We start from the raw sequence: 72,089 nt of genomic DNA, 5'->3' as shown, positions 1-72,089 counted from the left end.
CTCTCGCCGGGTACTAATGTACATTATTTACTAGGGCACTGAGACAATATAGCATTAAGAGGGATAATATTACAATGCATGTGCATATTGGCTGTGATTCCATTGTGTTTCATGACCATGGGAAACATCTTCTTAGTATGGTTTATCATTCTTGCACAGGTATCTGGGGTGGGGACCTGCCACCACAATTTCGTAGGAGTTCTGCTTTATTGGTGGCCGCATGCATTGAGGTATGTGTTCTATGTACCTCTTATGTTGTGCCCAGACCAGCTTGAAGGAATTTAGACAAGGTGATTCTGGGTAGTTTTAACCCAAAAGAACCCGTTTTGCTACAAAGGCATTTTCAAAATGTGTGGCTGTCCTCTAGTGAAGCACGTCTCCCATGCATATAGAAACACCCCCTTCTTAATTCTTTAAAGGAGGTTTTGTCCATTATGCCCTCGAAATTAAGCACAGGTCCTGGGCCCTTCTTGAAGATGCCACCCCAGAAATGTATTTCATTGGATGTTTCAGGGCACATTTGGTTTAAAAGTGTCCTTTCATCCTGCTGTACCTTTCCAGGACCGTAGTCCTGTCTGTGAACAGTATACACTTTAAGTCTCATATCATCTCCATCTAGACCTTCATGCGAACCACACAATGTGTATGTTTTAGTTGTGGAACATATTGCAGACCCTGTGCAGAATGAGCAAGACATAGTTATAATAAAACAAATTAACAGTGTTTTGGGAGGGCTGAAATAGAGGGTGAGGCAGAGTGGGTGAGTAAGGTGGAGTACATTGTAGGAAGTTTCATGGCTAGTTGGGGTGAGCTTGATTGGGTGAGCTAATGTGAATTAGGTTGAGTGTGTGAAGTAAAGTGGGCTAGAGTGGGGTGAGGTAAACTGTGTGAATGGGATGAGTTATAATGGGTGATGTATATTGGGCTGAGGTAGAGTGGGTGAGTGGGGTGAGGGAGAATGGACTGAGGTAGAGTGGGGAGAAATAGGGTGAGGTAAAGTGGATAACTGGTGTAAGGTACTGTAGGTGAGTGATGAAGTGGACAACACTTACTTGCTCTAATGCTTGATTATCCCCGTCTGTGTGTGTGCTTCTCAGCAGTGTGGTATTACTTGCCAGAACACCTGAGGGAAATACTGAGAGATTGAACCATTTCTGGATTTTATGAATGGGATACTCAGTGCCTTAAAGCTCCCTGGACTTGACGCTAATCTCTGGGCTGGTGTGGTTACACATTGCAGGGTTCATACACTAAAGCATTGCAGGGAAATCAGATTTAGAGGTTGCAGCTACAGATGGTGGAGTAGCTCAAAAGCTGCAGTGACCAATGAATAATGTAATCTAAGGTTCTCTGCAGAATTAGATCCTTTAAAAGGGGTAAAAAGGTAGGAGCAAGGGTAAACTATGGTGTTCATTAAAGCCATCAAGCCATGCCCCCTATTGACCATTTCAGTCCAGGAAGACCAAAGTCGCCCACGTGAAAAGGTGCAACCACGTTGCAATTAACCAAATCCAGTAGTGGTCACTGTGCAGGAGCTAAACATCTTCATATCAGATCCTTTATCTTACCCCACTGGATGGAAACAGCTGGAACACCTACTGGAATGTATGCGCCATGCAATTTATTCAAGAATTCTGCTTTTTCTAAGCAGTGGCGATATACAGGGGGCACAAATAGTGGGACCACCCCTTTAAGAACTAAAATTAACAAAAAAACAAGGGTAGACAATATCAACTGGACCATGACAGCTGCAAGAATGAATCAGCAACAAAATATAACCTGTTAAATGCTGTTAACATAAAAGAATCATTCAGCCTGCACCAAACGGCATTAAAAAAATACAAGGTCAAGTCCACCATGTCATTGGTGGAGGTGGTATTCGGTGCCAGCTCTCATAACTGCTCCTATATCAAAGCATTATTTTGTTTCCACTTGCCAATTCAACTTCGAGAGAGTTAGGCCCACAGAAGGGTAGACGATTGATAGCACACTGGCATATATCACCATGCACGCAGCTCGGGTAAAACCTTGCACTTGGGCAGCTCAGTTTCCTTCAAGCACTACATCATGAAGAGAGTGGAGACATTCAGATACTTTCTGAATACCTTTTCTAACAGGCAGGGGACCTTTCTGAAATGTCCCCTGCCTGTTAGGAGTGCACAATCACATATGCATCTGATTGGAATTTGAAATGATTCGCAGTACACATCTATGATTTGCAGTACAAATCTATGGTTTAGTGTCATGGACAAAATAGTATTATTGTATTATATTAGACAATAATAACACATACATCAGTTCCATTTGTGTGAGTTGTACTGAAAGGGTGAGAGGTCATGGTGGATGTGAACATGGCTATGCCAAAGCCACTGCACACCCAAACCCATTACGCATTATCACAATGTGCATTTCTAGTACCCAAAATAGGACATATGCTAGGTAACTGGCATTTTGCATGTGCATTCTTGTATTTTTTAGTAAAGACTATACAGCCTGTACCAACATGATATGGCCAGAAGTATGACATTGCACACTTTCTGTTGCTCCCGTGCAGGTGATGCTGGTTATCCCTGCTGATGAGCAGATCGATGGGCACACTCATGTACAGTCCTGTAAAGGTGGTAAAGATAGTTCTTGCCTGTGCCATGTTCCACAACATGTGTATCAGGAGCAACATCGCACTGCCCCCGACATGGACATGCACCCACCAAAAGCAGAGGAGGATAATGTGATGAGGAGCTTCTAATTGCACAGCGCGGTGATGGCATAGATTGATGTGTTGCACGAGAGGAACTTATTCACCACTACTTCTGATCACTTTACACACACACTTGGCACAGGCCAGCTAGCGCACTGGGAACTGGGCACTGCACAGTAATAAAATCACTCACTTACACTGAAAAATCAATGTCCAATCTTTATTTCTATGCAACACCATTTGTAATTTGTGCTATGAAAATATGCACAAATATGTAGCAAATTAACTGGCAATACTATCCCTCCCCACTCCCCTCCCCAACTATCCCTCTCCACTCCCCCTCCTCAACTATCCCTCCCCAACACCCCTCCCCAACTACCTCCACGCAACTTCTGTCATGTTCGCCAGTGATGATTTGCACAAGTCACAGACAGGGAACATTTGTGTCCATGGCCTATTTTCGTCCGCTTTTCGGGTCAGGCATGCGGCTGTGTGCCGAGTGGGACAGCCGCATGATACAATCTGCACAATAGCAGGTGTACATTGACCAAGTGCAAGTGCATTACAGCGTCCACTGGCCTGGATAATCTTGTGCATGAGCTGCACCTCCTGAAGGTGCTGCTGCACCAGGGCTGTCAGGGCATACTGGCGTTGTTTCATTCTGCAGAGTTGTCCATCAATTTCCCTTACACTGGGGAAAGGTGGCTGCACTGGCGTAACAGGGGCCCCCGCAGCCCCCGGGGTGCGGAGGGCCCCGCTAGCACATGTCCTGGGAGGGGGCCCCACTTGGAAAAAAAATGCAAAAAATATTTTTTCAATTTTTCTTTTTTTTTAGTTTCTTTTTGAAATCACTTTGCCTTCATAAAGAAATTATAAAGACATAGTGACTACAAAAAGAAACTTTCTTTTTGAAGTTCGAGGGCTCCCCCTACCCCATGACATGGAAGACTCCAGGCTGGAGGCCTCCATGTCATGGGGTGGGGGAGCCCTATGACTTCAAAAAGAAATAGTTTATTGTTAAAGTCACTCTGCCTTCATAAAGAAATGATTTTCGTTATGGTTCGGTCCTTAACAGAAATAATTTCTTTATGAAGTCAGAGTGATTTCAAAAAGAAACAATCAGCCTCATTACAAGTTTGGCAGTAGCCTTGCTGGTAAAACCGGCAGGCTGCTGCCAAACTTGTGCTTTTTTCCGGCACCCGCGAATGGGCAATTACTGGGTCATTAAGGCCCCGCTGGACCCGGTAATTGCCCTTTCACAGGTACCGGAAAAAAATGCTCCCCATTCTCATTTGATCCCCATAGGGTTCAATTAAAATAGGGAGCTTGGATGCACCGGCACAATTCAGAATGATGCTGGTGTATCCGACATGCTCTGCTCGCGGGTGCCGCTACGCCCGCCATGTCAGACCTGGCGGGCGGGATGGCACGCATGAGCAGAACTTGTAGTTTGCCGGTCTGGTAACAACGGTACCAGCAAGCTTACCAGTACCGTTGTTACCGGACCAGCAAATTTATACTGAGGCCCAATTTCTTTTTGAAGTAATAGGGCTCCCCTCAACCCAATGACGTGTGCGTGGGTGAGTGTATGTACACTTAAATGTGGAGGTGGCTTCCTGTGTGAGTGTATGTTGAAAGGGTACACACAAATATATGGGTGACTGGGTGTGCATGTGTGTGTGTAAAGTGAAAGGGTGCACACTTAAATGCATGGGTGGCTGCTTGGGTGTGCCTGTATGTTGAAAGGGTGCACACTTAAATGTTAGGATGGCTGGGCATGCATGCGTGTATATGGTGACTAGTGTTTGTGCTTGTGTTCAGGGGCACAACTAAACCTACATTTCGGGGGGCTGATCCTTCAAATGTTGGGAGAGGCACTAACTTCATGGGTGGTGGGGGAGGCAAACTTATTTGTGTGGGGGCATCTAACTTCTTTACACATTTTAATGAGACTATTCTAGTGCCGCTTCAATGTTACAAGCAGTTAACTCTCTCCTTTAAGTGTGAAAGCACCCACTTATGAACTGTTTTGAGAAAGAATGGTGTCCTGTTCCCTTTCTACCCTTCCAGTCACTTCCCTGGCATGAAAGTACTAAACCCACATCACAATTTGAATTTCCTAAAAAATGTGGCATTTGAATGCAGGTACTAACAGTTAAATGCTTTACGTTAGTAACTGATGGGCCCTTGTTAAGAGCGAAACCCAGGTGACATTTAACAGCTGTGTCGTGTTCTGTCCGGTAACTGCTCTGAAGGTCAGCCAGGTTCAGTCAACATAGCCCAAAGTTTCTGGGGGTGAGTGCTGCAGCCCAGTCAACTGAATATTGTTAAGCCCCTACTTGTGTTTAATGCCTTAATTATTTATTGGTAATCGTCATTGCTCCTAGCCCTATACTTCCTTGTCCCTGTACTTTGCCTCATACACAAGTACTAGGATGAGGTAGAGGTACATGAAGGTAATGCCTGACTTAGCTACCTGTAATCTTCATTACTCCTAGTCCCACTCATGCTCATCCCAGTACTTACCTATGAGGCAAGGAGCCTCAAACGTAAGCTCTGAGACAAGGAAGAGGGATGTGAAGGTAATTCTGGGCCAAGGAGCTGATTTTGGAGGTTGGGGTAGAGCATGGGAGGGAGAGGGGATGTGTGGGCGGTGGGATTGTGTGATAAATCATAATGGTTGTCCATGTCCAGGCTAAGGAGGCATGATATGTGGAATTAGTGACTAGAGAGGCTTTTTGGTGCACCCAGTCTAGTTATTCTTCAGTTTGGTATGACTTTTTTTTAAACTGCACATTACTGATAAAGCAGTCCTCCTAAGTGTAATTACCTCGCTAGATTGGCATTGGGTGCTGCCAGTCTAGCCGTTTCTTACTGCAGCATTGTATATGTTTTTTAGCATCTGTGATAAAATTATATGATATAAGTCTATTATAACACACCTGTACACAAGTGTTTCTTGGCGCGACAAGCAATGGAGTGAAGATAGAGGATGGACAAGACAAATGATCTTACTAGGCCTTGTGTCATTCAAATCGTGCAAGTGCGAGAATGAGAAATGCAAGGGGAAAGGGAGGGGGGAAATGCAAGGAAGAAGGGAGGGGAAAACAGGACTGTAATGCGCTGAGTAAGTGCAGCCAGGACAGTGCGGCTCTCGGTAGTGCAAGGAGAACAAGGGACTCTGTGGTTACAGTTGTATCCTCTAAGTGTGCTGTAGCTCCGCAGGCAGTGCAAGGGTGACTGATCAAGAAAGAGCCTGGACTCAGGAAGACTGAGGGTAGCCAAGCAACCAGTCGGTACAGCAGACAGGTATGCCAGGTAGGTCAGCAGTGGAGGGACAGAGCGAAAGCAGAGGAGAAGAGGAAAGTTTTGCGCTGCTTCTGGAACATCAGGTGGTCCGCTAAAGTTTGAGAGGGGCAGGGAGTCTATTTCAGAGGGAGGCATCTGCAGAGGAGAGAGATCTACCCCCCGCTCTCTGCCTCAAGAAGCGTCTAGCCCTTAGAGAGTTGGAGGTAGCCGGGGGAAGGGCTCGAGAAAAAAGGTATTTTGGAAGAAAGCGTTGGATGTATTGTGGGCCTGACCCCAATAAGCCTTGTGGACAATGCAAAGGGTCTTGAACTTGATTCTTGCAACCACCGGGAGCCAGTGGAGAGATTTCATGGCTTTAGAGATATGATCCTTGGGCTTGTGGCCAAGGATAAGTCTTGCTGTCCTGTTCTGGATTAGTTGCAGAGGGCGGAGAGTAGAGGAAGGCAGCTTGAGAAAGAGGCTGTTGCAGTAGTCCATCCTAGAGAGAGAAACAGGGCTCTGGAGACAGTGAGCTTCTGGGGGAAAGTGAAAAAGGGAAAAGTCCCTTTGAGGAGGAGCAGCTGGTAGGTAGCGGGACTTCTTGGCAACGGCCGAGATGCGTGGAGAGAAAGAGAGAGTGGAGTCAAAGATGACACAAAAGGTTTTTTGCCTCGCAGGAAGGCGAAGGAAGAGGGCCCAAGGTGGGTGGCCAGACTGAGTGAGAGAGGGAACGCAGGGGCAGGGGTCCCAATGAGAAGGATCTCCATCTTAATGGCACTAAGGTAGATATTGTTGGCGGTGCACCAATCCTGAATCAGAGATAGACAGTCAGGAATGAGAAAAAGATGAGAGGAGCCTGAAGGAAAGCCGAGTGCCATCCCCATAATACTGAAAGTTAGAGGAGAAGGTAGAGATCAGGTGGGCCAAAGGGGCCAAGTAGAGGTTGAAAAACCAGGGTGAGAGCAGAGCCCTGGGGAATGCCACGGTAGAGAGAGAGGTGGTGGAGAGAAAGGGACCAAGTTGGACATGGGAGGGGCAGTCCAAGAGGAAGGAGGTCAGCCACTCCAGGGCCTGATCCATGATGCCCAGGTTCTAATGTAGTCGATTGATCTGGATGGCGTGGTTAACTGCGTCAAAGGTAGAGGCAAGATCAAGGAGGATTAGGACGGAAGGAATGCTGGAATCAAGGTTAGAGAGCAGATCTTCACTGGTGTTCAGGAGAGAAGTTTCGGTGCCACTGGCAGCTCTGAAGCCAGACTGATGGTCATGGAGACAACCAACAGATTCAATGTGGAATGTGGAGAGTAAGCTGGGAGATGGCCAGCTCTTTTCCAAGAGTTTGCCCAGGAATGGGGTGATGGAGATTGGGCAATAGTTTGCTGGACAGATAGGATCGGTAGACGGCTTCCTGAGGAGTGGGTGCACAAGGAAGCGCTTAATGGGAGAGGGGAACGTTCCAGTGGTGAAAGAGTGATAACAGAAATTGGCCAAGGTGCAGCGAGGGTGTCAATAAGGTCCTTGATGTTTCTGGAGCAGCAGGGGAGCACCTGTTTGGATGAGACTTTCATGAATCAGACTTCTCTAGAAACCTTGTCAGGTATGGTCAGAGAGAAAGAGGAGAAAGGAGAGGTAGAGGTGGCCAAAGGGTGGCCGACAGAGGACGAGGGAGAGGAAGAGGAGATAGTGGACAGGATGTCCTGAGTTTTATCAGAGAAGTGAGAGGCCAGAGCCATACAGAGGGCCTTGGAGGGAGCAGGAGAGGTGGAGACCGCAACAGGATTGACCAGTTGCGTGCAGATTTTAAAGACTTTGGCCATGTTGTTAGAGGCAGCAGAGACCCGACTTCAATGTGTGCTCTCTTCTTGATGAGTGTTATTGCTTCGACTGGTATTTTGGTGGAACCCGTCTAGGTATGTCTAAATGTGGCCTGGCATGTTTTACTATAATGTTATAACGTGTCCACACTAGTCTACATTGTGCAGCCAGTGGGACATGTTTTCAATGTGGCATGGCATTTTTAATAGCAACGCATTCATGTTCCTGTGCACTTTTGGGGACTTGCATGTATTGGATTGGTGTTACCCTACAAAACAATTGCAAACACTCTGGCTTTTTAGCCAATTTTTCTCAGAAAGTGTGCTGAATATTGCATTAAAACACATATTTATATCTTTCTCCTAGTATAGTGTGTGGCATACCCCTTCAGCAGCACATTCATGCGTATTGTGCAAGCGTGATAATCTAGGCCGACCACAGTGTGGGACGACCCGTGATTTGTTGCCGAGTTTGAGGAGAGCCCTCTCAACATGGCTCGCAGGGGGGCCACCACATTTTGTGTTACGCCACTGGGTGGCTGTTGTGGGTTAATTGGGCCCATCAATGCTGTGGTCGGTGATATCCACCGTGTTCAATGCACCGTCATCAACAGCCTTGAGGCTGTAGTGGTGGTGGCGGCACTGCTGCGGCTGTGGCAGTCTGGGTGGGTGCAGCTTGTGGGACCTGACATGGCTGGACTTGTTGCACCACTGGGACCTGAGGTGGCTGGACTTGTTGCACCACTGGGGCCTGAGGTTGCTTGAGTGATGCAGCTGGGGTTGCAGTTGCAGTTGTGCCTGTTGAGGCGTTGGAGTCCTGGGCTGAGGTGGTGGTGGTAGTCCATTGGGTTCCTCAGCGTCGATGGATGGTGCCCCTTGAGGTGCTTGGATGGGCATCCTCATTGAGAGATGATGTGCCTGAGGGAGTCAAAAAGGCAGGTCATCAGGGATGTGTGTGGATTGATTGGCAGAGATTCATGCTTTGCTTTTTTATGACAGTGCTGTGTCAGGGACATTGCGGGGGACATGGCATGGTGCACACATGCTTTTGTCATGATCACTGTGCGGGTGGATGTGTGATGTACGTACATGGTAGGGTGCTGTGCCGTAGATACTGTCATGGTGTACTGACAATTTCTGGATACAGTGTTAGGTGTGTGGCCCACACGCTGTGTGATGTCGTGTTGGGGAGGGTTGTGACATGGATTGGGCCGCCATGTGTCTGTAGCACTTACATGGCGCACTTACATGGCTTGGTGTCAATTTGTGCTCATGGGTCAGGCAGGCTGGCTGGGTTTGTACCCACCACTCGGTATAACAGATTTCAAACCCGTGTAGAAATTGAACAACTACTGCGCAAAACACATTTAAAACAGTACTTTCAAAACAAAGCATACGATAAAGTAAATAACGAGAGTGGACTGCGGAACTGTTCACAATTCAATCCACCAGTAGCAAGTTATATACCTGAGGCTGGGGTTTTCGCCAAGCGAGTTTGGCATGATCTCCACCAGCTTGAGAGTGAAAATACTCCAGCTACTTTTCACAACTTCATTAATGAAGAAAGAATTGCAGTCAAAAGCCACGCTAGCAATAAAGAGATTGTGATACAGAAGGCAGACAAAGGAGGCATGTTCGTTTTACAGGACAGACTAGTATATATCTCTGAATGCAATAGACAACTTGAAGACCGGTCGTTCTATTCACACATCGTTAATGACCCTACGGAAAGACTTTCTATCCTAATTCGCAAGAAAATTGATAAAACGCTTGAAAGAGAGTGGATTTGCAAGCAGGAGCATGAATACCTATCAGTACCCAAACCTTCTGTTCCTAAATTTGACACACTGCCCAAAATCCATAAATCTTTGGATAATCCACCAGGCTGTCCCATAATATCGGGTACAGGCTCCCTGTCCAAATTTGCAGACAAATACTTAAAAACATTTGCCTTAACCATGTTTCATATATACAGGACACTACTGAGGTTATTAACTGAGTAGAAAACATGACTTTTGATACAGAGAAACAGCTATTAGCAAGTTTGGACATAGTAGTGCTATACACGTGCATTCCGCAGAAGGATACACTTGACGTTTTGAAAAAAGTACTGTCTAAAAGAGTGACTGGTACACCGCAAACAGTTTCATACTGTGGTGCGTCGAAATGGCGTTGACAGAGAATTATTTCTGTTTTGATGAAAAACGTTATCATCAAATCCAATGAACTGCAATGGGGTCTCCAGTGGCACCCACCTCAGCGAGTTTATACATTGAGAACATCGAGTTATGACACATCTACCAGCCAACCAATCAGTTTTTCTCCCAAATTTCTCTTTGGCGGAGGTTCATCGACGACATCCTAATTGTTTGGGATGGTTCTGAAAGCTTTTTTTTAGAATTTATTGAATGGATTAACCAGCAAAACCGATATTTTTAGTTTACCTCGACACACAGCAAGAGTGAGGTCAATTTCTTGGACATTACAATTTGGGTTGACAACCACGAGAGGGTTTTAAAAGTCAGGCCATTCCATAAACCCACAGATAGGAATACACTTCTGAATTTTGATAGCTGCCTGCCTCGACACACATGCAAGAAACTACCCTTTGGGCAGTTCCTTCAGTTAAAACGGAATAGTACACTTAATAGTACGTTTTTGGAAGAAGCTGAAAACCTTAAATTGAAATTACAAGCAAGGAGATACCCGAAAAAAATAGTGAGGAGGGCTTTTAAGAGATCCACTAACAACAATCAGGAAGCACTTTTAGAGTATCATCCAAAACCTGAATCTAACTCTGAAATAGTGTTTGTGAGTACTTTCACTTCAAAAACCAATCAGAGTACCACGATCATCAGAAAAAAACTGGCACATCCTTTCGGGAGGAGAGTGCCCTTTAAAAACTCCTCTATGTGCATATAAAAGGGCCCGAACCTCAAAGAGCTGTTGACCAAGAATGATATTGCCCAGAGGACTGACGTTCAGAAAAGTGTCACCCAATTATGGGGTTTGCCGGCATTTACAGGGAACTCACCATGCGGTCAGTGTGTAAATTGTAAATTCACCAGTAGAACCACAGAGGTGGATCTAGGCCTCTCAAGACCATGGGTGCAGACCCACTTTACCAATTGCAATTCTGCTAATGTGATTTATGCAATATGGTGCCAATGCCCGCAATATTATATAGGGATGACAAGGCGTATAGTAAGACAACGTATTAGCGAACACAGAAGCTGTATAAAGAGGAAAGATCTAATGGCCCCACTAGTCAACCATTTTGTTGCAATGGGACATGATGGTGAAGGACTAAAGTGGACATTACTATGGCAGTTGGAAAGATCCCATAATAGTGAGACTGACACGAGGAAACATTTTCAAAAAGAACAGTGGCTTATTTTTCTTACAAATGCAGCAGAAGTTGGACTCAATGAATAAGCTCATTGGAGACATAATGAATAAGCAGTGAAGATACAGCTGGACCCTTGTAGTTAAGCAGAGTACTTTTGGAGCCACTGGCACTGTAATAAGGGCCAAAGGCATATCTTTTCCATGATTGAATTTATGTAAGATTAGGGACCTTGGTCAACATGTATTGTTCAGGAGTCCAGATGGTATACTGTTCGCTCAACAAATTACATCATTGAGGGTGTGTAAATTGGTGTCTGACTAATACGTAACAATTTAGGTGTCCAGCCATGAATTGACTCTTATGGTCACACACGTATACAAACTTGATAGAATGCGACTTACGAATATGACTAACTAATTTTCTCACAGTGCCCAGAGGCTTGGAGTATCTCCTGGAGTGTCAATGGGCTGACGGCAGTGCGGATGCGACTTACGTGAATAGAACAAAATAGATCAATATTGATTGGTTGCTACCGGACGGATACGGCCGTATGAATGGTGCAGCTGAATGGGTGTATCAGGTCACGTAGGATCTAAATACCTGATCGTGGTCACATGTTGAGCGTGCAAAGTATTTGGGTGACGCAAAAGACCATAGAGTCCATGGGCAATTATGACCGATCGACGGAGGAAGATAGGAGGTACTTTGGTCAGCGGACGAGCATCCCCCCTGTAAGCAGTAAGTGTCGGGCTGCTAATGCTTTGCTACCGAAGGGATATTGATGAACGGAAGGTCAAATGGGTATGCAGGCACTAAAGAGTGTTTACCATCTCACTCTTATAGATCCTTACTTAGTTCTAACCGCTGCAACACGATGACATGGTGTCCTACTGAGTGGCTCGTCCATCCGAAGCCGCTATATTAAAGAACAGTGTTTATTTTTTAACTGACCGTATGCCGACACTGCAAGACCTGATCTCCCCATGCCAGGACTGTTTAAGGTACTTAAAATTGGCCACTGTTAAATACTCATGTCATACTTACAGGAAGTTACATACTCCTATGACAACCAACAGGGGTGCTATGTATACTATTATGGATATTAAGCCGTTAAACTACCGACAGTTGGAAGTAGATCGGAGAATGATGACTATTTGGACTAGAATAGCAGACTTCATTGAAAGTCCTGAGCTGTCAGAGACGCATGAACCATAGTTTATGAAAGTGTACAGTGAAACACGTGTTAATAACCCTTCAACTAATGTTTTCCTTATTTCCTTCATTTTTTTAGACATTCATCTACTAAAGAGATGCCCTCCCCCAATTGTGTTCAGGATAATTGATATACCTTGTAGTACACGGTAAGCCTTATGTGGGTAGATTCTGATTCCTCGTAGGTTGGGGAGCAGTTAGTAATGAATACTGGTCTCACTGCTGCATCTTCTCTTTTCTCTCCTAGGTTTGGATGCGTAGTTTGCAAAATTTTTGGTTGCAGAATTGGTTACCAGCACATTTAGGGTGTTGGATTGACACCTGTGTAGCAGTATATGTTGGTGGGCACAGTTGGTTCCCCTGAAGAAGTTCAAAGTTATATATTGAAGTAAAAAGATGAACGAAACATGTTGGGTCTTTATTTGTACTTTAAAATTAACTGTACGTTGAAAGAACATTTTTAGTTGGTTACTCAACCCTAGTAGCAAAGAAAGGGTAGTAATTCTTAATACCAAGGCCATTGATATAGGTTCGGGAGGTATTGCTGAAAAAGGAGGCTCCAGGTGCTACTTACCACTGTGTTGCGTTGGACTTGTTGGGTATTTTGTGTAGTTTTGGGGCCTGGCGGTATTTTCTTACCACCAAAAATAATAATTTAGTAGCGATCACTCCCTACATTCAGATTGGGCCATGTACAACAATAACACAGTGGATATGCATTATTTCAGCACACAGACCTATTTAGATGGTATGCGCGGTTGGTATGCGTGGTTGGTTTGCGTGGTTGGTTGGTATGGTGGTGAGCATAATTCCTTTGGTTTATTTGTGGCCCCAATATCCAGAACCCCTTGTTTTTGTTTAGTTTGTTCTTGTGATCACTAGAGAGACCTCAGGCTTACATTTCAGAAATACCACATTTTCATTTTTAGTGTGCCACCATGGGCAATTCTCACTGAACTATCTACAACAATGAGCTACATGTGGTATTTTTCACTAACTTATATACGATAGTGAACTATGTCCCGGGCCTCCCTTTCTGCCGACTCATAGACCTCTGGCAGACTACAACACACACAGTTATTTATAATTGCTCATACTGAATGACATGCACACAGCTGCAGCCAAATCTTATTTTTAGCTACCTTAAAAATGACAATTGCACTGTCTAAACATCTCCCCACATCATCAGCACTGTATTGGTAAATATAAAACACACCACCCGTCTGCTTTCAGATATTTTTGTGTATTATAAAAGTTGCATTCAAACACGATCTCATTCTTTACAGAAATAAATGAAATAGCACAGTAACAGCATTATTTGTGATACACTGAAAAGAGAGTGGCAGAGACAACAATTCAATTTGCAACATTAAACACGTGGGTAAAGCACAGGAATCTCCTTTCCTACACTGACTGAATATTTCCGTACACACTCAGCCCCCACACCTCAGCGAGATAATTACCAGGCGTATTCAGTATGTAACTTCTTTGGCTGGTTGCCTTCTGGAGGGGTTCACCCAGCAGGAACAAGCATCTGCTGTCACTCAAACTGGGACTTGTTGACTGGAAATCCCAGTCTCTGCAACCAAGTTGAATCTGCTTTAGGAATCAGGCATCCCCAGCTATCAACCCAGTCCTTCTTCGAGCTGTGTCAAGATGTCTCTCCCTAGCTCCTTCCTTGAGATTAAACAAGAAAACTCTGGTTACCTCCTACCAAAGGATCCTAACCAATAAAATTCTATCATGCCCTAACCACCCTTTGCACACAATGGCTTGGCTTATACAGTTGCAACTGTAACCAAACTGAGTTCCTGCTTATTCGAGGTCTTTGCTTCCTGCAGTTACTGTGGACAGAACAGCAGAGCAAAAAGAAAAAAAAACTGAATGTGCACTTAAATAATGACTTTCAGAGCCTGTCATTTTCCATTCATGTTGCACTGAAGAATACATTATTATTAGTAGGTTATGATCAGGTTAGTTGTTAATGATGTTAGTTTATTAATTTTCAAATGTGTCTCTTGCAACATAGGCATTTCAGGTGAAAAATAGTGCGCATTTTGAATGTACACATGTGTGCTTTTAACTGTGAAAAAAAAATTATTTGCATTTTATATGTAAAAATCGTTTTTGACTGAATAACCTGCCCTCACTTATATGTCCATGTTACACTGGCAACACATAGCTTGAAACAATTGCATCATAGCAATGCACCAAACCCATGCAGTGGTACTGCATAAAAAAAAATATATGCTACACATTGATCCTGTGCAGTAGTGCTGTACTCTGTGTTTTAACACGCTAAATATCCTTACATACCCTCCTTTTTTTTAGAACTTGGCTACGATCCAAGCCAATTTAAAAAAAAACAAGTTTGCTCCCCATCCTTCTTTTAAAATGCATGTGTATTGGGATATCTTTCTCTTCCTGATGTAGCTACCAAAATCAGCAACATTTTCATTTTTACTGATAGCACAATCAACCAACCACCCATGATTAGCACCAGGACAGCCAAATCCACTATTGAGCGTTCCTCCCAGGTTCCCCAATTAAATCTTTCCACTTCTATTATCCCCAGATTACTAACTGTAATATTGTTTTTTTCTCAGATACATTTTTATAACATGTTTTTCTTTGTGATTCAATAAAAACTCCACATCCGGATCTATGGGAAAAGTGTCCCTTTGAAGAAAATCGATATTTTCCACTTGGCTTTCCCAAATATCGTTTGTTACATGAAACAATGTTAACCCTCCAATTGACACAATTGTATCCTTTGGAACCTGTAAATAAAAACATTATATTTCACCTGTTTAACCACGTATTTGCCATGGTTCAAATGTACTACTGTCATGCTCTTTAAGCAGGTGCTGACCAACCATTTACCTCTGACCATCTTAGCCTGTGCCAGTTCTTCACTCCCCATATTGCTAATAATCACTTCACATCCTTCTGATATACTTGGGTCAGATTTCAAACCACAAATAGCATCTGTGGCATAAGGAACAAACGGTTTACCTGGATACATATAATTTTGTTCTTTAAATTTGACACATGTTTCCAAATTTGGTATTAAATAAACTTCAGGCTCCCATGACTGAAATGCCACCACTTCTGGAGTCTTAATCTTAATAAATTTGTCCTCTTGCCAAAATCCTACGTTGTGTACCCACTTCGTTTGATGAATAAGTTCAGGAGCTACATATGGTATGCATAGTAGAAATCCAATTTCCAACCTTTCCAGGTCCACATATAATGGCATCGCATTACCCATTTCAAATGCTATTTTTACCTGTACTACATCAATTTCCCTCCTGGTCAGTCTTTCTATCATTTAATGAACAATATCCTGCGAAACAAAATACAAGGGGATATGTCCTTGAATCAATTGTGAAACTGCAGTTTGAACTTCTCTCATATAATTCGTTAATAGTCTATCAACAGGACTCATTATGTTCAATATTTCATTTAAAGTTCTGTCATGCTTAATAATTAGCTTCGTTGCCCGTTGCATCACATCCGCTTGTTCATTTAGAATGATTGCAGTTTCATTTATGAATCTTACTTGTTCATCCAGTCCCACTCTAATCCCATCTAATGTTTTTTGTATTATTTCTAGGTCAATACTCAGTTGTTGCGCTTTAGTACTCAGTGTTCCTACCGAAATAGCATTGGCTGTTGATATTGTGGTACCTATTATGGCTCCAACAATAGACATTACCAATGATATCGCGAGCATCACTGCACCTCTCTTTCCTCTCCTCTTCTTAATGTCTGCTGAATTCACAAATGTTTTCTCCAATTGCATCAATATATCTCTTATCGACTGCTTAGCGTCCTCTTTTCTTATTTCCAGCCACTCTTTAGTCTGTTCAATTTTAATGCCGGTATTGCTCAAATGTTTTTCAATCAAAATCTCAGGATTCAATGGTATGTAGATATTTTGGAAAATCATCCTTCTATCACTCATGATGAATCCTGGTGCCTCTTCCACCGCGATACCAGATGCTGGTCCAGGTTCAATGACAACCTGTGCTTCTGAATTCTTGAAGATCCCTCCAAATATCATCATCATTAAACATATTGTTGGTGTCATCTTCTATGCTGATCGCTTTGCAGCCTTGGTCTTCGCCCCCCCTCGGGGCTTTGTCGGAATCCGTCCACGTGGGCTCGAGGACTCCATCGTCTCCCGTGACCTCTGGTATAAATAGTTAATGTTCTAAACCAAAATAGAAAAGAAACAGATTAAGTATATAGCACAATACTAACTTCACCCTTTTGACAAAAATAAAACACGCCTTATAAAATTTTCTTTCGCCTTCTGAAATTAAACACAGGTTATAGAGAACAAGCATACTTAAAACAACATTCATGTTTAATACATTTTCATTCTGCACACCGACCATGAGCTTCCATTATATATATTTTTTTTTTACTTTTTATATTATTTATACTTTATATATATTTGCATATATTATAGTGTTTATGTACCATTTCAACCATCTTTTTTTATACTCCTCTGTCACTGCCTCCTGACTAGACATATTCACTCCACCTTTTTATGTTCAAGGGGCTTTCTTTTGTATTGTGTGCATCAGTGGGCAGTAGCCCCAGGGCTTTCTGTTTCTACATGCTCAAGCTGCCTGATCTCGTGTCTGGGATGGCATGGCTTGATCTGATTTACATGGACAAACTGCTTTATCGCTGCTTCACCTTCATTCTTCAAAATTTTATAAACTACAGGAGAGATCTTATCTATAATTTGAAATGGCCCCTGCCAGGCTGCTAGAAATTTAGAATTTTTCTGTTTACTTTTTCCAAAATGAAACTTGTACACCTGATCCCCTACACTGTATTCTCTCACTGATGTTCTTTTATCATAGTATGTCTTAGCACTGTCAGCAGCCCTTTCCAGATTTCTCTGCACAAAAGCAAATGCATGTTGCAAATACTTCCTCAGTTCATCAATGTACTCATGAACTGTGGATGCACTCACAAGTGTCTGCTCATGTGTTCTGTATAACAGGTGTTGTGGTAACACCATTTTCCTACCTGTCAAGACCTCATGGGGGCTAACACCTGTTGCTTTGGCAGGAGTTGATCTGATTGCCATCAAAACCAACGGTAAACGTAAATCCCAGCTGGAACCTGCTTCTGCCACGAATTTCTTTAAAATATCCACAACAGACCTATTGCTCCGTTCAACTCCACCTGAAGAGGCTGCCCGATATGCGATATGTAGTTTCCTTTTCACACCCAGTATTTGCCATACCTTACTCATTAGCGTACTTGTGAAATGACTTCCTCTGTCTGACTCAATTCTTTGTGGCAACCCAAATCTTGAGAACACATGGTTCACCAGCAATGCGGCTGCTGTTTGCGCACTACAATCTGGTGCAGGAATACATTCAATCCACTTCGATATCAAACATATCACACTTAAAATGTAACAGTGTCCTCTGCTCGACCTTTTTAAAGGGCCTACATAGTCTATTTGCAAATCTGACCATGGGAGAGTTAGACCTCTTTTCATCAATGGGGCTCTATGCATTGGTGAAGCAGGTTTAAATTGGGTGCATACTAGACACCCTCTAGTATATAATTCCACATCTTGGGACATATGTAGCCAGTAAGCATAATCTTTTAGTAATTCCAATGTTTTTTGTGAACCTCTGTGTCCTGCAGTTATTGCATCATGTGCATGTTGTAGCATTAGCCCTCTGAATGAAAGGGGTACCACCCACTGTATCTGTCCTGTTCTGGACTCTCTAATCATGAGTCCATCTTGTAATCTAATTCTTTTTTTATTCTTTAATAGTACCCTCAATCAAATCTTGGTCTGGCGTGTCATAGCCCTATTGCACCACTGGTTGATCTACCTCCTTTGGTGCTTTAGAACGTGTTACTGCATAAATTTGTATTTCACCCTGTAAATCATCAATAGGTAGCAATTCTCCCATCACAGCCCCAATTCTAGCCAGGTGGTCTGCCTTATCATTTCCCTCCTTATCCTCTCCTGGTGTTTTTAAATGTCCACACATTTTTCTCCAGTATATTGTCAAATCATTTTCTGACACCAATTTGTCTATGGCTTGTATCATTTTTCCATGTTTAAGTGGCTTTTTGTTGTATGTAACCATGCCTCTTGCTTTCCAGCCAGGTAAATACTCCACAAAGCTATTTCGTGCATAGTCGGAATCAGTGCCAGGACAATTTCACTGAATTTATTATCAACTGCAGTAGCAATTGCTTTATAAATGGCCATCAATTCCGCCACTTGACTGCTTCTAGCTCCAATCCTCATCCCTACACTGGGGACGCCTTCACATTTCAACCAGACATTCCCTATTCCTGACACTAATTGTTTATTACTGTCATTTTCAATGTAAAAAGCACAACCATCCACATATACAGTTGGCAGATCCTTGCATGTTTTTTCATCAAAAGCTTTGTGTGGTGATTGTTCAAATTCCTGCAAACTAGGTTCCACTTCCATTTCGTTTGATACTTGTTCAGCTGCACAGTCATGTAAGTCAGCTAACCCTTGAGCAATTGGGCTCTTTTTATTTTGTCCATATCTCACTTCAACAGGAAAACCTTGTAATGCCAGCGTCCATGAAGTGATTCTGGACTGCGCTAGATTACCTGACCTAATTCTTTTACTCTCTAAAAACTGCAAAGGTTGATGATTTGTTTCAATAATCACCTTTTCTCCCTGAACAATAGGGCGGAAATGTTGTAGCGCCCACACAGTGGTTAATAGGGCCTTTTCACATTCATTGAATTTCATTTCAACTTGGGAAAATGCTTTACTTGCATATGCAATAGTTTTGTGATTCACATCATGTTTTTGTGATAACCCTGCTGACATACAATGTTCAGAGAACCCTATTTCTACAAAGAAATCCCTACCCTTTATGGGATATGCTAAACATGGTGCCTTTACAAGACATTCCTTCAATTTAGCTACTGCCTCAGACTGCTCTTTTTCCCATATCCAGGGTGCATTCAATTTAAGCAGTTTAGTCAATGGTTGAGTAATTTCAGCATAATTTTCAATGAACTGTCTGTTATAGCCTGTCATCCCTAATAAACTTTTTACCTCTTTCACATTTTTAGGGTCCTTTAGTTTTTGTATGGCCTCTATTTTTTTCTTTTGTGGATTTAGCCCATGTTCAGTCACTTCATGCCCTAGAAAGTTCACTTTTTTCTTGCACCATTGTGCTTTTTGTAAAGACACTTTGGCGCCTGCTTTCTGCAATTGGCCAAGCACAAGTCTTATTTCATCAAAATGGCTTTTCAGGCTTTCATTTTTTATCAGGACATCATCCACATAAACAATGGTTCCTCTTTCCGCTGCATCTGGCATGGCCTTTCTCCAAAATATGCCAAATTCACTCCCACTATTGATGTACCCGAACGGAGCTCTAAGCCAGGCGTATTGAGTCCTGTCAAATGTAAAGGAAAATAAATTCTGTATCTCCTCTGCCAATGGCACGCACCAATATCCAGAGGTGAGATCTAATGTGGTAAACACTTTTGAACCATGTACCTGAGCTAAGCCCTGATCACTGAATGGTAGTGGCCATCTGGATACTGGCACTCTTTTATTTAACTCCCTCAAGTCTGCACATAGCCGCCATTGACCATTTGGCTTCAACACACCTAAAATAGGTGTATTGTGTATTGGATGTGCTATGAATGGGCCTGATGATTCCCCAAGCTTCCAAATTCTTTATAATCTCTGCTAATGAGTCTAAACATGCCAGCGGTAGTCTATACTGGCGTACAAATACTGGACTTCTGCTACACCCTTCTGGTAGTTTGGCCACATGTAAATCAGTCAAACCGCAATCATAAGCATCTTTTGCAAATACATCCTTAAACTCCATAAATATCTCCCTCAGATTGTTTCTATCCTCATCGCTGTCACACGCATCTGCTAAGGAGATCTGCTCTTCTACCATTTTGGAAAATTCTGGAAAATCTTCTGGTAAGGGAATCTCGGCGCTTTCATCTAACTGTGTGGCTGTGTCTTTTTGTAAAGCTGCCACTTTTAAATATGTTGGCATATCAGCTTCCACTTCAATGGGCTGATTTTCTGTTTCATTTTCAGTTAAATTAAATGTTATGCAATCCTCTTGATGGCAGCACACTGTCTCATTTGAATCATAAGGATACACAGAATGAATTTTAAATATTCCTTTGGGCTGAGAGTCCAGGTGTTCTGGCAACTCACCCTTGGCATCTACATACTTTTCAGGGATATTTCCAATCACCATGTTATTTAAATCTGCTGTATAATGAGATTTTTGTATGGCCATTCCTAATGGGGAGTTTTCCTCCAAATGAATATCCTGACAACCTTTATTATTTACCATAATTTTTACAGATCCTTCACCAATATCTACCAATGGAATGTATTCATAATCCAGGCCTTGCTGTTTTATGGATTCATTCAGGCATACAAATGCATCAGGGTCTTTCATCTGCTGTCCATTTTTGCATTTCAGTGTTATTGCAAACTGTTTTGTAAATGCAGGAATAATTGTATCTTTCCTCATTTGTAATTCGATTGCATAAGGAACCAGTTGTGCACAATGATAAGCCCTTCTTTTGTCTTCAAATTCAGGTGCCGGCCCACCTAGGCGTGACCATATTTTTTGATTAAGGAAATCTAACACCATACACATTCTGTGCATGATGTCATTGCCCATGTAAAAGTCATTTTGTGCTCCACTCACTATCCATACATTATGGTAAATTGTTTTCTGCCCAATGCTAATTTTAAGCATGCATCTGCCTGCAATTCGGTTTTCAAAGTCTGTACTGTCCAACCCAGAAACATATTGGTTTTTAATCCTAAATTTCGGGATTTCCTCCCTCTCCATTATTTTTTGCAACAATTTCTCATTAATGAAGCTCCTCTCCTGTTCAAGCGCTAAAGTGGCTTTTATTGTTTTAAAACAGTCATTTATACCAACATGAACCCATGGTTGCTCATCTTCCATGTGTATTTCAGCAAGAGTGGTAATGTGTTTTTCTGAATCTGTTGTAGGAGCAATATTCTGTTTGATTGTTTTCTCTTTTAAATAAAAACGTAATGTGTGCTCATCTATGGCAGTCGGCCAATTTTTCCTTGGGTCCAAGTATATTTGTACAGGTAGTCCTTCATTGTCGCTCTGCATTTTGTCTTGACACATTAATATAACAGTGACACTAGGTATGCAACTGTTCTGGAGATATACCTCCACAGCATCATTTGTTTTGGCAACGGTGTGACATTCATTTATGTTGCTGTTTTGTGATTTTAGTTTCTTAGGTCTCAATGGTTTTTTTGTTAAGGACCACAGAACTCCATTCACCCCATCTATGAGAGGAGACAATCTTTTCAGGCAATCTGTCCCCATCAGAAATGGAATTTCACAAATAGATGTGATCAATACCTCTTGTTTCATTCTGTGCTTTCCTATTTTTATGTCAACCTCAGTTACACCTATGATGGGCACCTCCTCCCCATTAAAGTTATGCACTGGACCTTGATTTTCCTTCACTGTGATCTGATTCTGTGGGGATCTCCCTTCATTGATACTCTTTACCAGCTCCTTGGACATAATTGTGGCCTGTGCGCCAGTGTCAATCATAGCAAATGTTTGGCATTTTTCTTCTACAGTGATGGGTGCATAATATCTGTCCTCAACTTCCTCTAATACACATAAGAAGTGTGAATTCTTACTGATTTCAGGGCTGACCTTTCTCAGGCCTTTTTCACTTTTGGCTAAGCACATTGGTAAATGGAAAGACGTTTTTCCCTCCTTATTACCCATTTCTGCGCGAGAGACTTTATTCATTTCTCCATGATCAGAGGTTTTTTGGAGTGTGGCCAATGTTCGCCCATCCATCTGGGTAACATCAGGGACCACATTACAACCTTCCAACTGAACATGTGTAACAACATCATTCAGCAATTTGTCATTGTTTAATTCTGTGCATTTGTGATCATTTAGTGTGATACCATCCCTTTCAGCCTCTTCAAAAATATGTGGCTCAAAGAATTCTTCAGGTGATTGACCTGTACCCTCCTTTTGAGTATTTCCTTTTTCTGCCTGTGTTTGGTCATTGTTTTGCTTGCCCAGGGAAGGAGCTCTAGCATCCCCACTTACTCCCTGTTCACTGGTATTCCTCATGCATGAGTCATTTTTCTTAAATCTGTCTCTTTGTTCTTTTGGAATTCCCGGTGTTTCGTTTTTATTTGCACAAATCTTCAATGTTTGATTTAGTTCTGGGTTAAACCGTACCTCTTTTTTAGAAGTATTTGCATTTTCTGTTACATGTTCATTTATTGGTGCTTTCACTTTTAAATCATTAGGCATCTCAGAGTCATTACGCAAAATTACATCAGGGCAATCTGTCTTTTTGGCACTACAGGTGTCATAAGTACTTAGTCACTTCTCAGAAGCCCCCCGGTCATTGCTATGGCCATCAGCCCCCTCTTTAGATGGTTGTTTTTGCGCTGTATAGAGCTTTCCTATTTGCTCAGCTAACATTTTCACTTGGGCCTCAAGGCACTGGAACCTTTCCATCTCTCTCGAATCCTCTTTCTGTGGCCTAGGTCGATATTGGTTGTTTTCCCCCTGATTGGATCTATTCTGATACCTCTCAGGTGATTGATGTCTGTTGGGATGGTTTCTGAACTCTTGATTCATTTGTGGAGGGGAGCGGGGTGCACCCATCCTTTGATTATAGTCCCCTGGTGGGGAATCATTGTACTGACGTGGATTGTAGTTCATGTTTTGCCTCATGTCCTGTCTCTCAGATTGTGGGTACTGGCCCCTATGTTGATTTCCATTATCAGTAAATCGATCCAGATATCGGGGTCTATCCTGATTACCATATATCATGGTGTTGGGATCAAATCTGCTCTGTGTCCCCAATGTCTGGTAGGGACCATCATTTCTTTGATCTTGATTTTGTCTCTGGTTATTGTTCATACCTGACATATCAGGCCGATATCCTACCCGGGGTCTGTCCCCTAAATACCTAGGGCTGATGTAGCTCTCCCTATTACTAGGATCATGTGATTGGAACATTGGTAAAGGAAAGGGCGATCTTTGTTGATTACCCCTTTATTCAGGTGTCACATTATTTTTACCTGGGCTTTGAGCAGACTCAAGGGACATTTTGGCTGACCTGATTTCCATTACTGTGGCTGAGGGTTCTTTAGATTTAGGTCTAGTATCTTTCATTTTATCACTTTCTCTACCCTGACAATAGAGTACCTCATATAGTTTTGTGCTTTGATGTACAATCCATTCAAGGGACTTGTCACAGTCAAATTCACGGACCAATTGGGATATGATGTCTTTCTGTAGCCCATAGAAGTATGCAGTTTTAAACTCATTGGAATTTGGGTCAAAAGATACATCAAAGCGAGAAAATGCTCTTTTTAAGTCTTGTAAAAATTGGTGAGGGGATGTATTAGGCCCAGCAGTGATTGTGTAAGCGACTTTATTTGCCTCCTGCAATGACTGAAAAGGAGAAAAATGACGCCTAATTTCTTTTTCAAACTCCACCCATGCCATATTCTGCTGTTCATTTAATCCCCTTATGATGCTGGCCGTCGGGGCATCTAAAGTTAAATGAAAATATTGTCTGTACTGTTCCTTAGGTATCTGGAGTGCTTTAAAAATGTCATGAACCACTTCTAAGTGATCCTCAATGCAGCATTCACCTCCCTTTTTAAATGGTTTGATCAGGGCTTTAATGGATTTCATTATTTTTATGGGGCTACTTGTTGCAATGCATGGAATTGCGCTACTTTGTGATTCAATCCTGGTTTCAGATGTATGAGATTGGTGGTTGCCCCCAATGGGAGTATCAAATCCCCCAAGGGCGCTGCAATCAAGTTCATTCACCGGCCCAGTCACTGGAGCCCTAGCTCTTTGGGCAGAACTAGAATTCACCTCCACTCCATTGAATGTGGTACCCTGCCGCCTCTCCTGGGACCTGGGAATGCACATTTGTTGTTCTAAGTCTTTGCACTTTTTAAGGAGCCTGCGTGCTTCATTTTGCAGATAGTTGTTTTCATCACTCATTTTATCTATTACCTCCTGCATGTCGCACATTTGCATTTGGCATTCATTGAATTCTTTGTTTCTCTTGTCTTTTTCTTGAATCATTTTAACCATTTCTTGCTCTGCACCTTGGAGATCGCTTTCTTTTTCAAAATGTTCTTTTTGTAAAATCTGCATTTCTGAAACAATCTCATCTTTATCCTGTCTAATGTGATCCACTAAGGCTTTTAAGTGTACCAATTCTTGCTCACTATCCTCAAATTGTTCCTTGCTTTTGGATAACTGAGCATCAAAGTCTCTGCATTTTAATTGCATGTCTTTTTGGCATACATCCAATTCTGCTCTTAACATTTCCTGATTTTTACTTGCCCCATCTAATTCAGCTTTAACCTGTTAATTAGCTGGGCATCATTTTCCTGCATTCGCAGGGACCTATTCAAAATAAACCATATTTTGCCGCATAGCCGTATTAAACAGTCTTTCTCTGCACTTTTATCGGCTGCATTCAATAATCTTGTAAGGCAGACCTGAATTATGCTGCCTTCTGCAAAAATATTGTCTAGTTTTTCTTTCTGCACCTCACCTTGAATGCGGTCATGCCATTCTAAGGTACTGTTCGACGACCACGTCCCATGTGCAAACAACTTTGCCTCTAAATATTGCACTAGGTCTGAGAATGTGGTTTCCCTTTGTGACATTCTGAAATTCGTTTTTAGTAACACACTGCTATTATGAAATGGGTTCCCTTTAATGTACAGATGGCAGTGTGAGACACACTTGCCACGCCCAGTAGGTGCTCTGTGATCACTTTCCCGGCCTGCAACGCACCATAAATATGTTGGGTATTTTGTGTAGATTTGGGGCCTGGGGGTATTTTCTTACTGCCAAAAATAATAATTTAGTAACGATCACTCCCTACATTCAGATTGGGCCATGTACAACAATAACACAGTGGATATGCATTATTCCAGCACACAGACCTATTTAGATGGTATGCGCGGTTGGTATGCGTGGTTGGTTTGCGTTGTTGGTTGGTATGGTGGTGAGCATAATTCCTTTGGTTTATTTGTGGCCCCAATATCCAGAACCCCTTGTTTTTGTTTAGTTTGTTCTTGTGATCACTAGAGAGACCTCAGGCCTACATTTCAGAAATACCACATTTTCATTTTTAGTGTGCCACCATGGGCAATTTTCACTGAATTATCTACAACAATGAGCTACATGTGGTATTTTTCACTAACTTATATATGATAGTGATCTATGTCCCGGGCCTCCCTTTCTGCCGACTCATAGACCTCCGGCAGACTACAACACACACAGTTATTTATAATTGCTCATACTGAATGACATGCACACAGCTGCAGCCAAATCATATTTTTAGCTACCTTAAAAATGACAATTGCACTGTCTAAACATCTCCCCACATCATCAGCACTGTATTGGTAAATATAAAACACACCACCCGTCTGCTTTCAGATATTTTTGTGTATTATAAAAGTTGCATTTAAACACGATCTCACTCTTTACAGAAATAAATGAAATAGCACAGTAACAGCATTATTTGTGATACACTGAAAAGAGAGTGGCGGAGACAAGAATTCAATTTGTAACATTAAACACATGGGTAAAGCACAGGAATCTCCTTTCCTACACTGACTGAATATTTTCGTACACACTCAGACCCCACACCTCAGCAAGATAATTACCAGGCTTATTCAGTATGTAACTTCTTTGGCTGGTCGCCTACTGGAGGGGTTCACCCAGCAAGGACAAGCATCTGCTGTCACTCAAACTGGGACTTGTTGACTGGAAATCCCAGTCTCTGCAACCAAGTTGAATCTGCTTTAGGAATCAGGCATCCCCAGCTATCAACCCAGTCCTTCTTCGAGCTGTGTCAAGATGTCTCTCCCTAGCTCCTTCCTCGAGATTAAACAAGAAAAATCTGGTTACTTCCTACCAAAAGATCCTAACCAATAAAATTCTATCATGCCCTAACCACCCTCTGCACACAATGGCTTGGCTTATACAGTTGCAACTGAAACCAAACTGATTTCCTGCTTATTCGAGGTCTTTGCTTCCTGCAGTTACTGTGGACAGAACCGCAGAGCAAAAAGAAAAATGTGCATTTAAATAATGACTTTCAGAGCCTGTCATTTTCCATTCATGTTGCACTGAAGAACACATTATTATTAGTGGGTTATGATCAGGTTAGTTGTTAATGATGTTAGTTTATTAGTTTTCAAATGTGTCTCTTGCAACATAGGCATTTCAGGTGAAAAATAGTGTGCATTTTGAATGTACACATCTGTGCTTTTAACTGTGAAAAAAAATGATTTGCATTTTATATGTAAAAATCGTTTTTGACTGAATAACCTGCCCTCACTTATATGTCCATGTTACACTGGCAACACATAGCTTGAAACAATTGCATCATAGCAATGCACCAAACCCATGCAGTGGTACTGCATAAAAAAAAAAATATATGCTACAAATTGATCCTGTGCAGTACTGCTGTACTCTGTGTTGTAACACGCTAAATAACCTTACAGACTATATATTTGTACTGTACTGTGGTGTTCTATGCAATGGTCACTTTCGGATTTGTATAGGTAAGGTGTTTTAGGCTTTTTTTTACACTTTGGTACTGTGGTTTTAGAGATGTGTAATATGGTTTACATGTTTTTTATGTCTATGGTTTTATGAAATGAACTATTGTAATTGTATCTTTGTGATATTTCAATAAAATGTGCACATTATTTATTAAGAATCGTGACTTGGTACCTATTTGGTCCATGGACTATGTCTTCCAAACTGAGAGAGAGGTAATAGAGAGATGATGGGATTCTTTAGTGTATGGTTGTTCAGAGCTTGGTTTGGAGCTGAGTCCTAGTATCTTTAATTCACTCTCGCAGTCTCTCTTTGTAGTAGTTGGGACCAGGGAGTCACATATTTCCTTGGTGTTGCAGACACATGCCAATTTTGCTGTGACAGGTGAATATGTGTTTGAGTGGCAGCAGAAGCATGTTCTGTTGGTGATACAGTGTGCATCTGCTATATTCTATGTGTATTAGTGGTAGGAGTGAGATTTTTGTAGGAAGGTGTATGTCGGTGTGTGCACTCAGGTGGAGGACGGGGTCTGGCAGGACTGTATTGGTGTTGTACACAATGCACTTGACATATTGTGCTGCTGTAGTGGGTGCAGGGTGGACAGGGAGGTTGATGTGACATTGGGGTTACGTGTACTCATCAGCCTTCTCAGATATCATGGCTCCAGCCTCTGCAGCACCAACCCCTTCTGTTACCTCGAGGTGCAGCAAACTGATGCACGTCTCCTCCCAGGACAGCAGGTGGATTGGGGATGTGCTGCCGCCACCTATGGGCAAGTCCTTTCTGCACTGGGCCGACAAGAGGTTGCGCACCCTCAAGCGCAAGTCTTCCCATCTCTTGTGACAGTCACGCACAGTGCAAGGGGTTGTGCCAACTGCTGTAACGCTCACCTGATTCTCGCAGAGGCGCCGGTCTTGACTGGGCGACTACCGTATCTTCAAAGGTGATGTGTAGCACCCGGTTGGCTCTTTGGGCTGGACCTCTGTGCACTGTATGCCTGACGTGTAGAGTAAGATGTCTGCAGATAGAAAATATGGGGTTATTGGGGTGTCCCTATCTCTTTCCTCTTCTCCTCTCCTGTAGACCCCCAAAGGTTAACGCTCTCACCTTAGGTAAGTGAATGCCGAGCTCTCCATCTGCCTCGGGGCAGGGTGCTGTAACCAGTTTCTTCACTGGATAGGTAGCGCAGGCCTCTTGACTTCAGGGGACTGCTGTCCGTCGTTTACTGCACGAACAGTAAGTTTCGAGTCATTCAAATGTCTTTAAAGTCTTTAGTAATGATGTCTCTTGTTTTGCAGGGTTCCAGCGATGGCGGATGACGGGCTGAAGTGAGTTGAAGATGGAGCCCGTGTGATGAATAGAAGCGCCTGGAAGCACGTAAGTAAGCGCTTGTTGCCAGCTTCACGATGCGCTCTAACTGTCTTTTTATTTTGCAGGTACGAGTTCGGAGCGGCTGCAGGGTGCCGGAATACCCACTGGATTAGATGTGGAAAGGAGTAATGGCACGTGAGTATTAAAGTTCCCCAATGTCTTTAAACGCACCTTGTTTTGTCTTTCAGATGCGGGATGCAGCGCCGAAGGCCTCCGGAGCGTGCGAAGAGTTGGTAAACTTTTGTCTTTCAGATGCCGGAATGCAGTGTGAAGACCTCCGGAGCGCACGAAGAGTAGGTAAGCCTTTGCCTTTCAGATGCCGGAATGCTAACCTGTTCTTTCTTGTCTTTATAGGTGTTGCTGAAGACTGGATTCAGGATGGTAAGCCTTTGCCTTTCAGATGCCGGAATGCTAACCTGTTCTTTCTTGTCTTTATAGGTGTTGCTGAAGACTGGATTCAGGATGGTAAGCCTTTTTCCTTAGGCCCAGGACCGGATGCAGAAGACACGATGAGCGTTCTGCTACAGAGGTTGGAGAATAACGCAAAGCAAGATTCATCCACCGGGTGTGGTTTAAATAGCCTCCTGTAGTGCTTAGGTCCCTCCTTCCACAGCCACGCCTAAGTAAGAAAAGAGTTCCTGGTAAGAAAAGAGTTCCTGCCTTCCAGAAGAGTTCCAGTGTTCTGAATCTAGGGAGTGGCTCCAGTCCCACCCAACAGGAAAAGTAGTTCCAAACAGAAGAGGATCAGAGGCTCAACTGGCAGGCAAGTAAGCAGCATGGTCTGCTGAAGGTAAGTCCACCCAAGCATTATGAGCCCGGCGCTTCCAGCGCTGGGACTGGGCATATTTATGAGCCTGGTGCCACTGGCGCCAGGACTGGGTCCAAAAGGTCCCAATTGGGACTGGTTGGCACTCGGAACCTGGGTTATGGATCTGCTTCCAAGGGAGTTGGGAAAATCCTGACCTTTTGGAAGCAGAGATCATGACACTGCTGTGACTTTCTGGGAAACCTCCTTCGAGATGGTCTTCATACGCAGCTGGGCATGCCTGCACTGGTAATTCCAGAAAAGTTCATCAGCATGTTGGACTATGATGTCCGCCAACCTGTTGAGCTCTGCCTCGCTGCAGCGTGGCTTACCTCTTCGGATCACACAGACTCTTGATGCCATGTTAATGTTTGTGTTTCTGTGCTCAAGATTCTTCTGCTGTCAGGATTTCAATGGATTGCGTTTTACTAATGGCTGTTGGACGATTTCCTGTTCTGGCGAATACTGTATTTCCGGTCACAGTAATTGCGGCAGTGGCTCTGGGAGCGTGTTGCCGGAATCAGAGTCACTGGCACCGAGGACACTGGTGTTGGCATTGTTTGGGGGGTTTTGTTGATATTTCCGGCATGCCGGTGTCACTGTTTCCAGCATGCCAGAATGTACGTGCACACCAACAGGGAATCAGCCAGAGTTTCCGGCATCACGGGTTGATGGACTTGGTTGTACTGGCATGCCAGAAAATTGGATTTCATACCGGCAACCTTGTAATGAGGCCCAATGAACACAATGAAACAGAGTGCAGCAAATACATCCATGCACCTATGCAGGATGGACCACAGCCGGCCTTAGGACTGGGGGTTTCCAAACAGCACTTTAAGATGAGCAGCAGCACTCTGGAGATGGATGGGGATGCAGATTTGTACTCTAGCACCAAATCAATAATGACAACTCTATAGTTTCCCTCAAAGGGAGTCAGTTTAATGACAAGTAAAAAAAACAGGGCGTTCAATGAATATCAGCAATCGCTCGATCTTCCATCTCGCTTCAACTCCAATTAATTTCAGAAAAAAACATAACATTTATACCAAAAACTCTTCATCACTGACATGTAACTCTTAAAAATTAGCATGCAACTTGATTGGTTCTAGCAAGGTAACTTCAATATAGGTGCTATATCTGTATATGGTAACAGGGAGAGGGGATTCGATAAACAATGACAGGTGGGGCAACTAAGCCCTTCCTTCAAAATGGCTACTGTAAACATCACTAAAAGTACGTCTCATTGTTCTACTAACTATAGTACCCTAGATTACACGGTACACTATGTTTGGGTTGGCATCAACCCCAATAATACTTTTCCACTTGCGCTTAGCAGGATGCAGAATAGCCGACCAGGTGCAGTGAGCTTGTCTGCACCCCAGCTTCCCTCCAATTAATGTTACAATCAATCATCACTTCAGTGGTCATGTGTCAATTATTTCTTTGTGGTTGGCCTCGGATCTGCTTCTTGGTCTGGGAAAGTTAAGGCGTCTGTGTATGGCAGAGGTCCATGTGTAGGTGTCAAAGTTTCAACCCTTCCAATTTGACTGGTCACTTGATTCAGACACTGTGGAATCGTCCTTTCCTTCATAGAATTTCGTGTATTTGATTCAATTCTGCCAGTTGTCTACCATCTGTGGCTTATCTTTACCTTTCCGAACAGTATACTCTGTTCTTCTATCTCTTAATTGTATCCACTGTTGGCCTATTCCAGCTGATACGACCTTGGCTTCTTGGCATGGTTAACTTCGGATGAGTTTCTCTCTGTCTTTAATTCTAGATTTGCTTGCTGCAAAACTCTCCTCCCGAGACCTTTAGTAACATCTGGTTGATTCTGCTCTTGTGCATAGTGGAAGTATATGTATATAAAGTGCTCTTTTGAGGTAGCTATATGTATAGGTGGTGCTTGCCGCAATCTATTTTACTACTAAGCATACACGAGCCTCACAATTTCTTGGCTTCTTGCGGTTTCTTGCTACTGTACACATTTAACCTAACTGAATAGCTTCATAGTGCATATGGCATAGGTTTCTGACATCTTGACATTAACTATTTCACTTTAGGCTCAGGATGTCACTTATCCATGTTATTTCATCTCTTTTTGTCATCATTCTCAGGTCGTTATATCTTCTATATATGAGTCAGTCTGGGTTCTTATGATGTCACCATTCATCTTCCTTCAGTATCTTCCTAGTTTCTTCAGGTATTACATTCTGGCAATCGTCATTCTGTCTCACTTGTCGGTATGGTTTTCTCAATGGGTACCTTACTGTCCAGGTTTTCTTAGATGTCGGTACTTCAACAGGTGCTGTTATTCTGATAGGTACTGGACAGAGCCCAACTGTGGCTCTCTGCTGGTTTATTTAGTCATCATATGTCACATATGTCGGCGTGAATGTTCCTAGTACTTCAAAATGGGAGGCAGGAGTGCAAATTGTGCTTGGCACTTCCTCTTCACTCCCTCCTCTGGCCGATTCATCGACCACTCTCACTTCTTCCTTTGTATCCACCTTTATTTCATCCTCTGGATCCAGACATAGAGGTTTGAAGAAATATTTCTTTGGGGTCCATATCTTTATGACCCCCTTCAAATTTCCTGCTGTTCTTACATGCTCATCTTTATTCCAAGTCATTAGTTGACATTCTCCACTTGAATTGCAATAGATCCATCTTCCCACAAAATGTCTGTATTTCCTTGGATACCAAAACTTTGTTCATTCTGGTGCATAAATGCTGACTTTCACAAAGTCTCTTATATCTTCATTAGTCAGGTCCTTGGGTTCCCATCCTGACTAGACATCAATCATGATCTTCATCCCTATGGCCTTTTTTGCAGTTGTATGGCACTGAGATATTATTATCTTGATAACACAGAATCCAAGCAATACCATCACTAGCAGGGCTCCTAGGAACTTGAATGCATCTGCTATCCATTGCAGAACCCAGGAGAACAGCGATCAAAACCAACTGTCATCATCAACTTTGTTAACTTCATCTATCATTTGATTCTGTAGGTATGGCAGCATACCTATGGCTTATGTTAAAGTTCCATTCTTATTATCGTGCAAAGGTATAAATGTGCAACATGATTCTCCAATTTTTGCACAAACACCTCCATCCATAGCTGTGATCATGTCAAGGACATATCTGTTCTGGAGAGTCATCAGTCGAATTGCCCTTAACACTTCTTTGATTGCATTGAATCCTTTTACGGTCGTGTTGATGGTCTGCAGTAAATCCCATCTGGTTATCTGTAACCATTTAGTATTTGCTCTTGACATCAGAATTGTCGTGAACACTGATGAGGTTAGGCTGAACAACCTGTGTTCATATGGGATCTCATGAAAGGCTTCTTCTGATTTGGCAGAAAAGTAATTCTCTCTCTTCATTCGGCTCATCAGTTCCACAGATCTCTTCTTTCTCAGGTGAGCATCTGCTTTCTTTCGGGAAACTGTCAATGTTCAGATCACTTTTTGGAATCACCAATACTAGGACATGGACATTTACAAACGTACATATACCTCTCCAATTCTTCGGTAGTCTGATATATGCTTTGGATCCATATGCCCAATAATGATCCATGATCACTGCTGTTCCATGCATCATTCCTGTTGCGTCAAAGATGCGTCCACAGTTCTGATTTTCTCCCATTTTTCTTGTACCATTGTTTCTGAAGCACAATTTGGAATTCTCCAATGGCACAATCTGTGAGGGTCCTCTTCTGTCTTCAACCCATGCTAGTAGTCTTGCAAGTCTCAGCCATAATGGCTTGCATATCATATCCTCTGTGCATTTTCAATTGTTTCTTTGTAGGATCCAATGATCATCCATGCTCTACAGATCACTACTCCTTTCTCCCATCCGTCTGGTGAAAGCATTGTTCCCCAAATTTGCATTTGGCCTCTATCTTTCCATCTTCAAGCTTCTTCTGTAGTTTTTCCCTTTGATGTTCAATCTTTTGTTTATCTCTCTTCTGATCTCTGCTCCTCTAATTCTAGGCTTCTCATATTTGATCACAATGATCTTTGTTTTTCCATTGTTCCTCTTCTTTATGTCCTGGACATAATCGTCTTCATTTGGATGAGTTGCTTCAGTTGCCCATTTGAGTGCAGCATTACTTCCCATGAGCTGACCTCTGGTCTTGCACATCGCTATGTGTGATGAACACTATGCTGTTGTGACACCTATTTCCACAGCTACGAAGATTTTTCGACTTCCCCATGCTGTATGGTAGGAGTGCACAAACAAAGCACTCTTCCTCTGAAGTTTGTCTTCCAACTTCTTTCATATGTTGGTACCATATGTTATTTCCCAAGTGTGCTGTGCTGTCCAGGTAGTTGTTAGTTCGTTATTGTCTTCTTGTGTGTGTCTTCTGATTCTTAAGGTTTTTCTGTAGTTTGCTTTAATCACATCCTTAAATGCATCCATATAGTTTCTTTTTGCTGGAGGAATCTCGGGTACCTCCATCCATGGTCCAGGCATTTTCATCTGTACCATTTGAGAAGGAGAAAGTCTGTTTTTTCTTTCCTTGTCCTCTTGTATCTTTTTTGTTCTGGTTATGAATGTCCATATTGACTCTGCTATTGTTCCAGCACGTGGCTGTATTGCAGGATCAAGCTTGACCCTTTCATCTCTGGATTAGGTGTGCTTGTCAATGCTGTGTCGTTTATTCTCCAACTCCTTTTGTCTCTTTAAAAGTTCAGCTTTCTCCATATGTCTTTTGATTTCTCTTGGTGTGGAGCTTCTCATCGTTGGTTGTCCAAACTTCCCCCATTCTTTGGAATGTGGTTCTACAGTTGTTGACACTAGACCAGGTGTATGTGCACTCATCATGTGCGTATGCATGTCTTTCATAAACCTTTTCTCGTGTTTACCTTGCCAACCCTCTCTCCGGCGGTTATTTGTTACCAAAAGTGTGTGTGTGTGGTTGCTAATCACATCCATCTCAATGTCGCTAACCCCTCTATCAGACCTTCTAGGGACTGGAATGACTATTTAAGGTGTGGGCACCTTTGTAGGTTTCATGCGTACATCATTTGGTGGGTGCTCTGGAATCGGAACGCTTTGTGCACCTATAAAAAATGAAGTTTGAATTGTCAGTGACAATAATACAATAATGAACACTATGCATAGGTAAATAATTCCTCTATAGGTAAATTTACAGCACTTATTTCTGGCCCAATATGGGTGTCTCTCCTCCTGAGGGAGGACAAGATTACTACTTTGGCTGCCCATTTTGATAATCTAAGGAAAAAACGAACTTTTTAATACATTCTAGATAGTTTTATATCTGGATTCTGCTTGTAGGCTACAGATACTGGAACGATTTTCCTCTTTGCCTGAATGATTGACTATCTCTTGTCTCTGGAAACAGTCATGTTTTCCATATAAGAAAATGTCAAATAAGGTAATAAGTTCAGCAAGTCTTTCATTTGCGTGTTCAAAATAAACAAGCTGCCAGTCAATGCCTCTTATCTGTTTCACTCCAGACAACATGTTGTTTCCATGTTAACACAAACAGGAGTGAAGTCCTCTGGCAACACTTTTGCGATCTGTCCTTCGGCGGAAAGTTTATAATCTTCTCCGGTAATTCTGATGATGATTAGAACGTTTGACCTGCATCATAATACCATGCAGGAGCATGCTTATCTGTGTAGAGGTCACTGGGTCTCTGATGAAAGTGGGGACGTCAACACTGGCAGGTCTCCCCACAAGCTCTGGAAAGTCCCCATTTAGGTGAAAAAACACATTGCTTGCTAGTCTACTACCTTCTAGTGCACAGACATTTGTCTTGTCTTCCCTGTACTCCGGAAGCAAAAGGAACTGCTCGGCAATCATGATGAGCAGCCTCCTTATTGTCTTTTCTTTTTCAGCATCTTGAAGACATTTTGTGATGTTAGTGACCCTTCCCACTAACGACGGGCATCAATACTAACACGAAATAGATAAAAAACGTCCGTAGTGATGTCACTACTTTGTGACACCATAAGTGAGCCCAAATAAGGCTTCTGTGTCAAAAGAATCAGGATACTGTATTCTCTTCCAATTTATGTATCCTCGATCAAAATTTGGCATATCTTTTTCTTTTCAAGGCTTCAGTGTGCCTCAGTCCAAAGTTCAAAGTCAACAAGCTATGTTGTGGCTTATAAGTGTAATTTTCTTCTTCACCCTGCAACTAGCATGCACAGAGTGTCTGTGTTTTTATGTCCTTATCCCCTTATTTTTCTCAAAGGAAATGTCCAAAATTAAGCCACAACTTTGCACAAAAAGTTCTTTGCCTTTGCTTTGCTGCTCATGGGTCCTTCTTCCTCATCAGGGATCTCATCTACATGTGCTGTGGTTCTTCCCCATTGTCTGTAGTCTCTACGCATTGGGGTGAGGGCAGAGGGTCTTCTGCGATGTATGGCTTGATGTCACCCAAAAAGATCCATGCTCTTCTTCCCTGTAACTTGACTGCAGAGGGAGTCACGTCCTCCACTCTGAAGGCACGTTGAACCTTGGCTGGTCCCACTTTTTTCTCATGTGATTTCTCACCAGGACCGGGTCCCCAGTGAACAATTTTGGTACACGTAAACCCTAAACTTGGTTAGTTGCAATAACTCCTTCTGTGTTCTGTGCTGCCCTGCACCCTTTTTGTTGTCGCTGCAGCTGTCCTGAAATTACAGTAAGACAAGATGTCATGCAATTCAAGTAATTTTGCATTTCTGATCCTAACACATAACCTGTTGGTTGAGCATCACATCTAGCTCTATCTCAGGGTGTTAGTGGCATTTGCATCCTTCTGCCTGTCACAATTTCATGCGGCGTGAGATGGTGGTCAGAACCAGGCAGGTTTCTGAGCGCATAGAGCGCCAGTGGAAGACAGTGTAGCCATCCCCCTGGAGCTCTATTAACTGGGTTTTCTCCATATTACTGTAACCTTCAGGTTCACTTCATGCAACAATCATTCTCTCATGCGCATCAGTTATTTTTACATTCATTATTATCTCGTCTTTAGTTTCCACATGCTTGGCTTCAGTGTCTGCTGCTTGATTTCCACATGAGATCAAATCTGTCAATTTTGTTTGGGCGGTGCATTTCACGACCGCTATGCCGACTGGGAGTCGTAGTGTCTTAATTAGCTTGTCCAAAAAGGCTGCATGCTGCACTGGCATGCCGCCTGCTCGGAGGTAGCCCTTCCTTTTCCAGCACGCTAGGCCTGCATGCACTGTCAATGTCACATACGCGGAGTCACTGTACACTGTCACTTCCTGGTCTGTGCTGAATAATGTGATGGCAATCGTGCACTAATGAGTTCTCAAAATTCTCCATTTACTGTGTGCTTCATCAAAGTGGTGCCTATATATCTCTGCACATCATTTTGATCGATTCTCGAAGAACCATCAACAAAGACGATTTCTCCTTCCGCCAATGCATTTCCTTTACTCTGTTAATCTCATCATTCAATTCTTCATAGTTTGCGCAGTCATGGATTGGTCCTCCTTCAGTGACTGGCTCTGCTATAAACATAGCTGGGTTCACTGTCTTACCTCGAATTATTTTAATTGATGGATTTGATATGATCACTTCATAAGCTGAAGCTCTCTGCGATGTCAATGTGTCTTTTGCTTTCTCTAAAATGGCAACTAGTGCCTGCTCGACGAACAACGTCATTGAGCATCCCATCACAATGGTTGTAGCTTTCTCTATGGTGAACGCTGTGGCAGCTAAACTTTGTTCTCACAGGAAGTGATCCCTCATCACTGAGTCTAGATTCTCACTGTAGTATGCAAAGGGCTTGTACCCCAGCGTGGTTTCCTGGGTTAGTATGGCCATCATAACATTGCCATTCGTGTGTGAAAACAGGTTTAATTCCTCTGCATAGTTGGGAATGCCTGTTAGGGAGATTTCTCACCCAAGTGATACATTCCCTCTACCTTAGAGACCTCCAGCTCTTTTGATATATTTTGGGACTTTGAACTTTTCATTTTCAATGTGTTTTACTTTTGTGTTATTTGAATAGGGAGTTTTAAAACAACCCCATACGCATCATCTTTTTCTGTGTGTCACACAGCACCCTCAGTGCAGTGACACAGGGGTGCCTTTCAGACTTCACAAGGTTTATTTACCTTCTCTGGAACTGACTACTGTCTCCCAGAGCATGTAAAGTTAAGATGACTTTACTAGTCTCTTTAAATTTACTGACCCAGCAGACGCTATCTTCCTATAGAGTGCTGGAAGGACTGCTTAGCATCCCCTGAGTCAAAACACTCATGTAACAGTAAAATGTTACCCTTTTCTACTTTAAATGGCTGGTGGCAGTGGCTTAGATCAAACTACCATGATGTTTCCTGACAGCGAATAACGGTAACTAAAAATCAGGTCAGCGATGCTCTTCAATATGGCCTCCAAGACCTATCTGTAAAAACAGACTCTGGTCATCTTTTTTCACCATTTCATTTAGAAAAAGGTCCTTCTTGTGTTTGTTTCTGCACACCAAACCAGGTTTTTTCTGTTTGTTTATTGGCCTTTGTCGGGCTACAGTGCAGAAGCCCTCCTCTGGCGCCTTAGTGTCTGTGGACAGGATGTGAGGGAGGTGCCCGAAACTCCCTGTGCTCAGTCTCCTATAGGAGACCTGAATTCAATCTGGCGTGATTGGCCGGCTGGCTGTCCAGCAAGGACAGCCACCCTGTTGTGTGAGTTACAGCCAGGCTGGAATGAATGGGGGAAAACTGTTTAAAAGCAGGTCTCTGGGAGTTGGAAAGCAGAGTCGACCACTGGAACGAAAGAACCAAAAATGAGCTAAAGGAAGAGGACTGCTGCAACTCCTGATAACCGGTTTGTGGTCTTTAAGACACTCACACCTTAAACTGATGTTTTGCTAAGCATATGACCTCATCCCTGGACAGTGCAAGAACCTTCCGATGTCCTCATTCTTTTCCCCACGACTGAAGCTCAGGAGCAGCGAAATCTGCTCGAACTGCCAGGAACAACTGCATCAGCGACAGCTCTTCTTTAATTTAAAGGTACTGTGCATGCGCGGTTTGAAAATCTTTTTGGCCATCGAGAAAGCTCGTGGAACTTTCCCAACTTCAAAGACTTGTCCTTCCCTAAACATTTGTCTAACTTTTCACCTAGCTAAATTCTTCTAAACTTTGAGGCAAAGACTTAACCATTTACTACCAGAACTGTGCTATCCTACAAAAAGACTCTGAACCATTGACTTTGGGCCAGGCCTATGAACTGAATTGCAGGTTGTAGTTTACTGAAACCCTCTGCCCTGCCTATGAAAGTATTTGGGCTGTCTATTCTTATAATCTTGTTTTTTTACCCCTTTTAAAGTATCTGAAGTGCCATTTTGCTCCCACTCAGGGGAGCTGAACTTGTTCAATACTTATTGGTTGTGTATTTGTAGTATATCAGTGTCTGATATTGAGCTGCTCTTACTAGTGTAATGTTTTCAAACTGACTGTGCAAATAAATGCATATTCTTTTACCAAATAACCTTGAGTAAAGTGTTTGTTTGAATCACTGTATTTGTTGGCCCTATGTGTAACTTGTTCTACTGCTCACTCAACTCTTGAGATAAGTCTGGCTGCTCAGCCATCACTACCACTTTACTGTGTAGTACAGGCTTGTACCAAAGCTGATTTTGTACTGACACTTGTAGTCCTAGTTGCATGTAGTGTTGCCAAAGGGTAATGCATGTGATTCTGCCTAACACTGGTGTACAGTGGTGAGGATAACGTATACTTGTTACATTTAGTGTGCTGCTTTGACCTTTGTTCAAATAATCCTCACAAGGGTAAGCAACACTAGATAAGCAATTGTTTTATCATGACTGAAATGGAAATCTACAGACAACAGTTAATCAATTGATAGATATGTGTAAAGCTAGGAATCTCAGTGTAAAAGGCAAATGTTATGGATGAGTTAGATGAGGCAGAAGAGTCTCACAATGTAGGCCCTGTTTTAGTTCTACCTGCTCATAGACCTCAACCTTTGACCACAGGGACCCCATCAGGTCCCACACTAAGTTCTGAATGTGTCTCTTTACAAAGAATGAGAGTTGAGTTAGAGTTTAAAAGAATCCAAGCTCAAACTGAAAGCAGGCATCAAGAACTTAAACTCAGAGAAACAGAGTTGAATCATGCACTTCAAATGAGAAAGTTGTCTCTTGAAACTGGTTCTCTCCCAGAGTCCTCTAGGTCTTCCAATCCTAAGAGGCCTTGCATACCCAAAGATGCAGTAAGTATGCATGAGGTTAAGCTTGATATTTTGGATTGGTTGGCTGCTTTTGAATATAACCATGAGATTCAAGACATTACAGGGAATCAGCTGATCCCTTGGCTTTTTTTCTAGGCTACCCTCTGTTGCAACTGATGTGGTAATGGAGTTGGGGGATATAGACAGAAAGGAGTATGAAACTGTGAAGCTAGCTTTGATAGCTAGATTTGGGAAGACCCCTTCTCAGTATTTAAAGAGGTTTAGAAGTCTCAAAAAGCATGATGGTACCCCTTGGGCTACCTGGGTACGTGAATGTTTGAAAAACTTAGATGGTTGGGTTAAGGGTTACAGAGTTAACACTTATGAAGGTATGAGAAATCTGTTTATGATGGAAACTAGTTTTGATGCCTGCTCTCCTGAGCTGAGACAGCACTTGGCTCACTCTAAGGAATTAGATCCAAAAAAGATAGCTAGAGCAGCTGACTCATTGGTAGCCAACAGTGCCACTCATAAGGATTCTGATGCAACTCTGAAAAAGGATAAGGGGAAGCAGCACAAAGGTAAGAACACAGATAAATCTAAATCCATCCAACCAGAAGAGGCCACCAAACATAACTAGGGTAAGCCACATTGGAAACCAAATAGGGCTAGTGAATCCTCTGGTGCCCAACCACAGGGAGGCCAGCAGAAACCCCCACTCCAGAGAGCATTTGGTAAATGATATGTCTGTGGGTCAACTGACCATGTGAAAGGGGATCCCAGATGCAAGGGTAAACCTACAGGGATCAGCACTGCCTCCTTAGCCTTCTCCCCAGAGGAAGAAGTACAAATGGCTAGTGCCCACTTTCAACTATTTGCTGAAGCACCCTTTGGTCTTCAGGTCACTGTATCCTTAGAGTCCATGGGTCTGGGTAAGAAACAGAATATGGATGTGTACAACGCCATTCCAGAGAATTCTAGAGGGTACTCTATGGACAGTGTTCTTGTCAATGGCCAGGATACTCCTGCCAGGAGAGACACTGGGGCCAGCAGAACAGTAGTGGATGAAAGCTTGTTCAAGGATGAGGATGTTGCTAAGGCACCCCAAGGTCCCACTAAATTCTCTGGAGGCACTGTCCAGTTGGTTCCAATTCTACCAGCTCTCATTCAGTGTAATAATATGACAGTGAGGATTCCTGTCAGTGTCCAGAATGAGGTGTCTGGGAGAGTCCTGTTGGGGAATGATTTAAACACTCTAGGAGTAGTATCCAGTACCCCCATGCCTCCCAGTGAGAGAAAACAGAACCCAACCAAATTGGCTACAAAGGCAACCTAAAGAGACCACTATGAGCCTGTGGGAACTTCTACAGAAAACCCCACTGAAAGCTCTGCTGTTAGTAAGTTGACCTCTAACCCAGGCAAATCTGAGGCTAGTATAGCAGTGAAATGGGAGCCCCAAACAAGCTTTATCATTGCCCATCCAATTGTATAGTCCTTGACCCCCCTGCTTCTGAGGAAGAGGTGGCTAGACCAATTGGACCCCTCTCTAGTCCCGTGAGAATTGGCAATTCTCAAGGCTGGGTGAAAACCAGGAAAAATAGCTCTAAGCCTAAACACCTTATGACTGTTGGAACTTCTCCTGAAGACTCCAATGTTAATCCTAGTGTTAGGAGGAAAACTTCTAAAATAGGTAAGGTCAGATCTCAGAGGAAGTTGCAGCATGTACCTTGCTTGATCACAGCCTCTCCAACCAAGATACCTGAGACCCAACCTGGTCTTGTGAGAGGGGTGGTGAGGAACCATGGAGCCCCTCTAGATCTAATGGATTCCTTTCTAAGGACCCCTTGAAAAAGCCTATTGTAGGTTCAGAGGTTGGTACAACTTCTGAGGGACTGTTAGATCAGTTCCCCTATACCTTAAATAAGAAAGATGTACCACACAGGGTTTGTAGGTCATATAGCTTGCAAATAAAAACATCTGATAAAAAGTGTCTTAGCAAGGGTTACAAAAGGTTGCTGGTGTACTCAGCAAGCCATGTAACCGACTTGCAACAGGAGATCCACCCTAGTGTTAGGGAGATTTCTCACACAAGTGCTAAATTCCCTCTACTTTAGAGCCCTCCAGCTCTTTTGCTACATTTTGGCACTTTGAACTTTTCATTTTCAATGTGTTTTAATTTTGTGTTCTTTGGATATGGAGTTTTAAAACAACTCCATAGGTATAATCTTTTTCTGTGTGTCACACAGCACCCTCAGTGCAGAGGCACAGGGGTATCTTTCAGACTTCCCAAGGTTTAAATACCTTCTCTGGGACTGACTACTGTCTCCCAGAGCATGTAAAGTTAAATTGTCTTTACTAATCTCTTTAAATTTACTGACCCAGCACACACTATCTTCCTATAGAGTGCTGGAGGGGTTGCCTAGCATCCCCTGACTCAAAACGTTCATGTAACAGTAAAATGTTACAATTTCCTACTTTAAATGGCTGGTGGCAGTGGTTTAGATCAAACTACCATGATTTTTCCAGACCGTGAACAACGGTAGCTAAAATCGATCAGCCATGGTTTTCAATATGGTGCCCAAGACCTATCTGTAAAAACAGACTCCGGTCCTCTTTTTTCTCTGTTTCTTTTAGGAGAGGTCCTTCTTGTGTTTGTCTCTGCACGCCAAACCAGGTTTGGTCCCTATGTTCATTGGCCTTTGGTGGGCGTCAGTGCTAAAGCCATCCTCTGGCGCCCGAGTGTCTGGGGTGGACAGGATGTGAGGGAGGTGCTCAAAACTCCCTGTGCTTAGTCTCCTAGGAGACCTGAATACACTCTGGCGTGATTGACTGGCTGGCTTTCCAGCAAGGACAGATGACCTGTTGTGTGACTGACAGCCAGGCTGGAATGAATGGGAGAAAACTGTTTAAGAGCAGGTCTCTGGGACTTGGAAAGCAGAGTCGACCACTGGAATGAAAGAACTGAAGACGAACTGAAGGAAGAGAACTGCTGCAACTCCTGGACATTCGGTGAAGCCCTGCTGCAGGTCCGAAATGCCTGAAACTCCACGGACAGAGAAGTCCTTCAAGGTTAACTTCTTCCCTTGACATTTGGTGGGAACAACCAACTCGTAAACCGCCTGGACACCGTCCCCTCCTGCTCGAATTTCCTGCAGAGTGCTGTGGAAATCCGGACAGCCAGCGGGAAGGATACCAGTTTGTCATCCTTAAGGCACTCACACCTTAAACCAATATTTTGCTAAGTTTGTGACCACATCCCTGGGCAATGCAGGAACCTCCCGACGTCCTCCTTCTTGTGCCCATGACTGAAGCTCAGGAATAGGGAAATCTGCTCAAACTGCCTGGAACAACTGCCTCTGCTACAGCTCTTCTTCAACGCTGTCTGGAAATCTTTTCCACCATTGCGAAAGTTCGTGGAACTTTCCCAACTTCGAAGGCTTGTCCTTCCTTAAACATTCGTCTAACCTTTTGCCTAGCTAACTTCTTCTAAACTCCGTGGCAAAGACTTAAACCTTTACTACCAGAACTGTGCTATGGTATGTAAAGACTCTGAACCATTGACTTTGGGCCAGGCCTATGATCTGAATTGCTGGTTGTAGTTTACTGAAACCGTTTGCCCTGCCTATGAAAGTATTTGGGCTGTCTATTCTTATAACCTTGTCTTTTTACCCCTTTTTAAAGTATCTGAAGGGGCATTTTGCTCCCACTTCAGGGGAGCTGAATTTGTTCAATACGTATTGGTTGTGTATTTGTAGTATATTAGTGTTTGATATTGAGCTGCTCTTCCTAGTGTAATGTTTTCAAACTGACTGTGTAAATAAATTCATATTCTTTTACCAAGAAACCTTGAGTAAAGTGTTTGTTTGAATCACTGTATTTGTTGGCCCTATGTGTAACTTGTTCTACTGCTCACTCAACTCTTGAGATAAGTCTGGCTGTTCAGCCATCGCTACCACTTTACTGTGTAGTACAGGCTTGTACCAAAGGTGAATTTTTACTGACACATGTAGTCATAATTGCATGTAGTGTTCCCAAAGGGTACTGCATGTGATTCTGCCTAACAATCCCTAAAACTGGGGCCATGCAAATGGCCTTTTTTAGTTCAACAAACTCTTCTTCGATGGTCTCGGTCCACACAATTTTTTCTCTTGTCACATGTGCCTTCTTTAGGGCTTGTAACAAGGGCTTGGTATAAGAGCTGTAGTCAAAGACCCATGCCCTGACATAAATGCATAATTCTAGAAAACTCTGCATTTGTTTTATCGTGTGTGGCTTGGCTGTGTTCAATATGGCGTCAGCCCTTGCGGGGGTAACCCTTATCCCCTCATGTGAGATTAGCTGGCCTATGTACAGCACTTCTTGTTGACAAGACTGTAACCTCTCTTTGTCAACTATATATCCTTTCTCAGCCAACATAGTCAATAGCTTGATAGAATTGTGTCTGCACGTTTCCTCTGTCACGCTGCAAATGAAGATATCATCCACATATTGCAAAACAACACTCTCTAATGTGATATTGCTTAAGTCCATCTGTAGGACTCTGTTGAAAATCGACGGAGACTCATAGTACCACTGAGGTAACCTGTTACTTTTCAGACAAACCTGTCTGAACATGAATGACATCAAATCTTGCGAGTCTTTGTGCAAGGGGATTGGGAAAAATGCATTTTTCAAGTCAATCACCGTGAAATACTTTGCCTCAATGGGTATATTACATAAGATTGTGGGTGGGTTAGGGACTAGAGGGAACTAGGCCTCTACAATATCATTTATTGTGCATAGATCTTGGATTAAATGCCAAGACCCTCCCTTTGATTTTTGATAGGGTTAACTGCAGTATTGCATGATGACTCTGACATCACTAAAATGCCAGGCTCCATCTTGGCAGAAATTGTTTTAAAAATTCTGCTTCCCTAGACATGGGATACTGTCATGCCTTTGATAAAATTGCTCCTGGTTTCAATTTAATTTTGATTTCTCTGACTCCTTTCAATAAACCTACATCATAAGGGCCTGTAGTCCACACAGAGACAGGCACTTTTGCCATGTCGTCATCAAAATATTCAGGATGTTTGTGTGCCAGCATCATTCTCTGGGGCACCTCTCTTTTAATCATTTTCACCCAATAAATGAGATTAACCTCAATTGTGGTTTCATCTACACCTGTTTGCTCTTCAAACAGATCATCATCAGTGATGTCAGTCAATCTGTATCCTTCCTCAATGGTGATTACTGTGCACCATTGTCTGCCTTCGTCATCACAACCATCGATCAATGCCTTTTTTCCTCGCACTATGGCTGTGTGTATTACCAAGGGAAACAATTCTCCCTTTTCCTCAAGCATAGGTATTCTTGGCCTAAATAGAAACTCATCTGGGTATCTCATTGGTTTGTCTGTAAGGCCTGTTAGCCATGACAATAATATGCACGCTCCATATGCAAATATTTCTGGTTCCAATGGAACAGCTCTCATAGCCGTTTGTCCTGCTTATGCTCTGATACTTTTGCATACGTTCAAATAATGCATTCCTGGAGTTGAACATACAATGCCCTTCTCTGTGAACGAGATTGTCATGTTTAGCTTCCTCATTAGGTCTCGTCCCAATATATTTACTGGGGTCTGCCTTGAATACAACAGTGGCATATTCATGTCACATTCTCCTATGGAAACTAGATGTTCTTCACGAACACGACTTGTTGCTCCTGTGAAGCCCTGAGTATTTATGGCTTCGCCGGACAAAGAATACTTGCCTTCACGTATACACAAGCGTGTTGCACCTGTGTTAATTAAGAAAGAATTGTCTTTATCCCCTATAAGGACATCTACCCTTGGTTCCTCATGAGGGTTTGGTGTCACTGATATGATAGAACACATCAGGTTTCCCAGTGAGCTGTCCTAGTCCGTATATAACTTTGTCCCATGTTGAGTGAATGGACTTCCTCCATCAACAGTGTTATTTCTTATTCCAGAATTCAGTACCTGCCCTGTATTTGTTGTTTGTAACAGTAGCATCAGTGACTGTTCAGACTGTCCTTGTGGAAAATGTGTCGTTTTCTGAGTTTGAAAACTTTGCTGTGCTCCCAGCGCTTGCTGCAGCACTGTGTGCTTTTGTGCAACTCCATTTCTACCCAGCTGTAAAAACACAGGTGCATTCACCATCCTTACTCTTGCTCCTTGGTCGTTTTGCACCATGCCTTGACTTCTGCATGTGCGTGCTAGATGCCCTGTCATCCCACACGTTCAACATATTGGCGGTGGTCTGATTATTTGCCCATTTGACATATCCTGATTGCCGTTTTTGCATGTTTTGTAAACCTCCTTGATTATTTTGGAAACCTCCCTGATTACTCTGCCATCCTCTTCCTCGAAAGCCTCTCCCTCTTGGGTAAAACCTGTTATTGCCTTGATCAACCTGTCCTTGATTATTGACCTGCTGCATTTTTTGATCTGTCTGTGTTAGTTATCATTGCCCCTTCAATGGCATATTTTGACAATTTCTTCTGCACTCATTTTGCCTCTTCAGCTTTTCGTGCAGCCTCTTTTTTGTGATTTTTTTCTTGCAGCAGCCTGCACTAGTGCACTATGATCAACTGTATTTCAGACCACGGGTTGGCCTCAATTCCGACCAATTTCTTGAGCTGCTTCTGTACCTGATCTGGCAGCCCTTGGCATAATATATGGTAAAACACGGGTATGGATTTCCCCCAAGAGTTTCCAGCACCCAGGCATCTTGGAAATTCTGGATGTAAAGCAAAGGATCCTCTGACTGCTTAATTTTACGTGTCATTATAGTTCCCATGTCTGAAGTATCCGGGTTTGGCACTCGTAATGCTTTCCATACTGTGTTCTGCAATTGTCAAACGGCTCTCCATCATGCGCAGTATTAACTGTAGTCACACCAGGGTAACCTGCACGTAACCACACATCATCAGCTCTATCACCAAGAATGGCGATTAAAAGACCCTTAATATCCCGGATAGCTAACGTGTTCCCTCCCGTAATTTTTTCTAACTCATGTATCCATTTTCCGGCACCCCAAGTCAATAGTGGAAGCTTATTTTTAAAATGTTCCCGATCTATGTGTGGCCAAGGTATATATTGTGGCCTGGTTCCTCCTTTTTATGAGTAACGGGAATTGTGATACATGGCACTCCTTTTCTTCTCTCATCATTTTTCTATCCACTGCAGGGGTAATATTCCTGCATCGCCGTCTACCTGGCAATGTCTTTAGTCTGCTTACATAGGGTGGTGGGGACACCCCCCTCTGACGGTAAGATACTCCTTCATGTCAGTCTGATTGCGTGGCTGACTCTGATGTCTTTGATGCAGATCCGCTAGACTCTGCCCATCTTATTCCCTTTCCCTTAGAGAAGTGTTTTTCACATCTTCTCTCATCTTCTCTTTCTTCACATTCTTCTCTTTCTGTGTCTGATATTGTCTGTGACCAACTCGTGCAACTCTCTCATCCTCCTCATTTCTGGTTAGCGTCAACCTATCTAGGGACAGCTCTCTATTTCTGCTACTTCGTGAGGTGTCCTCAGTGTCGTACAACTGAGTGCTTTCAAAGTGCTCGTCCTCTCCTTTCCCTTGGGGTACCTGTTCTAGCCCCATTTCATCATATATTCTATCGATCATCACTCCGATGCATCTGGTGTAGAAGTCATCTTCCATATTTGCCCTAGATGAGCCTGGTAATAAATCGTATTCAGGAAATAATTCTTCTGTGTCTTCCCAGTCTACTACTAGATCGGGTTTTTTAACCTCCCTTTCCAGATATTCAAGATTCTGTGCTCTGTCTTCGTTTGCATTATATGCCGTCATCAAATTCTCTGCGCTTCCTCGCTTCCTCTCTAACCCTTTCTTTTTCTTATTCCCTTGAATCTCTTTGTTCATTTGCCTTTTGTATTTCCTCATCCCTTCATCTTTTTATTCTCTTCTATTCTCCATTGTTCCTGCCTGTCCTGATCATCAGCTGTTCTCTGATTATGATCACGTTTCCTTTCTTGCTCATCACGATATAACTGCTTTAGTTTCTGTCTGTCCTTTTTCCTAATTCCTTCATTTCTCAATCTTTTCCTTTTTCCTTTTCCTTCTCTTTCCTTTTTACTTCATCTGGCTCTCCCTTTTGTCTCATATCCTCAATGCCTTTACCATCGAGTTTTAATAAAATATGACATCCCATCCATTTGTTCTGTGTGAATGCCATCTCATCAGTCCTTACCTCATCTCCTTTCCATCTCTTTCCTTCTCTACCTGTATCTAGAGATATACGTGCTTGTGCTTGGTCTCCTTTTTCTTTTTCGTGTCTCTCCTTGTCCTTCTGGACTTTGGAGACAATATCTCTGTCTTTGTCCTTCTCTAGGTTTTCATCACTACTTTGCATAGGTGACTCATATGACGGGTTACTACATCCCGTGGCTGCTTTAAGCTCCCACAACAGGTATAATCCTTCGTCTTTACTGGCTTCGCTTTTTGTTTCAGATGGGGTGGGTGGAACAGAAGGCGTTTCAACCCCCTCTGTGCGTATGTTAAGTATCCAATCTACCGGTGGCTCCTCCTCCTTTTCCTATTGGTACACCTTCCAAAGCTCTAAACTAGCTAGGCGTTTATCTAACTTTTTGCCAGTTTACATGGCGTGAAAATATGTCATCATGTGTTGCAGGACTGTGTTAGATAGCGAGCCATGGCATAAACATTTTGTTTGCAGTCCCTTTAACCCATTCTTCACTGTACTGTTTAAGTTTAGGTGCATGTTTTGGCAACTGTTTGCACAAGTGTATCAATGCAGTAACGTCTTCCATGCTTTAACCTGTGTATCCTCTCCTTATACAACACTTTGTTATGCTTTACGTTTCACAAACAAGAACAACAATATGAGCGAGCGCCAATAGTCGCAAGTGCCAATCCTGTTTTTTCACAAAAAATGTTACTTTTATTTTTTCATGCAACAACCATAAATCCATGCCATACAACCTCTTGTTTATTCAATCGCACAATTTTCATTCCATTTCCCCCAAAAAATGTTCTTACCTCGTGACGTCAGAAAAAGAAAAACACAAAACAGACAAGACAGACTAGACAGACTCCGGCCGGCTACATAAATCTCATACCATCTGCTTCCTCAGATGCATTGTGCCCCTATAGTTATTCCGACATGGAATGTAAGCCTATTTCTTTCAGATCACCTTTAATCGATTCTGGTCTCCTATATCATCCTATTAATTCAGGACTTTAAATGCAGGCTTCTTCTAGAGCTATATTAAAACCTAGGTTTCTGGGTGTACTCCTCTCTCAGGTATCCTTCCGGTATCTCTCTCTATTGGTCGGCAACCCTATAGTCAATATTTTCCCCTTATATACACATTATACTTTTATTATTACATTATTTTTGTCCCACCTCCCTCCGTTACCTTCCCTTACTTGTTTTAAAGCATGCACTTTTTTTGCCAAAGCATTCAGTCTATTTCACTCACGGTTCGCTTTCCTCTCCGGACACTCAGGATCACCACCTTGGTTACCGCCTCTCTGTGCTGTTCGTCCGATCAGCTGCTCGTAGAAGTGGGAAGGGATTTTTGGGTGAAAGTAAAGGTTCCTTCAGACCTAACCTGCAGGTTTTTTACTTAGACTAACCACTATCTACGGGGAGCTTCTCGTTCTTCTCAGCGAGATGGCAAAGGACTTGTGAATTGCCAAGGACCCAGAGTTACTTATGTCGATGGCCAATGGGTGTCTTATCTAATCAATTCTAATCAATCCATCAATCTCTGCTACCAAGTGTGCAGGATGGACCCCATCTGGCCCATAGGACTGGGGGTTTCCAATCAGCACTTTAAGATGAGCAGCAGCACCATGGAGAAGGATGGGGATGCAGATTCGTACTCTTGCACCAAATCAATAATGACAACTCAATAGTTTGGTAATGGGATTCCGTTTAATGACAAGTACAAAAAACGGGGAGTTCAATGAATATCAGCAATCGCTTGATCTTCCTTCTCGCTTCAACTCCAATTAATTTCAGAAAAAACATAACATTTATACCAAAAACTCATCATCACTGACGTGTAACTCTTAAAATTGTGCATGCAACTTGATTGGTTCTAGGAAGGTAACTTTAATGTAGGTGCTATATCTGTATATGGTAACGGGGAGAGGAGATTGGATAAACAATGTCAGGTGGGGCAACTAAGCCCTTCCTTGAAAATGGCTACTGTAAATGTCACTCAAAGTACGATGTATCATTGGTTCTACTAACTGTACGACCCTAGATTACACGGTCCACTATGATCAGGCTGTCTTTGCCCCGAGCTTGGCCATCATCAATATGGCTGAATTTGAATCCCTACGTGTACAAAACCATCACAACCCTTTTTGGAATAACATTACCCATTGGTTTCGGTACATCGACGATATAATTTTCATCTGGAGAGGATCTGCCCCTGCACTCCATGACTTCCATGTCTGGCTCAACACCCGCTCCACTGTTTTAGAGTTTACCATCAACAGCAGCAGGTCGGCAATTAACTTCCTGGACCTTACTATCAAGACCGAGGAGGGTAAACTTGTCTGCACCCTCTACAGAAAGGAAACAGACAGAAATTCGTTGCTGCACTACCGCAACAATCACCCTCAAAGCCTGAAAACTAACTTCCCATTTGGCCAGTTCCTGCGGCTGCGACGCAACTGCTCCGACACTCATAACTACCGACTCCATGCAGAAATCCTTGAATGCAAACTATTAGCTCGGGGGTACCCCAAGAAATTGTTAAAGAACACAAGAAAGAGAGTCCTGTGCATTCCCCGAGAGACCCTGCTCCAGCCTAAAAACATAGCCACAGAAACGAACAGAATAACATGCGTTACCACCTTTGGACCCAACACCAACAGGATAAAGAGCATCATCAAACAATTCTGGCCACTGATTCACCAGATACTCCCTGATGAACCACCTCCTCGAATGGCCCTGAAACGGTCCAAAAACATAAGCGAATGGCTCACACATGCTAGACTTCTGAAAAAAAATGCTCAGAACAGGCCTGTGGAACCTCAGAGAGGTCACAGGACACCATCCATGCGGCTCTTGTACAGTATGTCGGTTTACCAACAAAATCAAAATTTTCCAAATTGAAGGCAGGGACTGGACGTTACGCCAATTTACCAACTGCAAAACAGCCAACGTGGTCTATGCAATAGAATGCCCATGCGGCCTGAGGTATGTGGGTCAAACCACTAGACCAATACATAAACGCATCGTGGAACATCGCTCCAAAATTAGATGCCGGACCCTAACAGCCCCACTTGTACCCCACTTTGTAGAATTCCAACGCAATCAAGACCAAATGAAGTGGTGGGTACTCGAGAAAATCCAAAACACAGTGAATGTAAAAAATGCTCTCAACTACAAAGAAGCATGGTGGGTCTTCAAGCTGCAATCCATCGAGAAAGGACTGAATGAAGCTATGCCTCTGGACAATTGCCATTATGAATCCCCCTCTGACCTCATGTTCGTGCATTTTCTTCTGCATTTCATTTCATTTTGTAGCCAAATAGGAGTTCCATTCTACACCAGCTCTGGCTCCTGTTTACATATGAGTTCTGCCATTGGATTATCTTTTGGCATCCACCTGGCCCCTCCGCCCAGGTCCTGCTATCTTGTGCCCATTGCACACTATGACACACCATCCTTTCCAGCATCTGGCCATTTGCTTGCATATGTTTCCCTTTAACTTTCCCCTTGGTCCTCGCAGTCAGCCCAGACCCCTGCCTGTCCAAACAATCACCCGCCAGTCTCCCAGCATAATCTCTATATTGACATGCTGTTTCAGGTTGTACCTTTTCAATCAGCCTTCACACACTAGGGATCACAGGGCTTACCGCCACGTTACCCTTACAACGCGCTGTTGCTTCGCCCACACCCAACACCATTCAGGCTTTCAACGCGCATGCGCCGGGGAGCAGTACTCGGTTGTCAAGCATGCGCTATGCAATCCCTCTGCCGGCATATACGGCTCAGTGCCGAACTGTGTAGGTGTCTGCACTGCTTCACTCGCGGGACATGCCTTTGAGAGGTAAGCTGCAGAGAGGCCTCTGGCTCCCTGCCACAATCCCGACCGATTCACTCTGCCCAAATTCTAGCATCCCCTCATTCCCTTCTTTATGGGACGTCCTCACGGGCGCTACCGGTGTGGATTCTGCTAATGTCCACACTTTGTGATTTCCATCCACAGCACCGCGCCTACTACTGCACGACCAGGGCCCCTGGCATCAGCTGTGCTTTTTCACCACACAGCGTCTCCTTAGGCAATCATTCATGGAAGCATCGCATGCCTAGCTCCTGGCCGCCACACGCAGCTGCACCCTGTCAAGGCTCCCTATATATAATCAGGATCTATAGGTAATCAATCCATCTTCCGCCATTTTTTTCAATCAGAGTTACCACAGTGCTGTTAAGTCTACTTCGAGTAATGACAGGAGGATCCTCTCCCCCGTCCCTTTTTGTCTCTGGCTTTAGCTGGTCCCAGGAAGAGACGCTCGCAACCTGGTTCCCTTGACTCATGATGCATCCATTCCTTCATTGATGCACGAATTAGGACCCAGCAGTGTACTCTACTACTGAGTTCCCCACCCACTCCCCCTGGACTCAAGCTCAAGGTTGGCTTGCTTTTGTGTTGTTTTTAACTTTAATACTTACTCTTTGTAACCACACAGGTTTGTGCATTGGCACTACCTGTGACACCCTTCACTTTGTGCTCAGTCTAACACTCCCTCACCTTGTGCTTACCACCCATAGGGAGACACAATCCTTTGGCCCGGAAGAAGGCACCATATCCTGGAAGCTGAAACGTCCAAGGGTCCAGCTCCACTCGTGCTGGCCCCAGCTACACCGTTGGGAATTTTTCTTTGTTCCCGACGTAGACCAAGGGTTGGTCACCTATAGTTAACAGACTAATGTCTAATACATATAGGTCTTGTCTTGACTCTATAAGGACAAGCACCTTGTCTATACATTTGCGTTTGCACTAGAAAATAGTGCCTACTAGACATGCTTATGCCTCACTACAGTCTATCACCATGCTTCACTGCACTAAATTGGTGTAAATGAATTTTATGTTTTTTCTGCATTTATTATTCATCAGTCTATAACTAATGTGTTTTCTTGATGAAGTACAAGTACATGCGAACAACCTACACTTCTGTAAAACGTTCTGCTGCAGAAGGTCTTTAGGATCCATGTCTCTAAAATGCTACCTGATTGTTCTCGAAAGCATCAAGTTGCCATACCTTGAGTGTTGTTGGTCGATGAGCTTGTTGTAATAAATTTACATCTTGTATAACTTTTATGCTCACATGTACGAATGAATGTGCGTGTAGCTTTCACCCTCTTGGGGTCCTTTAGACTTTGACACAAGTTTAGATTAGTGGTGACCTTTGCAAACACCACAACCTCCTTTTTGAATAAAGGCATACAGTACCAAGAGTATGCTCTAACTATTGTCAGGCGGCTACCCCTGTATGTGATATACCACTATGATCAGGTTGGCATCAACCCCACTCATCCTTTTCCACTTGCGCTTAGCAACGTGCAGAATAGCCGACTAGGTGCAGGGAGCTAGCCTCAATCAATCATCACTTCAGTGGTCATGTGTCAATTATTTCTTTGTGGTTGGCCTCGAGTCTGCTTCTTTGTCTGGGAAAGTTAAGGCGTCTGTGTGTGGCAGAGGTCCAAGCTTAGGTGTGAAAGTTTCATCCCTTCCTGCTTTCTTGGTCATGTGATTCAGACACTGTGAAATCGTCCTTTCCTTCATGCAGTTTTGTGTATTTGATTCAATTCTGCCAGTCGTCTGCCATCTGTGGCTTAACTTGACCTTTCCGAACAGGATACTCTGTTCTTCTTGTTCTACATTGTATCCACTGTTGGACTATCCCAGCTGATACGACCATGGTTTCTTGGCATGCTTACCTTCGTCTGAGTTTCTCTCTGTCTTTAATTCTTGATTTGTTTGCTGCAAAACTCTCCTCTTGAGACCTTTAGTAACCTCTGGTTTATTCTGCTCTTGTGCATAGTGGAAGTATACTTATATAAAGTGCTCTTTTGAGGTAGCTATATGTATAGGTGGTGCTTGCTGCAATCTATTTTACTACTGAGCATAAGCAAGCCTCACGATTTCTTGGCTTCCTGTAGTTTTTGCATCTGTACACGTTTAACCTAACTGAATATCTTCATCGTGCATATGGCATAAGTTTCTGACATCTTGACATAGATATTAAAATATGTATATCTTTTGAACAACCTTGTGTGCCTACCTGAAGTTAGAAAGGGTGGATTGTGTATGTGTCAGGCTGATGTCATAGACATCTCTGTACCCTAAAGGGAGGAAGCCGATTATGTGGGGTGTGTTTTTGTGTGATACTGGAAGGCTGGCCACTGAGGCAACCATGGAATACATAAGCAGACAAGACAAAGCAATGTGATACTGCAAGCAAGGATAAATGCATGCTAAACATCGGATGCAAAGTAAAAGTGCAAGGTCAATCCAGACTTCATTGTGACAGCATACAATTGGACCAGTTGTGCATTCAGTTGAATGCAGAAGTACCATGCACCCAACTGCTGTCAACTTGAAGCTGCAGAAACCATGGTGCAGCATGAATGGGACATGCATGTGAAAACACCAACACTGCACAACATAATGTGCCTGTACACAACATAGCATCACAAAAATGTGCATCAATAGTTCCATGGTTGTGGCTTGTAACTGTGGCTGCACACCATAATTGGGGAACCCTAAGCAAGAGAGGTCAAATGTGCCATAGAACCATTACCCCACAAACATTGCAAGAGATGTGAAGTGTCACTCAGTACACATAGTCAAAGCGCAATGAGACATACACCAGCACAACCATCACCTGGCACAGGCCCCAAACAGCCGGCCCTGCCACCCACTCCCAAGCACCCAAGAAAGGCCCACACAGTTGGAACTCCCACAATTCTGAAAATGAAACCTGTGGCCCCACTAATACATAGAAACAACACCATGCCCAGACCTATCACCAGAACCACACCATGTGAAACATGCACCCATGAAGTAGTACTGGCGCCCCCCAAGACAAGTCAATCCAAAGCGATCACACACATTGCAAGACTCCCAGCCAAACACCACACAAGTGTCTGCAAATACCCTTCACTTAACTGCACAGGGTACTCACCTGCCTTGCATATGATACAACCCATCGGGAGATGCAACCCCTAAATGCAATAACATGCATAGTAAGAAAAGAAAGAACAAGCACATCCATGACAACATGTGAATGGATCCTGAAAATATGCAGAGGGCACCCACTGCAGAAGCACCACAGGATGCAAGGGTGACAGGACATAGATTGTGATCTGCCCATGAGGGCAGTGCAGCACAATAGAGAGAGGGAGAGAGAGTGACAGTGAGAGGGAAGGCCAAGTTAAACACGCATCAAGGAGTACATTGCCTGGATTGGAGATGTTCTATAACATGCACAACTCCACAGTAGGTGCGGGCATAGATGAGTTGACTGAGGGAGGTAACACAGTGGCATGAGTACCACTTCAAAAAACATCTTAGTGGGGTAGCAGGAAAAGCACATATAAGTTAAGTTCCACATGCAGCAAACATGGTGAATCATGATGCATGCTCAACATGCAAGACAGTGTGCATGCTTACCCGCTGACTGTGCTGGCACGGTGTGAATCCTACATCACCTTCACCAATAACTGTGTCTCCAAATTAGTGACAGGAGGGCCAGTGCCTGGTAGAGGGCATGGGGCGCAAGGACGTCAAAGGTTGCAGAGTGTCTCCCCGGGGAAAGCAGTCACCGCCACATTACGGATTACTGAAACAACACGGAAGAAGGCATTACAACAGGCATAGTGATGCACCATTCACACAGCACACATGTGCAAGGATACACAGAACCCATGGTTATCTTCACATGTCATCCTGTCCACCACTGCAAACTTCATGGCCTTGAGAGGGCAACTGCACAACTCAAGGTAAAAAATAAAACAAACAACAACAAAAAATGGAAAGGGCAACTCAAAAATAACATGGCAACACCTGGGTCTACAAAAGGGACAGAAAATCAAAAGTAAATTAAAAAAATGTCCATGGTGGACCAGGGGGGAACACTGAGGGGGGAGGGGCAGGGTGCATGTCAATGTCCATATGGGTGGTCGTACCAAAATAAAAAAAAAGAAATAATTCCCTCCATGGGCTCACAAACCACACGGCTAGATTGGACAAGGAGGCATGTCTCTGCTGGCACCACCATCCTGCGTTGAATCTCAAGGTGGAAGTGGTGCTGGAGGCTCACCATGTAGTGCCTTGGCCTGGTCCTCAGTGGCAGCCGCCATGTGTGACACTGATGAATGCACCAACAGACTGAGGGCTTGGAGGTCACTATGCACAAATTCATGGGTTGTACGGAGTTCCTCCGAGATTGCCTTCCTCAATGCTATCATCTCCTGGCGGAGCAGTCTTCTGCTGGCTGCATGTTCCTCATGGATTGCAGCCCTGTGGGCCAACAACTCACACCTCAGAGCTTCTCTGTGTCCCCGACCCTCTGCAAGCAGGCATGCCTGCAGACACTGCAGATCTGCCCGTCGGCCCATGATGTTGGCCTCCATGAGCAGCCTGTGGGAGTGGCATGTGGACTGCAAGACCTGCAGCTGTTGGTCCAAGTGTGTTGCTCGGGGGATCATGGAAGTGGCCACCCTATCCATTCCCTCAGCCAAACTCTCAAAGTCAGCACCCTGTCGGTGTGCGGAACGCAACATCTGCTGCTCCCACTCGGTCTGCCCAGCCTGCACATGTCCCTCCACATGTACGGGGGCCCACACCTGCCTGCTTCAAGGGAACATGGCCCTTGCTGTGATGCCCTTGTGCCCCTGTCCTTGGCTGTAGGACTTTAACACTCCCTTGGACATCTGTCCCAGGATCAGAAACCAATACATGGGACTGTGGCATTGCAGCCCTAAACACGACAGATGGGCACTGACTGGTCTTGTGAAGGTACCTGACTCCCTACAGTCTCACGGGTCCTTACTGTTCCACTAATTGGTACACTCAAGTCCGCCAGCATTATGGACTACACATCCGGTTCAGCATCAGTGCCAGTTGAGTCCCAAGAGTCAGAAATGTCTGCAGCATGGCTCAGGATGGTCTGTAGCACCAGTGGGTTCTCACGGCCTGCCACACCACGTACTACACTGGTGGTCTGAAACACCACATACTCCATTACATCCTCTCCCTCCTCCTCTGCATCTGGTGTCTCCTCACCTGAACATGGACAGAAAAAGACATGTGGAGTCATGTGCAACATGTCTACAGTAAACATGTGTATCACATTGCTATCATGCAACAAAATGCAGAGCATGTCGCCATAAGAAATACAGTATCCACACACAATCAACAACAACCTGTCTGAGCATGGCATATGCAGACTTGCAACAAAATTCCCTGCTCGGAGTCATGCTGCCAGTGGACACACTGCCAACCAACAGGGTAGTTATGAAGCACATTATGGCCCGTGGCATCGCACACTGTTGTCTAATACCAGGGAAATGGGCATGGACATGTGGCTTGGTGACGTGCAATTATATGACATGGCAACAGGCACACACACATATCCACATCCAATTCTGCATCCATCACATGCCACACCAGTGTTGTACTGGTATGGGGACTGTACACAATGGGAACATGCCATAAGTCTGGGAAAAAGGAAACAGTCCCAGTTGATGTATGGTTGTAAGAGTACCACTGAGCAAGGTCTGTGAAGTGGAGAGAGTAAGTCAATGGAGTTGTAGATAGGAACAATGTAAAGGTACCCACACAAGGGAGAGGGGCATGGACCCATGGAGTGTGGGCTGAGTGTGGGAGGGTAACAGGTAGCAGGCCTCACAACAATTTTCCTCAGAAGTTATTGCTGTTGGGGCAGCAGGGATGTGCACAGACTAGACATATACACACTCACTCAGGGCATGCCATAAGGCATTTTGGTTGTCATATTGGATGTTATATGTATCATGGAAGCAAATGCATACATGTGTGAACAGAGATTCCATACCCTGCAGGGCATGAAGTGTAACTCGTACTTCGAACACATGCACATGTCTAGCAGAGCAGAGTCACTGACATCAAGTATGCAGCAAGTAACTGTGCACGTTGTGGTACCATGTTGCAGATCTTGGGGGTATCCTAGTGGGGGATGAGTACTATTACACTGACTTGTTCAACTGATGTACAACACATGGTTTGTAGCCACTCTTGTGTACACTGTACAGGAGTCAGTACACCACATGACATGGTTCCCCGGGCAGTCAGCCCAATGCAGCCAGATTTGCACCACAATTATACACCTTGGTGATGCTTTACTTTACACACTCAGGATGCATAATGTTGGACACTCATCAAACGTGTCCTCATAATTTTCCAGGCCTCCCACGCCTTGCACCTTCTCCAGTAGAATGAATTACCTCATAGCCTCTTCATGCTCGGTCAGCTCCTCCTCCTCTGGTGATGCCCCTCCAGTTGCCAGAGCAGAGGCTAGAATGGCACCCAGTTTGGACTTGGTGTGACGGGTAAGACCATTCCAACACTTTTCTACCTGTGCAAAAGTGCGCTTCTCAAACCCTAAGACGTTGATCTCATCCGTGACATGCTGCCAATGCTCCATACGCTGAGCTGGTGTATGTTTGCTCCCCGGTTACTGGCACATGTCACGGTAGTGAATGGTCACGTTGTCAATGAGGATCTGGAGTTCTTCATCATGGAAGTTCCTCTTCATTAACGTACCAATGTCCTGTGTTGTGTCATGGAATTGAGCCTGTTCGCGCTGTGCAGGCGTTGCCTTCTTGCCACAAGCTGTTGGTGCCACCACTGTCTGGCTGGGACGACCCTGGAGTCCAGATGCCGGACCACAAGTTGGCTGGGCATGGTATTAACCTCTGGGGCTGGGGCAGCTACCTCCACAGCACATCCCTTAGCTTTTTGGGCTGGGACAGATGCTTCCACAGCACGTCCCTTAGCCTTTCCAGCTGGGACAGTTTTGTGCACAGCATGTCCCTTTAGGCTTACGGGCCGGTACAGCTGCTTCCACAGCACGTCCTGGAATCCCTGGGTCTGGGACAGCTGCTTCCACAGCATGTCACAGAAGCACCTGGGTCTGGGACAGCTGCTTCCACAGCATGTTCTGGAACCCCTGGGGCTGGGACAGCTGCTTCCACAGCGTGTCCCGACCCCGGCCCTGCCTGCCCCCTTTCCATCTTGCTGCCTTTCCACTCATGTTCCAGGTGTAACGGAAATATAGAAGGCACACCAAGCAATTGTCCTGGGCAATTTGAGTGAGGAGCAGTCTACGTGATGGAAGACGTAGTTCTGTGGTCCAGCAAGGCTCAATTGTACCCCAGGTGTGGAAAAAACGGTATACATAACACATAGGCACCCCACAACAAAAGTAAATGCACACGCGATACCAGGATAGTTTCCGAAAAAAGAAAAAAAGTGGTAGGCGATACGAAGTGGCACACAGCACACATAAAATGCATATGCAAACCCTGGAAAAGCTTCCAGAAAGGTAATAATAGTGATTCGCAATACCTAGGGGCATCCATAGTTGAAAAAAATGCATACACGACTCACAGTTTGCCTCACAAAAATCAAAAGTAGTGCACGTATGCTTGGAAGCAAATTTACCAACAAAATAAGAAGTTTGTATGGTCCCTGAAGTGAACGGATTGCATGGCACCCCAAAATATGCAGTACTCCACTTGTCCGTCACCTCCCCTTCGAACACACGTTTGGAGTTGCTTTTATACGTACTTATGTATCCCCGAATATGGCATGCTCAACACCTGCACGAAGCGCATGTCACATAAGTTATGCACTGAGGGCCTTTCCTCTGATTTCGTATGTCCATGCTTTTCTCAATTTTTATGCACAAAGTCCCGTCACTCTGTTCACGGCTGCCATCATTGCGAGACAGGGAAGATACCACAGGAAGGCATGAGCCATCTATCCAGTGTCCCGTATTTTGTTAGAGCATTACTGTGTGCTGATCTAACTCTCATTATAGTGCTATTGGCAATAGTGTCACCATGTCCACAATCTAGGCTGAGTATTTTGAATTGGCAAACTATCTTGAGGCAAAGCTTTATGCCCATACAGTTTGGTCCCCAGAAAATGCGACAATATGGAAAGACAGAATTACCACAGATGGTAGAACGGGAGGCATTTGAAAACATTTTTGAGGAAGGAAGCATTGTGCAGGTGTGCCTCTTCTGGCTATTCCAATCACCAGAGCGCAAGGAGGCGAAAAACTGCATCATCAGATTATGCACACAATTGTGGTTCCTGCTAAACAGGTCCATAAAGATGCAAGGGAATGACGGTGAAGTTACTAGCAAGTTACAATGCAGTTTGGACAATGTATGTGACCTGGTGCAGCAGTTTACAGCAGAATTAAAACAGAGGTAGCACGACACGGAATTGCAAGATAAATGCTGCAATATGACTACTCAATCAGCTAAGAGAGAGAGAAACAATTTAATGAGAGTGAGCAAGAATGAACCCACTTAAAAGAAATGTTAGGTGAAATAAGACAAGACAAAGATGTTGCTATTTCAGAAATATAAACCCTTAGAGACGATAACAGGGAGAAAGATAGAGAATTCCATGCTCTAGAACAGGAGGTATTTAAATTACTTGAAGAAGTTGACAAAAAGGCCAAAGCACTTAATCAGTATCAGACACAAATCAATGAATTGCAAGCAATATCAATAAGGTCAGGGATGAGAATTCTGATCTCTGTCATTAGGCAAACCAGCTTCATGGACAGTGCAAGTACTTAGAACAGCAAATATGTAGTCTCAAGTTTCAGGAAAGGTGACACGACACAGTACTACATTCAATGGAACCAAACTCAATCATAGTTATGGCTAAGAAAACAATGTACCAACAGATGTCCATGTGGCTAGACCTGGTTATAACCCAATGGTGGGGTCCGAATCACTGGAAAATACTCACACGCATTCCTGCCCGCAAGAGAACAGGAATGAGCGACAAAATTACACACACCAGAATGTACCGTGTAGTCTTATTAAAATTATGAAATCTATCAAGACTTTGATTAAACCATTCAAAAAGGCAGGTGATTCTTGCATGGAAGACCATTTAGAAACTGGTCATGATATATTTAAAGCTCTCCAGATACCTATGGAACAATATACACATTATGTTCACCTAACCCTAGATTCAGCAGCTGCTAGTGTCATTCGTGTTCTAAATGAACTGGAATATTTGTCATGGGCGGATTTTGAGAAAGAGGTTAGACATCAATTCTCACCTTATCAGTCTATAAAGGATGCAAAAAAGCAGCTTACACTATGATGACAAAGCCAGATATCTCCCCTCGCCAATATTTCACAATTTGAAAAAGACAATTTTCAAGCTTTGATGTGGCTGTAGAGATTCATGGAGACGGTAGGAGTTTAAGTGTCTTTATTTACGAGCCCGTTAGGAGCCCACACACCATCTTCCATCAACTCCGCCAACCGCCCTCTGCTGTCACGCATTGCCCGCAGTCAGATCACAACAAAGGCACGCGTGACTGCACAAGGCTATAAGCGAGTCTAGCTCCCCACATATCTCTCCTCCCAAGAAACAAAATAAAACACTTCAAGTGAATAAACTATGTTACTAACATAAATAATAACACATTACTCAAAAACAACCTCGCAAAAGGCAAGTGAATAAATAAGATACCTTAAAAAAGCAAAACACAGAATCACTTATAAAGATAACGATAATGCAACATACATTTGATTGGATAAGAATTATTATGAAACCATTCAATGAAAACTCTTACATCAAACTCAGTACACGTTCCTAATATACATAGTCACTCAACCAAACAGGTTTCGATCTTGATCTTTGGGCACCTTCCCCCGAACTATCGTACACTATGACACTGTTTCCCCTCCTCTCATCTGCCTGTAGATCTACTAGCTCATTATCACCTTTCACGTCACCAGCCCTTGCCAGTCTTCCTTTTGACCACACTTCCCCTCCTTCCAGAACAACCACACTCTTCCTTACTGCACATATCTTCTTTGGACCTATGAATTTACTTTCCTCACATTTTTTTTCTGACCTGGGATTTTTTACATATACCAGATCTCCAATTATCCACTCCCGGTCCTTCACTCATTCTCTTACATCAAACAACTGTTTATTTTTCTGCTGACTACTGTCAATAAGTCTCATAATCTGATCCCTATCTACTTGAACAACCTTCGCCATTCCTAGCCACCCTGGACAAAGTCTCGTCCCAGGTTCTCTTCCTTTAATGGAGACAAATGGTGAGACACCCGTAACTGAGTGTGGCGTTGTAACATAGTTCCATGTTAACAAATTCAATACTCTCTCCATGGTTGATTTAACCTCATGGCCATTTGTAAACCTCCTTTCAGATACCTATCACTCTCTCTACAATCCCATTTGCTTTTGCGTGGTACAACGCCGTTCTGTTGTGTTTTATACCATAACTATTTAAAAATGTCCTCATTGCTTCTGACACAAATTGTACTCCATTATCTGACACCAGTTCAGAAGGTACACCCTCTTTAAAAAAGTCCGGCTCCAGAAACACAATTAAATCCCTTGCAGTGACTTCCTTGACTGCTGTAACGCTCACCTGATTCTCGCAGAGGCGCCGGTCTTGACTGGGCGACTACCGTATCTTCAAAGGTGATGTGCAGCACCCGGTTGGCTCTTTGGGCTGGACCTCTGTGCCCTGTATGCCTGACGTGCAGAGTAAGATGTCTGCAGATAGAAAATACGGGGTTAATGAACTGGGGTTATTGGGGTGTCCCTATCTCTTTCCTCTTCTCCTCTCCTGTAGACCCCCACAGGTTAACGCTCTCACCTTAGGTAAGTGAATGCCAAGCTCTCCATCTGCCTCGGGGCAGGGTGCTGTAACCAGTTCCTTCACTGGATAGGTAGCGCAGGCCTCTTGACTTCAGAGGACTGCTGTCCATCGTTTACTGCACGAACGGTAAGTTTCGAGTAACTCAAATGTCTTTAAAGACTTGAATAATGATGTCTCTTGTTTTGCAGGGTTCCGGCGATGGCGGATGACGGGCTGAAGTGAGTTGAAGATGGAGCCCGTGTGATGAATAGAAGCGCCTGGAAGCACGTAAGTAAGCGCTTGTTGCCAGCTTCACGATGCGCTCTAACTGTCTTTTTATTTTGCAGGTACAAGTTCGGAGCGGCTGCAGGGTGCCGGGATACCCACTGGGTTAGATGTGGAAAGGAGTAATGGCACGTGAGTATTAAAGTTCCCCAATGTCTTTAAACGCACCTTGTTTTGTCTTTCAGATGCGGGATGCAGCGCCGACGGCCTCCGGAGCGTGCAAAGAGTTGGTAAGCTTTTGTCTTTCAGATGCCGGAATGCAGTGTGAAGACCTCCGGAGCGCACGAAGAGTAGGTAAGCCTTTGCCTTTCAGATGCCGGAATGCTAACCTGTTCTTTCTTGTCTTTATAGGTGTTGCTGAAGACTGGATTCAGGATGGAAAGCCTTTTTCCTTTCAGATGCCGGAATGCTAACCTGTTCTTTCTTGTCTTTATAGGTGTTGCTGAAGACTGGATTCAGGATGGTAAGCCTTTTTCCTTAGGCCCAGGACCGGATGCAGAAGACACGATGAGCGTACTGCTGCAGAGGGTGCAGAATAACGCAAAGCAAGATTCATCCACCGGGTGTGGTTTAAATAGCCTCCTGTAGTGCTTAGGTGTCTCCTTCCACAGCCACGCCTAAGTAAGAAAAGAGTTCCTGGTAAGAAAAGAGTTCCTGCCTTCCAGAAGAGTTCCAGTGTTCTGAATCTAGGGAGTGGCTCCAGCCCCACCCAACAGGAAAAGTAGTTCCAAACAGAAGAGGATCAGAGGCTCAACTGGCAGGCAAGTAAGCAGCATGGTCTGCTGCAGGTAAGTCCACCCAAGCATTATGAGCCCGGCGCTTCCAGCGCTGGGACTGGGCATATTTATGAGCCTGGTGCCACTGGCGCCAGGACTGGGTCCAAAAGGTCCCAATTGGGACTGGTTGGCACTCGGAACCTGGGTTATGGATCTGCTTCCAAGGGAGTTGGGAAAACCCTGACCTTTTGGAAGCAGAGATCATGACAGTACCCCCCCTCAAGGCCCCTCCCAAACCGGGCTTCTCCGGGGGTTTTGGCTTGTCAGGAAATGTTCGGTGAAATCTTTTGATTAGGCGAGGAGCGTGGACATATTTAGCAGGTTCCCAGGATCTCTCTTGGGGGCCGTAGCCTTTCCAGTCAATTAGGTAGAATAGTTTAGATTTGGAGATCTTGGAGTCCAGAATGCTTTTGACTTCAAACTCGAGTTCTCCATCAACTAGGATAGGTTTTGGAGATTTGGTTAGTCGGGTTTGAGGTTGCACGGGTTTTAATAGGGAGACGTGGAAGACCGGATGTATCTTCATGTGCGGGGGCAAGTCCAACTTGACCGCTACTGGGTTTACTATGGTAGTGATGGAATAGGGACCAAGGTATCTTGGGTTGAATGTGCGTGGCCCTTTTAGAGATAGATATTTGGTGGATAACCAGACTTGATCCCCTACTTGATAGTGAGGGGCTTCCTTCCGATGTTGATCTGCTCCTTTCTTGTATTGTTCTTTAGCCCTTTGAAGGTGAGAAACAGCTTCCTTAAAGGCTTGGGTGATTGTAGAATGCAGGTAGTCTACTGCTGGTGTTTCAAGATCTTGAAGGGGATCCAACTCCGAGGTTCGAGGGTGACTGCCGTACAAAAGAAAAAACGGGGTTTTCCCAGTTCCCGAATGGACAGAGTTATTGTAGGCATACTCGGCTATCCAAAGGATATCTTTCCAAGTTTTTTCAGTTTGTTGCAGCATGCAGCGTAAATACTGTTCCAGAGTTTGATTGGTCCTCTCGGTTTGTCCGTCGGTCTGAGGGTGGTGACTGGTCGATAGTCTCACATCAATTTGAGCCGACCGACAGCAACTTCGCCAAAAATGAGAAATAAATTGACTACCTCGATCCGAAATTAGAACCGAAGGAAAACCGTGCAGTCGGACGATGTTTTCGAGAAATTCTCGGGCCAGAGTTGCTGCTGTTGGCAAGCCTTTGAGCGGAATGAAATGCTCCATCTTGGAGAATAAGTCCACGATTACTAGAATCGTATTGTATCCGGAGCATGGAGGTAGATCGCTGATGAAGTCCATAGAAAGCGTATGCCAAGGGCGAGGTGGGATGTCAATAGGGCGTAAGAGGCCTGCTGGTCTTTCCTTTTGACTCTTGTTTTGGGCGCATACTCCACAGGACATTATAAAGTCTCTGATATCTTTTTTCCAAGACGGCCACCAGAAGTAGCGCTTGATCTTTTCTGAGATCTTGGCTATACCGGGATGACCTTCTATTAAAGAGTCGTGATAACAAGAGATTACTTTTTTCTGTAAATCTGTGCTGGGTAGGTATAATCGTTCTTGGAAATACAATAAGTTGTCCTTCACTGCAAAGTCCTTTCCCTGCAGATGCCAATTCTGTATGTCTGCTGGAGTTACAAGTTGCCTGGCTTTATCCTTAACTTCCTCTATGGATTCTGTGGCGATTACACCCAGAATTCTTTGTTCGGGAATGATTGGTACAGGTTTAGGGTTGATCAAGTGTTCTTTCACTCCCATCCGAGAAAGGGCATCGGCTTTACCGTTCTTTGTACCAGGTCGATAGGTAATTATGAAGTCAAACTCGGCAAAGAATAATGCCCAACAGAGTTGTCTAGAGGATTGGGCTTTTGCGGTTTTCAAATATTGCAGGTTTCGGTGATCCGTAATCACAGTAACGGTGTGTCGGGCCCCCAGCAGATAATGCCGCCAAGCCTTAAAGGCAGACTTGATAGCCAGAAGTTCCTTGTCAGTAATCGTGTAATTGACTTCAGGAGGCGAGAACTTGCAGGACCAAAATGCCACGGGATGCAACTGGTTGGTTACCGGGTCCTTTTGTGATAGAACTGCCCCCATGGCAAGGCTTGAAGCATCAGTTTCCACGATGTAGGGGAGTTCGGGGCGCGGGTGTTTTAAGATTGGTGCAGAGATAAATTTAGTCTTCAAATCCTGGAAAGCTTGTTCCGCCTCGGTAGACCATTCAAAACGTTTGTTTTTCTTTAACAAGGCAGTGATGGGTTGGACTATTCGAGAGAACTCGGGGATAAACCTGCGGTAAAAGTTAGCGAAGCCTAACATGCTTTGCACACCTTTTACAGAGGATGGTGATGGCCATTTGAGAACTGCATCGACCTTCTTTGAATCCATACGCACTCCGCCAGGTGATAATATGAATCCCAAGAATTCAACTTCAGTCACGTTGAAAACACATTTTTCCAACTTAGCGAAAAGTTTGTGTTGACGCAATCTTTCGAGGACCATTTTCACGTGTTTCCGATGTTCAGATTCCGATGAAGAATAAACGAGAATGTCGTCGATGTAAACAACAACACACACATCTATGAGCTCTCTGAGGACATCGTTCATAAAATATTGAAAGGCGGCCGGGGCATTGCAAAGTCCGAAGGGCATGACCTGATATTCAAATAGCCCATACTTGGTGCGGAAGGCCGTCTTCCATTCATCGCCCTCTTTTACTCGTACCAAGTAGTAAGCTCCTCTAAGATCCAGCTTTGTATATATGCATGCTTTTCTGACTTGGTCCAGGAGTTCAGGGATCAAAGGTAACGGATATCTATTCTTAACGGTGATCTGGTTCAGGGAGCGATAATCGATACAAGTTCTAAGGTCTCCTTCCTTTCTTGGAACGAAGAACAAAGCTGAAGAGGCAGGGGACTTGGAAGGACGAATAAACCCATTTGCCAGGTATTGATCCAGGTATTGTCGAAGGTGAAGGTTCTCAGGCTCGGTGAGGGCATAAATTCTACTACAAGGAGGAGTAGATCCAGGTATCAGGTCTATCTGGCAGTCATAAGACCTATGAGGAGGTAGAGAGTTAGCCTGCTCCTTCCGGAAAACATCTTGGTATTCTAGGTATTCGGGAGGTAACTGGGGAGTCTCTGAAGAAATTGCTGCCAGTGCAACACCAGGTGGAGGGTGACAAGTAGAGACACATTCTGGAAACTGGACCGTTCTTGCTCGCCAATCGATCAGAGGATTGTGTTTCTCTAACCAAGGTATCCCTAGAATAATCTGGAACTGAGGGGCCTTGATCACATCGAACACGATCTTCTCATGGTGTCCATCTTGACTTACTAGCGTCACCTCTTGAGTGGTATGCGTTACTGGCCCGGAGGCTATCTCCGTACCATCCACCGTAGTAATGACGTCCTTTATAGCCTTGGGACAAAGAGTTAGATTCATCCTCAAAACCATTTCATGATCCACATAATTGCCGATGGCACCGCTGTCGACGTAAGCTTCAATTGCATGTAATCGATCCGGATGATCAGGGCTAATGAGGACCATAGGTATCACGAAATGCGAGGTCACGGAACTGGTTTTCACGCTCGGCAAGAGGACCTCTATTCTTGTCGGGCGAGGTCGTTTCCCTGCTCAGAGTTTGTAACTGTGGTAACTGCAGCTCCTACTGCCTTCTTGGCAGGTTTCACCGGACAGTCTCGAAGAAAGTGCCCTGAGTTTCCGCAATATAGGCATAATTGCAACTGTTTTCTCCTTTCCCGCTCCCTTTGTGTTAGAGGACCTTTCAGACCCCCTATTTGCATGGGTTCCCCGGAGTCCACTCCCTTGGAAGGAGTTGGCGGCTTGGAAAACACTCGAGCATCAAACTTGGAACGATCGCCCTTCCTGTTCTGCAGTCTGTGATCTATTTGAACGACCAAGTCTATATAATCCGAACAGTCTTGTGGGGGATTCACTACTTGGGCTAAAACGTCTTTGAGCTCTCCACGTAGACCTCTATAAAACAGCGTAATCCTTTTGTCCTCAGGCCATTGAGTTTCCACTATTAGTCTATTGAAAGATGCAATATAAGCCAAAAGGTCTTGATTACCCTGTCGCAACGAAAGAAGATCATTGTCCAAGGCCTGCCCCTGTGCATGTCTTGCGAACAGTTTTTCCATACTAAGCTGAAAGGCTTGAAAATCATGGAGAACCGGATCATCTTGATTTACTAGAGGGATCGACCAGTCTGCCGCATTGCCACTAAGGTACGAAAGTACAAAAGCTACTTTAGCTTGATCAGTTGGAAAGGCTGCTGGCCGGCATAAGAAGTGCAACCGGCACTGACTGATAAATACCGCAAACCTCTTTGGGTCACCAGAAAATCGTTCGGGCGGAGCCAGAGGTACATTCCCAGGTAGGTTGATCTGCACTGGATTCATAGAGGATGTTGAAGGAAGATTTGCCCCTGATGCGGGTAGCGGGGTCTGTCCGGCTTGTGACTGTAGCAATTGTCTAGCAAGATCATCTGTTCTCTCCTTGGAAATAATTAGTTCCCTTCTTAGAGCATTCGTTTCCTGACGAGCTGCATGCACTTCTGCCCTTAGTTCCCCAAGTAACCGGGCTAGGTGGTCAGTATCCGAGGTTTCCATAGCGCCTGGGCGAGAGTTTTGCGGTAGGCTTTGCGTTCTGTAACGCTCACCTGATTCTCGCAGAGGCGCCGGTCTTGACTGGGCGACTACCGTATCTTCAAAGGTGATGTGCAGCACCCGGTTGGCTCTTTGGGCTGGACCTCTGTGCCCTGTATGCCTGACGTGCAGAGTAAGATGTCTGCAGATAGAAAATACGGGGTTAATGAACTGGGGTTATTGGGGTGTCCCTATCTCTTTCCTCTTCTCCTCTCCTGTAGATCCCCACAGGTTAACGCTCTCACCTTAGGTAAGTGAATGCCGAGCTCTCCATCTGCCTCGGGGCAGGGTGCTGTAACCAGTTCCTTCACTGGATAGGTAGCGCAGGCCTCTTGACTTCAGAGGACTGCTGTCCGTCGTTTACTGCACGAACGGTAAGTTTCGAGTAACTCAAATGTCTTTAAAGTCTTGAATAATGATGTCTCTTGTTTTGCAGGGTTCCGGCGATGGCGGATGACGGGCTGAAGTGAGTTGAAGATGGAGCCCGTGTGATGAATAGAAGCGCCTGGAAGCACGTAAGTAAGCGCTTGTTGCCAGCTTCACGATGCGCTCTAACTGTCTTTTTATTTTGCAGGTACAAGTTCGGAGCGGCTGCAGGGTGCCGGGATACCCACTGGGTTAGATGTGGAAAGGAGTAATGGCACGTGAGTATTAAAGTTCCCCAATGTCTTTAAACGCACCTTGTTTTGTCTTTCAGATGCGGGATGCAGCGCCGACGGCCTCCGGAGCGTGCAAAGAGTTGGTAAGCTTTTGTCTTTCAGATGCCGGAATGCAGTGTGAAGACCTCCGTAGCGCACGAAGAGTAGGTAAGCCTTTGCCTTTCAGATGCCGGAATGCTAACCTGTTCTTTCTTGTCTTTATAGGTGTTGCTGAAGACTGGATTCAGGATGGTAAGCCTTTTTCCTTTCAGATGCCGGAATGCTGACCTGTTCTTTCTTGTCTTTATAGGTGTTGCTGAAGACTGGATTCAGGATGGTAAGCCTTTTTCCTTAGGCCCAGGACCGGATGCAGAAGACACGATGAGCGTACTGCTGCAGAGGGTGCAGAATAACGCAAAGCAAGATTCATCCACCGGGTGTGGTTTAAATAGCCTCCTGTAGTGCTTAGGTGTCTCCTTCCACAGCCACGCCTAAGTAAGAAAAGAGTTCCTGGTAAGAAAAGAGTTCCTGCCTTCCAGAAGAGTTCCAGTGTTCTGAATCTAGGGAGTGGCTCCAGCCCCACCCAACAGGAAAAGTAGTTCCAAACAGAAGAGTATCAGAGGCTCAACTGGCAGGCAAGTAAGCAGCATGGTCTGCTGCAGGTAAGTCCACCCAAGCATTATGAGCCCGGCGCTTCCAGCGCTGGGACTGGGCATATTTATGAGCCTGGTGCCACTGGCGCCAGGACTGGGTCCAAAAGGTCCCAATTGGGACTGGTTGGCACTCGGAACCTGGGTTATGGATCTGCTTCCAAGGGAGTTGGGAAAACCCTGACCTTTTGGAAGCAGAGATCATGACAACTGCCTCCTGCTCTATCCATTTCGAATGAAAATCTACCACCACAAACAAAATCTTAAACCTTCCCCTAATCCTGAAATTGGGCCCATAATGTCTACTGCTAACTTGGTCCATGGTTGGTCAGGAATTACATTGGGAACCAAGGGAGTTTCTCTGGTGATTTTACTCTTGTCACTAGTTTGGCACACCATACAATTCTTAACCTGTTTCTCTGCCATTTTGTCCATTCCTGGCCACCAATAATTTTGCCTTAGTTTCCTTTTCATGGCACTCTCTTCTGGGTGCCCCTGATGCACAAGTTCTACCAATATGGTCCTGATGGTTTCCGGAGGAACAACACAGCGTCCCCTCCTTAACATGTCCTCAAAAATATTCAAATCCTCTCTTATCTCCCATCACACATCAACCTTCCTGTCCAACACTCTCTTTTCTGGCCATCCCTTTACCGTCCACTCTTTAATCAATTTCAAGTAATTGTCTAAGCTTTCTTCACGTAACCACCTTTCCCGTGCTACAGCACCATCCAGCTCTGCCACTACCGACTCTTCCTGTTCTGTACTCTTAACTTCCATTCCACCCCTCACTGGTAGCCTGGAGGGGCAATCTGCCACCACATTCTTTTTCCCAGGAAGATAACTCACTTCAAAATTGTAGTTTTGAAGACCTAAACCCCACCGTCTAATCCTAGGGGACCCCAGAGCCCATCTCCCACTTTCAAACAATTGCACCATGGGTTTGTGGTCCGATCTAACTATGAACTTTCTGCCCCACAAAAAATACTTAAAGTGGTCAATCGCCCACGACATTGCCAGAGTTTCTCTTTCAATGACAGAGTACTTGCATTCTGCATCCCTCAATGCCCTTGAAGCAAAAGCTATCACTCTTTCGTTGTTGTTCTTATCATATTGAATCAATGACGCACCCAGACCAAAGGCGCTTGCATCCACCACAAGAATAGTCTTGTCCTTGGACTCAAACCTTCCAATCGAGGGTGCTTTGCTCACCCCTTCTTTAATACTATTGAACGCTTCATCACACTCAAGAGATCACACAAACTTTGACCCTTTCTTGAGTAACATCCTTAGGGGCGTGGACACCATAGCAAAATCTTTAACAAATTTATGATAATATTCGGCCAATCCTAAAAAGGATCTCACTTGATTTCTATTGGTTGGTTTCGGTGCACACCTCACAGCTTCTACCAAAGATCTCTTAGGCCGAACTCCATCCTTATCAATCTCATGCCCCAGATATTCACCACTATCAACAGAAATGTTGCATTTGTTCCTTTTAACTGTCAATCCAGTTTCCGCCAATCTGCCTAAAACCTGACTCAACACCCCATCATGCTCACTCTTGGAATTGGCATAGATTAATACGTCATCCTGAAACACTACAATATTTTGCATGCCATCCAAAATAGTCTCCATCACCCTTTGGAGCACCGCCGCTGCCGAGGCCGAACGGCATCCTACAGTATCTAAAGGTTCCAAACGTTGTTATGAATGCAGTTAGGTGTTGACACTCCTTCTTTAAAGGAACTTGGTGATATGCCTGAGAGAGGTCTATCATTGAAAATATCTTGGTGCCGTTCAGTGTTGATAGCTTTTCTCCTATTACAGGTAGAGGATGTCTGTCTATGAGAATGTTCCTATTGAGGTCCCTCAAGTCCACACATAACCTTAGGTCTCCATTTGGTTTTGCCGCCACCACCACTGGGGACAAACACTCTGAACCCTCAGATCTTTCTATTATCCCATTCTGCAACAATTCTTCAATTTCTTTTCTTACTCTATCACTGAGACCATGGGGCACTGACCTTACTTTGTGTACCTTTGGGACAGCCCCATTTTTCAAACGAATCTCATGTTCAAACCCTTTCAGATTTCCCAATTCTTCCTGAAACACCATCGGAAACTCTTTCTCCCATTTGTCTTTGACTTCCGCAACTGTAACCGGTTCTTCTGCATTAGCCTGGATCCTGATCCCTAATTTGCATTGTTCAGCCCATCCTAAGAGAGAAGAACCTTTTTGTGTGACATATATATTCGATTCACAACTTCTGCCCTTGTATTTTATGGATGCTTGAAATTTTCCTAGAATCCAAATCCTTACATTTCCATAGGCATAGGGTTCAATTTCATGCTCTAACAACTGTTTAGCATCCCCCTGTAGACATCCTTCAAAGGTTCTTTTCAACATTAAAGTCCGCGGTGAACAGGGGTCCACCTTCATAGTGACAACCTTTCCGTTGACCAGAAACACATCCGTTGGTGCATTATTCTTATTCGAGAACTCGGGTACTTCTAGCACGTGCTTGGCTTGACCACTTTGTAAAACCACAGGACTTTCTTCCTGTTCCGGCACTCTCCCGCTGTATTCAATGTTTTGCACATGCCCTGATTCCCGGCAGACCCTCGCAAAATGTACCCTTTTTTTGCACTTCAGACACGGGACATTTCTCACGGGACAAACCATGCTCCTAGATATATGTCGGTTGCTGCCACACTTGTAGTATTTGATCGCCTTACTAATGTTTGTCT

The sequence above is a fragment of the Ambystoma mexicanum genome, chromosome 8, assembly GCF_040938575.1.
Source record: "Ambystoma mexicanum isolate Mex_15411 chromosome 8, UKY_AmexF1_1, whole genome shotgun sequence".
In the NCBI taxonomy this organism is placed as follows: domain Eukaryota; kingdom Metazoa; phylum Chordata; class Amphibia; order Caudata; family Ambystomatidae; genus Ambystoma; species Ambystoma mexicanum.
The sequence above is the reverse complement of the archived record's forward strand: the minus strand, read 5'-3'. Positions refer to the sequence as shown.